At 38.5% G+C, this 72,089-nt stretch overlaps 2 protein-coding genes and 1 long non-coding RNA gene across 3 annotated transcripts in view; all 3 read right to left on the bottom strand.

Annotated features, from left to right (window-relative positions):
• Positions 1-20,881: 20,881 nt before the first annotated feature.
• On the bottom strand, positions 20,882-26,221 carry LOC136855567 (uncharacterized). The gene is made up of 3 exons (XR_010858066.1): positions 26,142-26,221; positions 21,096-21,170; positions 20,882-20,961 (listed from the first exon to the last, which is right to left on the bottom strand). It is a non-coding gene; the product is annotated as an uncharacterized lncRNA (long non-coding RNA).
• A 3,758-nt stretch (positions 26,222-29,979) lies between these two features.
• LOC136855566 (uncharacterized) lies at positions 29,980-58,792 on the bottom strand. The gene is made up of 17 exons (XM_067132663.1): positions 58,686-58,792; positions 51,661-51,690; positions 51,223-51,258; positions 50,798-50,859; positions 50,195-50,378; positions 48,297-48,487; positions 47,834-48,028; positions 46,689-46,815; positions 46,371-46,505; positions 45,400-45,483; positions 43,236-43,398; positions 42,785-42,922; positions 36,489-38,279; positions 35,769-35,863; positions 34,147-34,279; positions 33,526-33,624; positions 29,980-30,410 (listed from the first exon to the last, which is right to left on the bottom strand). The coding sequence occupies exons 4-13, from the start codon at positions 50,846-50,848 to the stop codon at positions 36,626-36,628; spliced, it is 2,922 nt and encodes a 973-aa protein (XP_066988764.1). The 5' UTR covers positions 50,849-50,859; positions 51,223-51,258; positions 51,661-51,690; positions 58,686-58,792; the 3' UTR covers positions 29,980-30,410; positions 33,526-33,624; positions 34,147-34,279; positions 35,769-35,863; positions 36,489-36,625.
• Positions 58,793-70,090: 11,298 nt separating this feature from the next.
• The window catches only part of LOC136855601 (zinc metalloproteinase nas-38-like), a 38,466-nt gene continuing 36,467 nt past the window's right edge, over positions 70,091-72,089 (bottom strand). The window contains 2 exon segments of the mRNA XM_067132696.1: positions 70,091-70,569; positions 72,030-72,089. The exon segment at positions 72,030-72,089 is cut by the window's right edge and continues 39 nt beyond it. Of these exon segments, the coding sequence (XP_066988797.1) occupies positions 70,309-70,569; positions 72,030-72,089 (321 nt within the window). The 3' untranslated portion in view covers positions 70,091-70,308.

Below are 72,089 nucleotides of genomic sequence, written 5' to 3'. Positions count from 1 at the left end.
CCCAGGTCTTTCAATGGAAAGGCAAGGGCGCTGCCCACTAGGCCATCGTGGGCAACGCCCTTGCCTTTCAATTGAAAGACCTGGGTTCGATCTGATGTGAGTCAGAAATTTATTTCTGTTCCACACGTGATTGTGTGTTGATGATTTCTATCTTATTCACTCCAGAAGGGATAATTCGAATGAAATGTCGTCAATTGGGTCATTGCAGAGTCGGGAAGTTGGGGAAAACACGCTGGTATGCTAGCAGTTAGCTTGCCCGGGTAATTCCTGCGTGAAATGGTGCTCAGGTTCTAACTTCTTTTATGGCTTGTATGGCCTAGCGGGCAGCGCCCTTGCCTTTCAATTGAAAAACCTGGGTTCGATCCTGATGTGAGTCAGAGGTTTATTTCTGTTCCACACGTGATTGTGTGTTGATTATTTCTAATATATATATATATATATATATATATATATATATATATATATATATATATATATATATATATATATATATATATATATATATATATATATATAAACTGAAGCTAATCGTAAGTCGTTGATTTTTTTATTATTTCCTCATGCTGTCAATTGATGTTTTTCATGGGTTGTACCTGAGATATCAAAAGCCCAACCTCTCAAAACGAAACTTTGGAGACTTTGTATTTCACTAGTCGTTTCATTTCTAGCCTCAACAGTGAATGAACGCAAAGGTGCCAGGTATTTATAAGATCCCTGGACAAAATAACGAGGTTGAACAATCATTGTGAGGGAACGTGATATGGTAACAGTGTTTACTGAGGGGATGGGGGAGGACTCTTTCTCCGTTAGCGAGAGTTCCACCAATTAGCTCTGGAGTTCGTTTAGTGGGAGGAGTCATTAGGTTTGGTTGAAGAAAGACACACACACACAAGGAATGAAAAAAAAGTTTACTCTGAGTAGGTTACATCGCTGTATAGAAGATTACTGTCTCACTTTTTAATATAAGTTTATTAAGATTCCATTTAACTTTCGGCCAAGACGTTATTTTATTTGGTTGAAGAAAGACGTGTCTGTCATTATATATGTCATATTCATTACACAATACTTAAAATTTATCAAAATTTATAAAATTTAAAAATTATATTAGTATTGGTGAAAATCACGAACATCATAACAGGATATTTTAACCTTATCACGTAAGCCAAGTTTACAGTATCAGTTGCAGTGCGTTTCCTACAGATACTATAATAGGCAGCTATAAAGAGAAGTGCAGCAGCACTTGATTGAATATACCCAAAAACTCAGTGGAGGTGTTGAAAGTTTCTGACACCGTGGCTTCTCTCTCTCTCTCTATTAGCTAACGCAAAGTGACATGATGTCTTCTAGAAATACGGCTGCGCTAAGTATGCAGTTCTGATATGACATTAAGACCATCTAATATTGACTAAACTATTATATATATATATATATATATATATATATATATATATATATATATATATATATATATATATATATATATATATATATATATATATATATATATATATAAATTTTATACACCGTGATTTTTATACAATCATGAAGCTATGTCGCTTAGATCGAAATTACGCTACCTCGTTCAACTGATATAGGCTTTCGTCCATTAAGATTCCAATTCATTTATCACTTATATAAATTCCCTTCGGCGACAAGGAGAGAAAATAAGAGTAAACGGAGATATACCGATATTTCGATATTAAGCACATTTGTATATATATATATATATATATATATATATATATATATATATATATATATATATATATATATATATATATATAATTTTGGGCAGAGGGTGGGGTTGGGGATTAAGTTGCTGTTGTTAAGCAGTCTTACAGGTTTTGGAATTATAAAACGTAATTCAAACTGAAAACCTTCTTTCTTTTGCTGTACCGATGACCTCAGTCTAGACGGCTTTGCTACAACTGAAATTGGTGGGGATAAGGTGGGCCAGTTGAGACTCCGATGAATGGACGAGAGGTAGTAGATCAAGACGGAATAACATAATGTTATTCCGTCTTGAGGTAGATAATGATCGTGGATAGAATGTATGGCTGCGTCAAAGTTCCACCTAAAATATTTTCTTGTTTATCTTTAATGCCTGTGTGTTTTTATAGTATTTCTCCTAGTACTATTATAGTAGTGTAGATTTACTGAATACAACAACATTTAAAAGAAGAAAGATGGATTAAACTCACTCTTTCTTGTAAATATATAGAAGGAAAAGGAGAGAGGAGAGAGAGAAGAGAGAACAGACGTTACTGATGAGTCAAAATGAAACACAACTAGGGAAAGAGAAAATTCCACAACGAGCAATGGAAAGTGAAGAAGGACTCCCAAACTTGGTGCAAACTTTTAACCATTCCCATATGGTAAAGTTAATTCGTTTGCCAATGATGACAATTATTTACATTCAGAGGTTTCATGTATTCATGGTTGGGTTTGTATTCCCTCTTGAATATACTGTAGAGGTTATTCCTTACACGCCGTTCATTAAAATAATTATTACATGATATGAGTAAACACATCATCTTCTACTTGGCTTATGTTTTTTAATATATTGATTGTGATACAAGTTTTAATGTCATACGGACAGAAATTCCTTTCGCTCTTATCATCATTCGTGTGAGGATAAGAGAGAGACGCCTCTATAGTTAAACAACCCCTTCAGTCATTTACCTGTCCTTTGTGGAAAGGGCTATTTGGAGAAATGTAGACTGATGATATTATCTTGAGGATTTCTTTTTAGAGAATGTATAAAGAAATCAGGATAGCGAAATTCCCTTTAGATTTTTAACTCCGTTTAGGTATCAAATTCAACTTTCTAATAAATAAATTACAATAATCATGACCTGGAGCTAAACCATATGCATACGTTTGTTTGCAGTTTTTTTTTTACATTGCTTGGATCGGTACCAAATCATATTACATGGAAGTTCAGAGGACGCCATGGGGTAATCCAAATATACGCACGCAATTTTTACATTTATTTTTAATATTAGTGAAAAGTTCAGCCACCTTCCTTCTAGATCACCTCTTGCAATCTGTTAGGCATAGAAGATTCATGGTTTCTGACTATCTACGGTCAGTTGTGGAGGAGCTCCCATTGTGTTCGCCAGTGGTCCATAAGTTGATCTGGTCTCCTCTCCCTCTCAGGCTTCCAACAATTTACTAAATTAGCCCAAATATTCTCTATGGGGTTCATGACTGCACCCTTACTTGGCCAGTCAAGCAATTGCAGATGCTCTCGACCTTGAAACTATTCCTGGACTATTCTGGCGGTATGAATGGGGCAGCGGTCGTGAATGAAAATGACAGGAGCAGGTGGGAAGGAATAATTCCGCTGTTGAAGTGAAGGGAGGAAGAAATCCTGACGAATTTCAGTGTATTTTTCACCAGTGAACCTCCCTTCAATCCTGGTGATATCACCCAATGTGAGAAGATCCAGCCCCACATGTTTACGGTGACATGCCCACTCTGGTCACCTCATAAATGTTTCTTTGGTAGTATCTGAAGGGGAAAAATTTAATTTTTAAAAAATTTACGTTTTGCTTTTCATCGATGACACCTCTAATCCAAGGTCTTCACGAATGACCATGGCGTTGGTTAAGGGCTGCTCTCGAGCCGCCCTGACAATGGCGTCATCCTCAGCTGGGGTGGTTTTCCGTGGATCCCCTGGCCTAGCTAAGAGAGCATAATATCTTAAATGCTTAACTTAAAATTTATATAACATCGTAATCAAATTTAGATTCTTGGAATTTTGACCTCTATGGATTGATCATAATTTAATAAATATATGGCTGTATATTTTCATTTTTAAAAGCATATCAAAATAGAATGCGATTGCATATTCCATAATATTCTCAAAAATTTGGTTGGCGATTATTAAAATTGTAAATCATTCTTGAGCCATCACTGAAATGACATTTAACATATAAACTATAGCTATCATAAGACACACAATCACTGTGAGGGGGTGGGCACAAATAAAATGCTCTTATAGGCTTAATTATGCCGAGACAACTCAATCGACTATCTAACTTTGTTCGTGGTTGAGATCGGTAAGGGCCAACCACCCACCAGTGTGGAATTATGGAAGTGCACCTAAAATATTACTGTGGTGTTAGAATGGCTGTGGATATCTGTGGTCTAACCAAAATTATAATAGCGAGACGAATTACATCCAAGAAAGAAACTTTCACACTAAATAAGCAAGATTAAATAACCATGAACAATGTAACACAGAATATAATTCATTCATATTCACCAATCATTCAGTATTAACAACTTACGCAAGTCGTTCAAGTTGCCACTCTCCTCCCACCTTCTTATCCACAACTGTACTGTGGTGTGGTGGGGGACACACCAACATCACGTGCAATGGCTCGTATCGAGAGGCCATTGTTGCGTAAAGTGACAATTCGTCCTCGTAGCACCAGATTTGCGTCCCTTCGATTCATTACGAGTGGTTATGAAGTCTGACCCATTTAAAAATCCTGCTGACGACCTCACCTTCGTTGGGATTCAGACTCTGTTTCGAGTCGAGTAAGACAATACCTTGCTTCATATATCTTTATATCGTTCCTTGATTGTAGGATTAGCCAACAGGGAACATAATCACTATGGTATGAAATAAAGATACTACTGTTAAATTTAATATGCTCATGTAATTACTGTTCCTGTTAATAACATTACATTGAGAACTGAATACTCGCTGAGCACTGCTTCATAAAATGTGCTCGGTAACAGTGTTCGCGAATTCTATAACCTATTTTTCTGTAACTAAGGTTCGTATCAGTACGAAATTTTGCTATAGCATACTACACCCAGTGCCGTAATTTATAAGAGTATCATGAATCACTAATTATAAAGAATAGACACTTGTCCCTATACGAAGAGACAAAAACTCGATTAGCCAGAAATGAATATGAACACCATTTTTTTGTTTTTGTGCAAAATGTTTTATAGAAAATTTTTTTCAATATTTGAGTTTTGTATTTCAGTTTTATTTTCTTATAAGCATAATAATTTTCAACACAAACATACTAACAGTTTACTTAGGCAAACTATAGGATGTTAACGATCATTTCTGGAGGAGGTCTAAAATATTTTAGATAGGTTTGTGTTATATTTGTAGTTAAGGTATTATAATTTACAACTTACAATTGTTGCAGACATTGCTTGTATTAGGAGACCAAACTCAAGTATAAAGTCTTCTTTGCAATTATCTGTATTTGCATTTTTTAAGGAAATATGTGTGCAAAATGTAATTGAGTAATAAATTTTATATAAGTATTTATAGCTGTGATTACAATTTTTAAATATTAAAATTGTGAAATTATACTAGTGATTGTATTTGATATTGTTCCCCATCTTGTAAGTGAAGTTATAATTGTAATTTGATAACAGGTCAGGTAATTACGATCCTAATTGTAATAGACATAAAGCAAATGTAATTACCCCTAACCTGCTTATATTATATAATATATGCGACAGTGGCTACTTCATACGAAATGGATGAGCATAAAAATAATGGGAACAAAAATGTAAAAATTGTTTCTGTATACATGGGAGAAAAACTGATTAGAAATTCAGTGTTTTTTCCACTGCACCTCGGCTTCTCTCGGGGCACCTGTGAACTGTTCAGTCTTCAATAAATCGTCTTTACCTTTCTCGGGATCTATGGGTGGGGTTCATGTCTGCACCCTTCTTTGGCCAGTCAAGCAATTCAGGTCCTCTCGACTTCAAACCATTCCTGGACTATTATGGCCGTATGGATGGGGCAGTGGTCGTGAATGATAATGACAGAACTAGGTGGGAAAGGATAATTCAGCTGGTGAAGTGAAGGGAGGAAGAAATCCTGAAGAATTTCAATGTATTTTTCACTAGTGAAACTCCCTTCAGTCCTGGTGATATCACATATACCATGTAAGGAAATCCAGCCTCACACGTTCACAGTTACGTGCCACTTCCGGCCACCTCGTAAATGTTTTCTCGGTGGTATCTGAAGGAAAAAAATCTGAATTTTTAACAATTTACGCGTTGCTTTCCGTAACAGGGAAAATAATGATATATCGTTTGGGGAAATATAATGCTAAGTAACATCCCTTGCAATAAATTATGTTTATTCATCTATGAGGATTAATACATACAATACCATCAAGTTTGCCTCTTCCAACCTCTTATTCACTAAAACAGCTCGAGAGCTGATTGGTGAAATTCACGTTAAGAGAGGAACAGCACCACTTTTAGTAAACAGTGTCTCAAACAGACAATTAACAATATATCATTATGAAGACATACAGAATTTTAAACGTTATCAATGACAGTAACGGCCTCAGATGTTGCAATGTCAGATAACAGCCAATCAATCAATCAGTCCCAGTATTCATGTGATTTAATATATCTGTTTGTTCAGTTATAATGATATTACTGCTCACCCCATTACACACTAACAAGTTTCAGTCACCCAATCATGGCTAGACTTAGGTGCTGTATTAACTAGTAGTATTCGTTATAGTCTCCAAATGAATAGACAACAGCAAAATATAGCTCTCCGAGCGCGCATCTTCACTCTACGAGAAAGTGGGCTTTCATTACTCGCAGTTGCACAGCGTCTTTACGTCTCCCCAACAACGCTGAGACTGGGAAATTGACTGACTTTGGGAAGCATATTTTTTTCTAACTATAAACCTTATAGACCTGTGAAATTATGAAACATAAATTAAAGTTGCCTTGGTCCTGTTGAACTCTCTATTTGTTATTCTTTTTGTTTACTTCCCGGAATACCAAATAGCTTTCCCATAAGTAGGCAGGCTATAAATGATCTTAATTATCTAGTTATCTGCATGTTAATTACGTATTTTAGTTCGAAGACCTCCACCACGAACGACCACCTGTCACAATAACGACGACTTTCGATGAGCAGCAGCAGAAGATCCTTTTACCAATACTACTGCTATTCGTGAACGTCTGGCATTGAATATTTCGGCTATGACGGCGCGAAGACGTCTGCGTGAGGCAGGAATTCCTCGTAGAATTCCTGCCAAAAAGGAATTTTTCACCAAGCGGCATCGTGCTGATAGGCTTGCCTTTGCTCAACAGTTTGTGGTGGAGGATGCTGTTGCTGTTTGAGATTGATCTGGCTTTATACCAGCACGGGCTTTTGCTCATCGAGCAGCCTGTATGAATATTTTGCAGGTGGGAAGGTGGTTTTTAAAGATATGAGCCTTTTATTATAATCTCAATGGATTGTGCAGGTTGAATGCTATAATATGGAATTCTGGTCTCGAGTTGTATTCACTGACGAAAGGTCTTTCACTAGTAATATAGTAGCCGCAGAATACATAACTGCAGACCGAATAATAGAAGGTGTTGTATAATCATTAATAGCAGTCAAACCATACTAATTATAAGCAAGGGTAATATTATAATCAAAAGATAATCATTTTGTCAATAACCATGTATTTTCTGTTAATGGAATTATATTGCCACGAGAAGTGTGAAAATAAAAATTCTTCATGGAAAACCCCCATTAGTTCTACTATGGCCAGCTTTCAGGCATTAAGCAAATGCATTATTAATGTTAAGAATAATCACGTAGGCAAACTAGTAATATAGAGTACAGTGTTTACTGAATTAAAGAATACCATATAACAGACCATTGCATATGAAATTTGATGCTATTATTGGTATTAATCCTTGTAGATGAATAAACATTCTTAACTTATTGCAAGGTTTGTTACTTGGTATTTTATTTCCCCAAACGATATATCATTATTTTCTCAATTATGAAAAGCAAAGCGTAAATTTTTTAAAAATTAAATTTTTCCCCTTCAGATACTACCAAAGAAACATTTATGAGGTGACCAGGAGTGGGCATGTCACGTAAACATGTGGGGCTGGATCTTCTCACATTGGGTGATATCACCAGGATTGAAGGGGGGTTCACTGGTGAAAAATACACTGAAATTCGTCAGGATTTCTTCCTCCCTTCACTTCAACAGCGGAATTATTCCTTCCCATCTGCTCCTGTCATTTTCATTCACGACCGCTGCCCCATCCATACCGCCAGAATAGTCCAGGAATAGTTTCAAGGTCGAGAGCATCTGCAATTGCTTGACTGGCCAAGTAAGGGTGCAGTCATGAACCCCATAGAGAATATTTGGGCTAATTTGGTAAATTGTTGGGAGCCTGAGAGGGAGAGGAGACCAGATCAACTTATGGACCACTGGCGAACACAATGGGAGCTCCTCCACAACTGACCGTAGATAGTCAGAAACCATGAATCTTCTATGCCTAACAGATTGCAAGAGGTGATCTAGAAGGAAGGTGGCTGAACTTTTCACTAATATTAAAAATAAATGTAAAAATTGCGTGCGTATATTTGGATTACCCCATGGCGTCCTCTGAACTTCCATGTAATATGATTTGGCACCGATCCAAGCAATGTAAAAAAAAACTGCAAACAAACGTATACATATGGTTTAGCTCCAGGTCATGATTATTGTAATTTATTTATTAGAAAGTTGAATTTGATACCTAAACGGAGTTAAAAATCTAAAGGGAATTTCGCTATCCTGATTTCTTTATACATTCTCTAAAAAGAAATCCTCAAGATAATATCATTAATCTACATTTCTCCAAATAGCCCTTTCCACAAAGGACAGGTAAATGACTGAAGGGGTTGTTTAACAATAGAGGCATCTCTCTTTATCCTCACACGAATGATGATAAGAGCGAAAGGAATTTCTGTCCGTATGACATTAAAACTTGTATCACAATCAATATATTAAAAAATATAAGCCAAGTAGAAGATGATGTGTTTACTCATATCATGTAATAATTATTTTAATGAACGGCGTGTAGGGAATAACCTCTACAGTATATTCAAGAGGGAATACAAACCCAACCATGAATACATGAAACCTCTGAATGTAAATAATTGTCATCATTGGCAAACGAATTAACTTTACCATATGGGAATGGTTAAAAGTTTGCACCAAGTTTGGGAGTCCTTCTTCACTTTCCATTGCTCGTTGTGGAATTTTCTCTTTCCCTAGTTGTGTTTCATTTTGATTCATCAGTAATGTCTATCTCTCTCTCTCTCTCTCTCTCTCTCTTTCCTCTTCTATTCCTATTTTTACAAGAAAGAGTGAGTTTAATCCATCTTTCTTCTTTTAAATGTTGTTGTATTCAGTAAATCTACACTACTATAATAGTACTAGGAGAAATACTATAAAAACACACAGGCATTAAAGATAAACAAGAAAATATTTTAGGTGGAACTTTTCGTCAGCCATACATTCTATCCACGATCATTATCTACCTCAAGACGGAATAACATTATGTTATTCCGTCTTGATCTACTACCTCTCGTCCATTCATCGGAGTCTCAACTGGCCCACCTTATCCCCACCAATTTCAGTTGTAGCAAAGCCGTCTAGACTGAGGTCATCGGTACAGCAAAAGAAAGAAGGTTTTCAGTTTGAACTACGTTTTATAATTCCAAAACCTGTAAGACTGCTTAACAACAGCAACTTAATCCCCAACCCAACCCTCTGCCCAAAATTATATATATATATATATATATATATATATATATATATAATATATATATATATATATATATATATATATATATATATATATATATAATATATATATATATATATATATATATATATATATATATAAATATATATATATATATTCATCCAGTTGATAAACCATAGCCGACAATTCTCCAATTAGATGGTCTTAATTTGTAGCTTCATGATTGTATAAAAATCACGGTGTGATAAAAATTTCATATATATATATATGCATATATATATATATATATATATATATTTAGAAGATTCATGTCACTATATATATATATCAGAATGCAGATGGTCTTAATGCAGCATATATCAGAACTGCATGTCACTTTTATAATAGAGAGAGAGAGAGAGAGAGAGAGAGAGAGAGAGAGAGAGAGAAGCCACTGTGTCAGAAACTTTCAACACCTCCACTGAGTTTTTGGGTATATTCAATCAAGTGCTGCTGCACTTCTCTTTATAGCTGCCTATTATAGTATCTGTAGGAAACGCACTGCAACTGATACTGTAAACTTGGCTTACGTGATAAGGTTAAAATATCCTGTTATGATGTTCGTGATTTTCACCAATACTAATATAAATTTTAAAATTTTGATAAATTTTAAGTATTGTGTAATGAATATGACATATATAATAACATATAAAATAACGTCTTGGCCGAAAGTTAAATGGAATCTTAATAAACTTATATTAAAAGTGAGACAGTAATCTTCTATACAGCGATGTAACCTACTCAGATTTTTTTTTTCATTCCTTGTGTGTGTGTGTGTCTTTCTTCAACCAAACCTAATGACTCCTCCCACTAAACGAACTCCAGAGCTAATTGGTGGAACTCTCGCTAACGGAGAAAGAGTCCTCCCCCCATCCCCCTCAGTAAACACTGTTACCATATCATTTTTTTAACTCTCTCATGAAGGTGTACCAGGGAAACCTGTGTCCAACTGTACACGTGAGGCCTAAAAAGGGGCGGGGCAACGCCCCCAACCCCCAAAAGGGGGCGTGGCTAGCCACTCCCCCTCCTGATAAGCTCCAGTTGTATTATAAGCTCATGTACGTACATGAGACATGAGGCCAAAAGGGGTGAGCTCCAAATAGACTCCACTATTCTGGTGGGTGGCCACCCCTGACCCCAAATCGACTCAGTCCAGATGTCTTATAAGCTCATGGAGCTCATATTAGGGGGGTGTGTGGCCACCGACCTAAAATGGACTGCCTCCCAGACCCCAAATATGGATGTTGCCACCCCTGACTCCACTATTCTTATAAGGTGGGCATGGCCACCCCTGACCCCAAATCGACTCCAGTTGTAATTAAAAGCTGACGTCACGCAACTCTGAGGTAAAACCACCAAAACCCCTGACCTCAAATTGAGTGGGTGCGTGGACACCTGTAACTCTAATAAAACCAAATTTCAAACCAACCTGGCTTCTTTGCACCCCCGTGACGTCACGCAACTCTACGGGAATAAAACCACCAATTCAACCCCTGACCTCAAATTGACTCCACTTTTTGGGGCGTGGCCACCTGTAACTCTACGGGAATAAAACCAACATTTCAACCCCCGACCCCAACCTGGCTCCACTTTGCCGCACCCCGTGACGTAACGTAACTCTACGGGAATAAAACCACCAATTCAACCCCTGACCTCAAATTGACTCCACTTTTTGGGGCGTGGCCACCTGTAACTCTACGGGAATAAAACCAACATTTCAACCCCCGACCCCAACCTGGCTCCACTTTGCCGCACCCCGTGACGTCACGTAACTCTACGGGAATAAAACCACCAATTCAACCCCTGACCTCAAATTGACTCCACTTTTTGGGGCGTGGCCACCTGTAACTCTACGGAATAAAACCAACATTTCAACCCCCGACCCCAACCTGGCTTCACTTTGCCGCACCCCCCGTGACGTCATGTAACTCTACGGGAATAAAACCACCAATTCAACCCCTGACCTCAAATTGACTCCACTTTTTGGGGGCGTGGCCACCTGTAACTCTACGGGAATAAAACCAACATTTCAACCCCCGACCCCAACCTGGCTCCACTTTGCCGCACCCCCCGTGACGTCACGTAACTCTACGGGAATAAAACCACCAATTCAACCCCTGACCCCAAATTGACTCCACCACTTTTCTACCTCCTGTGACGTCACGTAACTCTACGGGAATAAAACCATCCTTCCAACCCCCTACCCCAAATTGACTCCACCTTTCCTACCCCCCGTGACGTCACGTAACTCTACGGGAATAAAACCATCCTTCCAACCCCTGACCCCAAATTGACTCCATTCCTAACCCCCGTGACGTCACGTAACTCTACGGGAAACCCTTCATTTGAACCCCCGACCCCAAATCGACTCCACGCTTATGCCCCCGTGACGTCACGTAACTCTACGGGAATAAAACCACCCCACCCCAACCCCAAATAGACTCAGTTCACTGCTTTTTGCGACTCATGTCCCCTTTAATTGTTTTCAACGTAACCGGGACGTTTACCTCCTCCTCATATAAAATCTCTAAATTAATATATGCACATCGCGAATGCCTAGCCTCTCTCTCTCTCTCTCTCTCTCTCTCTCTCTCTCTCTCTCTCTCTCTCTCTCTCTCTCTCTCTCTCTCTCTCAGCACATTTTGCTTAGATATTCGGAGTATCATGATAAAAGGATATTTGGCGACTGACTTCAACCTCATGTGAGACATATATTTATCAATTTGATATCTCCCCAATAACCGACACACGGATGAAACCTGACCTTATCGCCATATTTGCCAAGCTGACTTCACCCTCACGTGAAATTTTATCTATCATAGAATTTGAGTCATAATCTCCATACACTACACAAGTTTAAAGGCAAACACTTCAATTTGTTTATTTATTAATACCGAGTTTGAAAGAGGTTAAATGAAAAATCAAATGACAGACGGAATTTCAGTTTTGTTTATTTATTAATACCGAGTTTGAAAGAGGTTAAATGAAAAATCAAATGACAGACGGAATTGTTATTTTATATTTGTAACCAATGCTAAATACAGGGGAATGAATTAATATTCCATACAAATACATACATTAGAAAAAAACTGTATATACAAACACGAACGCGATAATATACGCATTCGCTTTTCCAAAAACAATACTTCAACGAAACACACGGCTACTAAATATTTTCTAACCTGTTCCTTCACATCACAGCCTCAGTATATGCCACATACATCTACTCCAGCACTTTCCCGACCGTTTATCAAAGACGACGTTTCATCTAACACCTCAAAGCTTTTAAATTTAGCTAACAAGTTTTTCATATATAAATCTTCCACGCACCTTTCCTCCAACAGGGATAAATTCTTTTCATTATAGCCACGCAACATATTTTACCAATTTTGCTCATTTCATCACTGAATGTAGCTAACACAGGTAAATATTGATTCAACCAAGTCGTATTAACACGCCCGCTTTGACCGATGCCAGCGGGAAAGATAACATACTTGACATAGTCATACGATGATTTAGATAATTCTTCCTTCAATTTCTTGACCGAAGAAAAAAAAGTGGTTGAATCTCATCTGCTTACTATCTCTGGCCAAACGATCGGCATGATCTTCATCTTTGGAATAAGCCACGCTCTTTTGTGCGTATTCGTTCTCTTCAATGGGGGCGCCGATACCGTATTGTGTTAATAAGGTAGCTATGGTAGGGAGATCAACTTCATCGTTGCATTCCCAAGATGTGATATTTTCAGGTCTTTTCACAATGGCGGAACCTTCAATACCCTATCACGAGGACATGCATATGATGCACCAGTGCGAGAATATCGAAAACCTGCCAACTCGGCATACGGATAAGCACGAATGACGTCTGCCACCACACCGTAATTCCTGCATGTGACACAATTAGTGGCCACTACTAAACACGTGTTCCGCTTCCTGAACATATTTTCGGACAAGTTCCCGAAAACTAACTTGCACGAGGAGGTTGATGAAGCCATGGCGAGAGTCCACGTCTTGATGTGACAATCCTTCAAGAGATAATGAGCTACCACGAGCTCCCTGCCTTTATCACAATCACCGATTACAAACCAGTTGTGACGAAGCATCAAGTCTCTCTCCCTCCCAGCCATGATTCACACACACACGAATAAACAAGTCTTATCATTCCCTCACGCCAAAGGTCATCCACACATATGACTCATTTTATCAAAATCAGTATCACTCCCAGCCATGATTCAAGCTCACACGAATAAACAAGTCTTATCATTCCCCATGCCAAAGTCATCCACACATATGACTCATTTTATCAAAATCAGTATCACGTGACTAAACAGCTCCGGCATCATTGTTCCTAAAATGTTAATAAGCCACCCACGCATCCACCATGCTTCTGTTTCGTTTCTTCCTCACAATCGCCATCTTGTTTTTCCTCCCCCTCCTCCTCCTCCTCCTCCTCCTCCTCCTCCTCCTCCTTTTTTTTCCCATATTTCGCCACGTTTCGATTTGTTTTTAATGGCTATATTCCTTAACATCCAATCTTTAACCCCGGCCATTTCTATGAAGTAGTGATAATTCGAAATATTATCAACGTGGGTTTTTTATTCCCTTGAAATTCTCGAGCTATATCTAAAATATTATAACCTGCGAGTGGATGAGTTAAATCTCCTTCTTCATTCCATTCAACCGTGTTAGAATCTTGTAAGTGCTTAACAAAAGCCGTAACATATGACTTTTGAGGTTCTTTAAAAAATATTGGAATAATACCTGTTAAATCGGGATTGCTTTTTTTGCGAGTCATGTCCCCTTTAATTGTTTTCAACGTAATCGGGGCGTTTACCACCTCCCCTCCAGTCACTGCACCTACACTTTCTATAGGAGGAGGAGGAGGAGGAAGAGGAGGTCCCGTGAGCGATATAGCTGGCACAGACAGTTTTTGGATATTAAGAGGGACGTGTCCGCTACTACTAACAGCTGTCGTATCCAACTTGCCAGTACCCTCCAGGTTATTAATATCACCATCACAAACCTCTTTTCTATTCATTAACCTCTCGTAGGTAATGGCAGGGATAACGTAAAACTCCTTCATTTTCAATTAAAAAGACTTCCTACCAAACTCGCTGCAATAGGCAATAACGCTGATAGAATAGCCCCCCCTTTACGACTTTTCAGTATATTTTTCTTCTTAGATATGGACGTTGTTTTCAAGGACACAAGATGAATTTCTCGTCTACAATTTCTTAAGTGTTTAATAAACTTCTTATCTTGAGTTAGATTACCACAAAGAAAATTTCTAAAAATTTCCGAGAGCGTAGCCACCAAACCACCGTTTAAGATGGGAATGACTTTACTTCTTTCACTGGGTGATAAACCAGAGATGAATAAAATAAAGTTTTTATTTTTACGTATTAAAGGCTGCTTACGGTTCATATCCGTTCAATTTGAGATTCATCAACCCAGGAATTGAATTGTCTCGGATAACCTTTCCAATGAACGTAATATTGAGTTTTATTATTTTTCTTCCTCCTTCCCAGAATAGTGATATCATACGTTTCTGGTAGATTTGTGGGAATTAATTCTTCACGATAAAATGCACCCTTTATTTCTTCACCCGCTAAATCTTCCAAGAAGTATACGACTGGATTTTGCGATGTATCCACTTTTCGGATTTTAAAAATTTCTAGAGTATTTTGAATTGTGTATCCTCCTAAAAATTGCGTTCCGACGCTCATCGGCAATGCGTACAACGTCTCCAACATTCAAGAGCGAAATGGTGGGAGGATTAACGAGAACAGCCTTTTTATACATACTCGAGAATTGACGTTCAATGTCATCTCTAGCCGTTAATGCGTGAACCTCTTGCGGGTGCGACCCAAACTCCTATGGGGGTTGTGGTTGTAACTCTGAACAATGTCACGCAAGACGTTAATGTATTTTAAGGTATTCTTATGTGTGAGATATCTATATATCCGACTTTTAATAGTCCTTATGACTCTTTCAGCTATAGAGGATTTGATTTCTCTCGAATAAACGCTATATAATTTTATATTTTTACTATCTAAATATTCTCTGACATGTTTGTTATAATATTCTCTACCCTCATCACTATTCAAACGTGAAATTCCCGAAAATTCGGTAGATTCGATAACCTTCTTCAAAGCGCGACGCATAGTAACACCATCCTTCTTTTTCAAGGGAACAATTTGTAGATATCTGGAAAACACGTCAATAAAGACCAGCAAATATTTAAACCCATTATTATACCGAGCTAATTTGGACATATCGGCTAAATCGGTGCTCGCTATTACTCGCGGTTTGGGTGACATGATTTTTCTTCTGGGGAATTTTTTCGAGTGACTTTATGCAGTGTGTAAGACTTTTGTCCACGCAAGAATTCTTTAACATTTTCACGTGTAATTTGGCTATCCAGATTTTTCGCTACCCTGAATAAAGAGTCCACCCCGCTGAAACTACCCACACCCCGTGCATCTCCGTACAAAGTTTTTAGCAGTTTTATCCGTTCTTTATCCATATTGGTAAGCTATTTGATATTCCGTTTCACCCAGAATATTAGTTCGGAGCTGTAACAGTTCAGGTGTTGACGGAGCGAAGTCTACTAACAAATAACCGTAGCGGTTACGTGATAGGGCCTTTTTATATATGTCCGAAAAGGCTGAAGCTTTTGACGGCCGAATAACTGCCGACCTAGAGTTTCAATTTGACTAAAATCACGATTTTTCATTAGAATATAATGTGAACAATTCAGGCTTATACTTCTACTAAACTTGCCCGAATGAAACATATTCTGCGTTATGAATATAACTGAAATAGATGAATGACGTCCCGCTGTGAAGGCGTTAGTGACAAATTTATTATCACTAGCCTCGAGGAAACAATCGTCGAGTATGAATAATAGACCTTTATTAACCTCTGTCTCCCCTTTTCAGCGTAATCAAAGGGATTTAAAATTTCTTTGGATACTTTAAATTTGGGACCTATTGAGGATGCATTTCGAGGGGGTGTTCAGATACCCCGCAATATAAAATGTATTGGAAACGCGTTTCATAGAGTTCAATGATTTTTGACAAAGGACGGACTTGCCACTGTTACTAAACCCCGCGATGATAATACGAGCGGGATTAGCGAACGGGTCTAACAACTGCCCAGGGAAGGGACCTGCCGCAGCCATGATGTTAGCGCGTTCAAGACTAAAGTTGTATACTTTACACGCTCCTTTTATATACAAGCCTTAATAATAATAATTAGGGTGAATGGAAGTTGACGGCAATAATATTTGTTTAATTTCCATAATGAAACATATACAGGTTTTTCCTACAATATCAAAATACAATGTACAGTAAAAATGCAACCTATAATAAAAATACAATTTAATAATTTAAAAATATAAAAACCAACTGTGTATATGAATATATTATATACAATATAATATATTAAAATATATGAATATAGGATAAAATATATAGTAAAATATACAAACTATGACACCCGGTCAAGGTGTGATACGCCTCCGTTTAACTGGAGGAGAGGGTGAAACCATTTCCTGTCGAGGAGAAGTCAAAGACGCCGAAGAGAGAGAGGAATTAACATTGTATATTTTACTATTCTCTCTTCGACGTTTTGAACATCCTTTCACCCGCGGGAAATGATGTGATGGATGTAGGGTCGGAGGAATTCTCGAGGTGCTAGGAGCGGGAGAGATTGCCGCTACTGCTGGCACCGCCACTGCCCTCTCTATCTCCTCCTCCTCCTCCCCCCTCCCCTCCCCGCCATACCCTCCTCCACCCCAATGTCTGGATGTCCATACGCCAACGATTTATAAGGTGTCACATAATATCTCTTGTCCTCTAAAGGACAGAGAGATACCTTTCGCTGGCTCGTATGACACATCGTACCTCCTACTCTTTGCAAATTGTGCACACGAGTATAAGTAATCTCATTCTTTTCGATTACAGCTCGATACTGGTCATGCGGAATGGTCTTTTGCCGGCACCTTTGTACTCCTTTCAAGGTGTTACTACGACTAGTTTCCGTCAGATACGAATAAACTTTAGGTTTAACGCCGATAAACTCCCTCATGAGTTCAGCTCCCGTTTCAACCTTGACTAACCCTAGTTTCCCCTTACGTGACTCATCATACAATTCGTGAGTTTTGGGGAAATTACTCAAATCCATGTAGGGTTTGAGCACACCCTTCAGTTCTCGATTGAGGTTATCAGTCGCGAGGGAAAAGATCAAGCTGTCAGTGTCGGTATAAAGGAGCTGAACTCGGTGTCCATACTGCTTTCGAAGAACGTCGTAATAGAACTGATACACCATATCCTTCGCCATGTCTAGTATACTGAAACCGATATAAATCGGGGATTCAGCCATAACAGACTCTTTGCAATGGTTCACAATGTACCTGTCATTACCCAGTTTTTCCAAAGACTTGTACGTGTGTTTGGATACATTCCTGAGGAGAGAGGCTTCACCGGTGGTGACGACAGTTCGGGTAGAATAATTCAATGAATTTTTAATAGTGACACCGAAAAGACCATTCATTATGATTTTGATGGTGTTCCTCTTGTCCGGATCGGTCTCTTTAGCACGCCTTTCGGCATTCTCCAGAATATATTCCCTCAAATAAAAATCCTGTTTGAATTTGTACACTTTCCTTATTACATCAACTTCGAGACCGAGTCTTATCAATGTTTGTAATAAGGGAAGACAGATCAAGTGATTACGCATGGGTAAATGCGTACCCGTCAACTTAACATTTTTCTTGGGTAGCTTCACCTTGAATTTATTCATTAGGTTTTTACTATAGGGCGATAGATCCTGGTGAGTCACATTCATGTGATGAATGGCGAGAGGAGATCGTCCGTCTGTAGAGCAACATCCCGTCTAACTGGTTTGGTATCGAGCAGGATGAAATAACCGTATTCACCCTGTGAATCAATGGCGGTAATATCGCTAGCGACAAAACTTTCTAATTCGGCAGGGCAAAGTTCAGTTATTTCACCCAAGGGCATTTTGTATTTACTCATAACTGTGGGATACAAACTGGTGAAATCAACGTATAATATATACGATTGAGGATCACCTACCCTAAAACTGGGATTTAACTCTGGATTATTAGCTACACATTGCCTTCGAACTAGACTACAAAAACCGCCGCGGATGTTTTTACAAATTAATTGATAGAGTTCACCATTCGAAATGAGGGGGAGACGAATTTTAGAGGAATACAGGAAAGCATCGAGCGAGAGAGAGGTAGAAGTCAGGTAACGGGCGGGGTCTAGTCCAAATTGCGCCATGGCAGCCTTCCTCCAAGCTAAATAAACGTCTGCTAATAATCCCACATCCATTAACAAATACAAAATGGTGTAATCTAGAAGATTGGCGCAATTAGCAGCGTTCCAAACCTTGACCACGTGTGCATAGTCCTCGCTGGAAAGGGTTTCCCCTGTAAGTTCCGAATCGAAACACTCTCGAGAAGGGATGCCAGGCTTTCGCAGGATATTGAAACCCGTCACATAATCATAAGGGTAGTACTGTTTACCCGTACCCAAAACTAAATCGAGACAATCCCGAGAATACTGGGTTAACAACTTACGTACGATTTCGAGGAACCTTTCTGTTTGATATGACTCGAGGAGACTAGAAAGGGTCCCTTTAATCACGTTGTTGCTATCCACGAATCTCAGATTGCCTGATCTGGCTGAGTAAAATTTACTACCCTCGCGTTTCAGAATTTCAAAATCATGTTGAGCCCCCGCCTCTTTCAAGACCAGGGCGATGTCATATGACAAATTGTGTACGAACACTGTTAAAGTCGGCTCCTTAAATTGAATCTTCAAATTACACTGTTGACACAGTGCACACAGAAAGTTATCCCGTGCCACAGAATGAGCGTGATGTCGCATTTTCGTGACTCCAGCCTTGAATTCGACGTTGCAGCCTTCGCAATGAGTGCTCGCTTCAAACTTACGGGTGGATTCAGGAGTCATATGTAAAGGATACGCACGCATTCGTTCGCGCAATAACGCCCAGTCCCGGTTCATGTTCTGCAAACAATCATCAACGCATTTCTCTCCGTGACTTAGTCTATGGGTACAATATTCCCCCCGTTCTACCGTCAACGATCACGTAGCAGTAAGCGAAAGCTTTCTGCCGAGATACTATTCTCGGATCGTCCTCTCCGGTCTTCGGTTGAATATTATACGCTTCAAAATCCAGGAAAGCCATGTGTGAGATTGGCTGCAGAGCTTTAACTTTAGTAAACTGTTTAAATTGACCGGGTTCTGGGTATTCGACAGTGGTTCGAGCGGTACAGGCCTGAGTGTGTGCCTCGCGGATGGTGGGACTATTAAACAAAGTCAAACAATTGTAACACATACCACCCGCGTGCTCAGTCCCCCGCCCTGCTTGAATCCGTGTCGGAACTTCTTCACGAATGCCAACATATCCTTAATCAACGCAACGTGGTCGTCAGTGATTAATAACAACGTGACCAAATGACGGCTTTGGGGTTACCACCTTTCCTCGCCAGATGTACCGTCCAATGTTTTTTCCGCTGTTTCCCCATGCCTAATTCACATAATTTATACAGATATATGTTGAGGTTATTCCCCTTTTCTAATGTTTTGAAAGAGTCATGGGTCAACGGCATATCTGGCGAGTGTTTGATATTAAATTGCCCCCTCCCCATCCTCCTCATTAAGACACGAGGGAGGTTGTTAATACGTGTGGGAGGGTTATCCCGGAGTACAACGTAAGCTTCTAATGCTGTAATAACACAGTTGTACCCGGACTGAATATTGATAACCTGATCACTACCACGGACTCCTTGGGATACGCCTTGAAGTTATTAATATTCACTAACTCACGCCGCGTGATATGAAGTTCAACCCTGTCCAGCGAGGTCATACACCAACCCGAACCCTCAGTACGGTTGAGTCTTTCTTCCAAGTTATTAGCTATAAACTCAATAGCCTCCTCCAGGAGTCATAGATCGAGTCAATCGTAGTGAGGATAGGCGGGGTACATAAATAAAAAGCATTTTTTTCATTCATGTCGCCTAGCATCCTCACACTGGTGATAATAACACACAAGTAGAGCATAGCCGAGCGAATACCTCTTTCAAGGAAGTTACTGAGACATCTTCGCGTAATCGGGCTATGCTACTACTTAGCTTCATTGCCACGTCAATGTGTGACCCTACCGCAGCCGCATAATGAATGGTACTCACTACCTTGTTACCCTCCGTTCTTTCCTCGCGAGTGCAGATCCCCTCCACCAATGCGTGACGCTTCATTATTATTACTCCCCATCAAATCTTCATCTAATGGGAAGTCTTCAGCGAAGGGATCTGTAAAGATCGTGTTAATTAGCACCGGAGTGAACGTGTATTATAATAATAATAATAATAATAATAATAATAATAATAATAATAATAACTGCAAAAACAACAATGATAATATAATAATAATAATAATATTTTACCTGGATCGGAGTGTGGTGAGGATGATTCATCATGGCGGCTAGAGGCTTGGACATCTTCTTTAATGACGTGGCAATCTGTGAGATAACAAATTCATGAATACTGCATGACATATCATGAACGTGGAGGTTTTTATGTATAACATGAACGTGGAGGTTTTTATGTACACATTTATTTATAAACCCGATGCCCATTGTTAGTCATACAGTCTACATTCAACATGTGTAGCGATCACATCATATACGTGAATAGCAAAGCATGTATAAGTACATTTCAGAAAACCGGGCGTGTAAATTTACCAATAGGTTAGCTGCCCCAATATCATTACCGAAAGAAGTGGAATATGAAGTGGGCCTAGTGGGAGTCATTCTCCCGAAATTATATTACGCTATTAAACCAGAAGACATTGATTTTACTATTCAATTTAACGTGATCTATAACGAGTCAGTTGGGAAACGCGTTTATACTTATATTTATAAGTCCATTTCGGGTTTGTTGGGTGGTGATATGAATGTCATGACTAGAGCGTTTAATACGGAAATTATTGAACAATTATCTGGATTTTACGGTGAGCATATTCGCGGAGCTATCCGCAGGGACGGTTTATTCTCATGGAATGATGACACGAAGGTAATGAGCATTCCACATGTCGATGCAGGAGTGGCCAAAGTTGACATGATTGATTCAATTACGATTAAACTCAGTGCTAAAGCAGCTAATATGTTTGGTTTCAATGAAAAAGTCAGGTATTTAATATACAGTTCGGGTGCGTTGAGACCTCACCGCGGTAGAAATATATTCCATCAAGGCGTTGAATACGTTTACCTGTATTCGGGTATCGTTCAACCTACCATCTTGGGTGATAAAATGGTTAATCTCTTAGACTGTTTCACGTTAGGATGTGCATGTGGTAAAGGTCCGCATAATGCCATTTATAAACCTTTAAATACCATTGACGTATTGGATTACATTACCATCGATGTCTCGGATCAGAACGGTGAAGAAATAATGTTTACTGAAAATGGGGTTGTATCATGCAGTCTGCATATAAGACCTAGATAAAACGCTATCGAACTTTTCTTATAAATACCATTCGTGACATATACCCATCGTAGTATTTAACCGACATGGCTGGTGAACACACCATATATTTGAGCAGTCTCGGCTGTTTAGACACGTATACCAAAAATACACCTTCGAAATTTGCCAATAGATTACCTACACCTATATTATTACCTAATGGGGTTGAATATGAAGTAGGTTTAGCTTCGATCATGTTCCCGGGGAGTTATTACGCTATATTATCCAAAGATGATTTATTCACTCTCGAATTTATTACAGAGCGTCATAAACGTGATAGGCATACATATTTGTACAGACCGAGAATAGCGATGTTAGCGGGGATATGAAAAGACTCGTGAGAGCTCTTAATAAGGACGTGCATGATTATTTGAAAGTTTATTACGGTGATAATTTCATAAATTATTTTAATAGTAACGGTATATTTCATTGGGATGAAGATTTAAGGAGAATTACTATGCCACGTATCAAGAGAGAGAAACTGAGACCGGGGGACGTTAAAAGTATATACGTAAAATTTAGTGGAAAAGCCGCGAAATTATTAGGTTTTCATATTAATACTGGTTATGAAATATATGGTGGGCGTGAATTGAATGAACACGTTTCCCTTGATTCTCTACCTGATAATTGTGGGGTAGATTATATATATGTGTATACGGATATAGTTCAACCGACGATTTTTGGTGGGAGACTAGTCAATATATTGGACTGTTTTACTTTAGCAAGTGGTAGAGGAAAAGGAATACATAATACAGTCTACAAATTGTTGAACACGAACATCTTGGATCAGATTTCTATTCTTATCACGGATCAAAATGGACACCTTTTACATTTCGCTAAAGACTCAAGCGTTACTTGCCTGCTCCGTATAAAACCTAGAGGAAAATTAGATGAATAGGTACGTATATAATTCGATGTTCACCCTTGGCATTCCTTATTCGTGATCGTAACACCCTCGAGTCAACTAGAACGTGTGAATCAAGCTCCACTTAAATTGTTTGGGAATAGTATAAACAGTAAAATGAGAGTGTTATTCGCGCCTCCTTCAGAGGCGGAATTTAAAAACTATTTTTATCAGACCCTTTATTAAGGAGAGGGGCGGGGTTTGAGGATATTTCCGTTTTCTATCCCGGTCGCAGGAGGGGAAGTGGTATTTTTCTACTATAAGTGGTATTGCACGTAAAGTACTTCCTTTTCTATTTAATGCCGCGAAACCTTCAGTTAATGAATTCGGTAGATCTGTGTTATCTGATATGGTAAACAACAGTTTACCTTTAAAAGAATCCTTAAAACGAAATGGTATAAGAGCCCTCAAAACTACTGGACAACGAATTTTAAGCGGTACTGGAAGGAGGAGAAGAAGAAGAAGAACGAGACGGAGGAAAACGGTGAAACAACGTTTAGTTAGAAGACGGTCGTCGAGTGTGGGAGGAAAGAAAAAACGTAGGAAGAGGAAGGATACACGCGTTAGATCTAGAAGTACATATTATAATAAGGACGTGTACGATCTTTTGTAACTCATTCATCAATTGACATTCGGCGGGTACGCACTCGTTCTACCCTTCATCTCAAATTATATAAACACAAAATATGGCTAGCGTAGTTCCTAACATACCCGGAACTGGTAATCAAGTTCCTGTTTCATCGTATATTGCGGGTATATCTGAATTGTTCCCGAATGTTAATAGACGGAGAATTATTGAAACTTCAATTAATTCAAAGGAAAGACTGGATTTTACACCTTGCAATATTTCCGTAAATCAAATTCTAACTGATAAATATATAGAATTTCGCATTAATGGGGTGGCAGGTTCTTTCTTAGATTTGTCAAGTATAGCTTTAGAATTATATATCACAATAGATAGGGCCGGCGCGCAATTAGCAGATGATGATCACGTGTCTGTCGTTAATGGTCTAAGTAATACATTATTTAAATCCGCTTCTGTTTTCTTGAATGAAACGTTGGTGGAATCCTGTCCTGTATTTAACTATCAATCATATATCAAAATGCTGAAAATGATAAAGCCCTCGGCATTACCTACCACCGGTCGGGCGGGATTTTTATATGATGACTATCATGTAACACACGGGGTAACTCGACAATTTACTGCCAATACCTTCGGTCAAACCAGCAGGTGGGAGACGAAAGTTATGGGCGACATTAAAACGCGGGGCGTGCATACATATTTTCCACTTCTTTTGGATATAGCGACTATAGACATGTATTTACTGGATTCGATTGACTTGAGGCTTAGGCTCGAATTAGCAAATAATAACAGACGGACATTTAAATGTGATAAATATAGAAAAGGTTAAATTATGGATCGATAGAGTTACCCCACATTATAACGCAATGTCGGCTTTAAATGAGGCGATAGCAGTTAATCCTATACAATATATATTTGATAAGACTTTATACAAGACATACGTTATTGGGCAAAATGAAAATTCGATTTTAATTGATCAACCTTTTAACAGTTGTATACCTGAAAAAATCACATTGGCCATGATTGATATGGAAACATTTTCAGGTGATTACGCAGCCAATAGCCTATATTTTCAATCTTTCGATTTAAATAATATACATATTACCGTTAATGGGAATACTGTATATAATATTCAATGCAGTTTCCCTAATACCATCATGCAATTATATCACGAGACGCAGAAAAGTATAGGGGTGGCGGTGATAATCTGATCACTTATGATAGTTTTAAAAATGGTAGAGCTATTTACTGCTTTAATTTTGTGGTGGAAGATGTTGAAGATTCCATGCCAGTGGAAATTTCGGCAAACCTGCGAATATCGATCAGGCTGGGTACGGCTACACCTAACCCTTGCATTATTTTACTTTTCGGGGATACCAAGGGTATTTTAACGGTGGATGCGGATAGAGTTATTCAGTGTGATGTTAGGGGTTAAATAGAATGGATACAAAAGAAATTGAAATAAGTTTAAAAGGTTCACTCGGTGACCGGGTTAAATATTTAGGTGTGTTCGCTTCGGATGAAGTAGGATTATTGACATTGCCAGAAAATAGAATCAAACCTTTAGTTTTTATATCTAATACATTATCTTCGTCTACTGATATTAATATTGTCGGTCATTGGGTATGTTTTTACGTGGAAAAATCACCTAGAAATATAATCTTCTTTTTGATAGTTACGGTATAAATCCTAAAGTTTATTCGAATGACTTCTCTAAATTTATATATGCACATCCCAAATATAGCCTCTATCGACTAATAAAACAAATACAACCCGATAAATCGTACAAATGCGGTCTTTACGTTAGTTTTTTGTTCATTGCGTGAGTCACCGAGGTGTGAAAACAGTATTATCCTTAATACAAAATGTATTCTCATTCACTCGTTTGAGAGGCAATGATAAATGGATAACGGGATATTATTCTAAATATTTGAAAAAGTTTAAATGTTCACATTGGAGGTCGGGGGTCAAACGTGCTATTACATACAAGGAATGCCTCCGCATCTTAAACAACTAAGGTAAATGCATATTTTTCTTTGATTTTTATATTACCCCATTTACATTCTGTTAAGGATATATTCTATATATGTATCATACACCGTGAATCACATAACTATTTTTTACTTATTTCAGGATGAGCTGTGAGAATCATTCACCCGTGAACGTCGGTGATAAAATGCTAAGACGTCTTAGTCGTTTCCTCTTAAACGCTTTTCGGAATATTCGCCTTATCATAAGGATACACGTGGACGTTATATTGGGATGTGTGCTGAGACAGTCTGACGGTGATTAGTGTATTGAATTTGCACACTGTCTTTTATGTGGTCAATAAATCCTTATGAATAATCATATACGTGTTTTTTTTACTATGCCCACAATCCATTTGAAATCAAAAACAGGAAAACGGAGAAAAAGAGTGCGTGTTTCTATGGAATCAAGAACTGTTATTAAATAAATATATAACACATCGGTTTTACATACCTTCACCGGGTTGCTCGTTTCCTTCAGTAGTGGGTGGTGGCGGAGTTGGTGGGGGTTGCACTGCTGTGGGCTGTCAGCGGGGTTGTTGCATCTCCTGCTACTTCTTCTTCTGCTCCTGCTTCATGGTCATGACCTGTTTTCACCTTCCTAATAAATGTGTTGGGGCTCCAGCACCATAGTAGTAATGGTGTCTGACCTGAGTGGCTACTTCGTCAGCCGATAGTTCGCTACTGGAGTTATTTCCCATATCTGAAAGAGAGAAATAATGACTGTTTTATATATTCTGTTTCTTTCAACGGGTACATTATTTCATATGAATATCTATTCCGTATACAGATGAATCTTATTGCTGTTTTTAATATTTACTATATGTTCGAGTAAATGGAAACTGTTTTATATGCTACTTACTGAATAGTGACGGGGAATGACGTTCCGGTCAAGAGAAATACTTGATGCACTTACTCTTATAAACTTTGGGCATGGAATAACGTCAATTTCCCTTGTCGGCTGTATTTATGGTGTTCAGTCAGAAAGTAATAATCAGGTGTGACATACGGTGTTTCGTTGAAGTATTGTATTCCAAAGATGTAGATCACACCGATCTGTGTGGATGACCTTTGGCGTGAGGGAATGATAAGACTTGTTTATTCGTGTGGGTGTGAATCATGGCTGGGAGGGAGAGAGACTTGATGCTTCGTCACAACTGGTTTGTAATCGGTGATTGTGATAAAGGCAGGGAGCTCGTGTAGCTCATTATCTCTTGAAGGATTGTCACATCAAGACGTGGACTCTCGCCATGGCTTCATCAACCTCCTCGTGCAAGTTAGTTTTCGGGAACTTGTCCGAAAATATGTTCAGGAAGCGGAACACGTGTTTAGTAGTGGCCACTAATTGTGTCACATGCAGGAATTACGGTGTGGTGGCAGACGTCATTCGTGCTTATCCGTATGCCGAGTTGGCAGGTTTTCGATATTCTCGCACTGGTGCATCATATGCATGTCCTCGTGATAGGGGTATTGAAGGTTCCGCCATTGTGAAAAGACCTGAAAATATCACATCTTGGGAATGCAACGATGAAGTTGATCTCCCTACCATAGCTACCTTATTAACACAATACGGTATCGGCGCCCCCATTGAAGAGAACGAATACGCACAAAAGAGCGTGGCTTATTCCAAAGATGAAGATCATGCCGATCGTTTGGCCAGAGATAGTAAGCAGATGAGATTCAACCACTTTTTTTCTTCGGTCAAGAAATTGAAGGAAGAATTATCTAAATCATCGTATGACTATGTCAAGTATGTTATCTTTCCCGCTGGCATCGGTCAAAGCGGGCGTGTTAATACGACTTGGTTGAATCAATATTTACCTGTGTTAGCTACATTCAGTGATGAAATGAGCAAAATTGGTAAAATATGTTGCGTGGCTATAATGAAAAGAATTTATCCCTGTTGGAGGAAAGGTGCGTGGAAGATTTATATATGAAAAACTTGTTAGCTAAATTTAAAAGCTTTGAGGTGTTAGATGAAACGTCGTCTTTGATAAACGGTCGGGAAAGTGCTGGAGTAGATGTATGTGGCATATACTGAGGCTGTGATGTGAAGGAACAGGTTAGAAAATATTTAGTAGCCGTGTGTTTCGTTGAAGTATTGTTTTTGGAAAAGCGAATGCGTATATTATCGCGTTCGTGTTTGTATATACAGTTTTTTCTAATGTATGTATTTGTATGGAATATTAATTCATTCCCCTGTATTTAGCATTGGTTACAAATATAAAATAACAATTCCGTCTGTCATTTGATTTTTCATTTAACCTCTTTCAAACTCGGTATTAATAAATAAACAAAACTGAAATTCCGTCTGTCATTTGATTTTTCATTTAACCTCTTTCAAACTCGGTATTAATAAATAAACAAATTGAAGTGTTTGCCTTTAAACTTGTGTAGTGTATGGAGATTATGACTCAAATTCTATGGTAGATAAAATTTCACGTGAGGGTGAAGTCAGCTTGGCAAATATGGCGATAAGGTCAGGTTTCATCCGTGTGTCGGTTATTGGGGGAGATATCAAATTGATAAATATATGTCTCACATGAGGTTGAAGTCAGTCGCCAAATATCCTTTTATCATGATACTCCGAATATCTAAGCAAAATGTAACGGCTGAGAGAGAGAGAGAGAGAGAGAGAGAGAGAGAGAGAGAGAGAGAGAGAGAGAGAGAGAGAGAGAGAGAGAAGTTGATAGAGGCTACATTCGCGATGTGCATATATTAATTTAGAGATTTTATATGAGGAGGAGGAGGTAAACGTCCCGGTTACGTTGAAAACAATTAAAGGGGACATGAGTCGCAAAAAAGCAGTGAACTGAGTCTATTTGGGGTTGGGGTGGGGTGGTTTTATTCCCGTAGAGTTACGTGACGTCACGGGGGCATAAGCGTGGAGTCGATTTGGGGTCGGGGGTTCAAATGAAGGGTTTCCCGTAGAGTTACGTGGCGTCACGGGGTTAGGAATGGAGTCAATTTGGGGTCAGGGGTTGGAAGGATGGTTTTATTCCGTAGAGTTACGTGACGTCACGGGGGTAGGAAAGGTGGAGTCAATTTGGGGTAGGGGTTGGAAGGATGGTTTTATTCCCGTTAGAGTTACGTGACGTCACAGGAGGTAGAAAAGTGGTGGAGTCAATTTGGGGTCAGGGGTTGAATTGGTGGTTTTATTCCCGTGAGTTACGTGACGTCACGGGGGTGCGGCAAAGTGGAGCCAGGTTGGGGTCGGGGGGATTGAAATGTTGGTTTTATTCCCGTAGAGTTACAGGTGGCCACGCCCAAAAAGTGGAGTCAATTTGAGGTCAGGGGTTGAATTGGTGGTTTTATTCCGTAGAGTTACATGACATCACGGGGTGCGGCAAAGTGAAGCCAGGTTGGGGTCGGGGTTGAAATGTTGGTTTTATTCCCGTAGAGTTACAGGTGGCCACGCCCCAAAAAGTGGAGTCAATTTGAGGTCAGGGGTTGAATTGGTGGTTTTATTCCGTAGAGTTACGTGACGTCACGGGGTGCGGCAAAGTGGAGCCAGGTTGGGGTTGGGGGTTGAAATGTTGGTTTTATTCCCGTAGAGTTACAGGTGGCCACGCCCAAAAAAGTGGAGTCAATTTGAGGTCAGGGGTTGAATTGGTGGTTTTATTCCCGTGAGAGTTACGTTACGTCACGGGGTGCGGCAAAGTGGAGCCAGGTTGGGGTCGGGGGTTGAAATGTTAGTTTTATTCCCGTAGAGTTACAGGTGGCCACGCCCCAAAAAGTGGAGTCAATTTGAGGTCAGGGGTTGAATTGGTGGTTTTATTCCCGTAGAGTTGCGTGGCGTCACGGGGATGCAGAAAAGTGGTTTCATTCCCGGAGAGTTACAGGTGTCCACGCACCCACTCCCTTTTACGCATACATGAGCTTATAAGACATGAGTCCATTTTAGTTCATGTCACGAGCTTATAAGCCATTTGGGGTCGCCCCCCCCTAATATGAGCTCATGTACGTACATGAGCTTATAATACAACTGGAGTCGATTTGGGGTCAGGGGTGGCCACGCCCACCAGAATAGTGGAGTCTATTTGGGGTCTGGGAGGCCACACCCCCTTTTAGGCCTCATGTGCGTATGAGCTTATCAGGAGGGGGAGGGGCTAGCCACGCCCCCTTTTGGGGGTTGGGGGCGTTGCCCCCGCCCCTTTTAGGCCTCACGTCGTACATGAGCTTATCAGGAGGGGGGAAGGGGGGGTGGCCACGCCACTTCGGGAGAGGGGTTAGAAAAGTGGAGTCTATATGGGGTTTTTTCCTCTACTACTGGTAACTTTAAAAGACGAAAAAGAAGTTCATATGCGTTAGCTTTACTTGGTTCTAACAAGCAAAAAATACGGGCAACTTCTGCCCCTTTTCATTACATGAATATGATTCTAAATTACAAAGTTCACAAGTGCACTTTAATGACTGCTATTGAAGGATACTGCTGCCCTTGTCATTGCTTGCAGCCGTCCACACATCTCATAAATGATGCTTATCAAACAACGGACCACGTGGCAATAAAGCGCATAAAGATTCTGGTGCTGTAGAAGAGGACATTCATTTCGTTCGCTGAAGAAGTGATTGGCGGCGGAAGGGAGGGTCCACAGAACGTGCTGCTGCTACCCGAGGGATAAGTGACGTCACCATCTGGATTCACAATGACGCCGTTCTGGGCACAATTCGTGGTCATGACCATCGAGCTGAAGGTGAGCTGAATTCTGGTGTTATTTGGAGACTGTCGGAAAGAAAAAGAGTGTTGAAGGGCTGATCAATATCTGTTTAATAAAAGAAATTGGTTGGGGCAGGTTGAAGAAGAAGTTCACACATCCCACTCGACACCCACCTTTTTTTTTTACCTCAGACCAGAAAAACCAAAAAAGGAATTTAATAATGAAAAATGTACTGCCTACATCTGGGGGAATAGAAATATTAAATAGGAGAGGAAACTAAATTTGGAGGAAGCCGGGAGCCTTTTCTTGAAAGAAAGAAAGAAAAAAGTTTATAGGACTAGAGGCAATGACGTAAGAGACTCTGGCGACAAACGCTCTAGTTCAATGATTCAAGTCAGGCCGAATATTTCGTGACTTTGTATGGAGTCTCGACTTCTTCACTCTTCATGTTGTTATCAAGCTGGAAACGCCTCAATTAACGGACCTCAGCTTCACACACTCACGTAGCCGTATACTTATCAGCTGCATAATTATTAGTATTATAATCTTTGCTATGACACCATTTTTGATGTGACAGTTTTAAATGAATCTCTCACGTTGAATGTTCAGTGTCAAATAGAGGTTAATTTTGGTTAGGAACTATGTTGCATTACCATTGGCTGTAAGATACCTAGAAAATAATCAGGTGCAGCAGTGTACGGTAGAGTCTATGTTATTCGACAGGCATACAGTACTAAGTACTTCAGGAAGTTTCAGTCATCGTTTTTCGCCAATATCTTTCAAACCAATCGATTGATTGGTATGGTGCTTTGAAACAGAGTTTCTCACACACTCCCCTAATTTTCGATAAAAAATACCTTTTCCAAAGACAGGTTTTAAAGGCACTTTACTCTTGAATTTTAGGACATTTACGAATTCATTCGGTAAGCTCTCTTGGGGTACTCACCCCACCCAACACCCACCCTTCTTCCTCCTTCTTTGAACCTCACTTCCCTGTTCGTCTTTTCATTCATTCCTCACTCCTCTCTCTCTCTCTCTCTCTCTCTCTCTCTCTCTCTCTCTCTCTCTCTCTCTCTCTCTCTGTCTGTCTGTCTTACTTATACTAACATTGTAATGGAATGTTTTCAGGCACATATTAGCATTGCAATTTTTCAACTGAGCTAAGGACCTACATGGCTAGACAGAATTTAGTGGTTTGCCACTAGCGTACCCTGTAACTACAGGGAAGGTTGTCTTGTCGCTGTTTAGAGCTATGGCCCACATGTTGAAATGTTCCGCGGATGTGGAAATGCATTTGCTATACGTCTTCTTGAAGTTTACAGCCGGGAGAAAGTTGCCCAAAAATTAAGAATAGATCTGAATAGGTAGGATATTGCTTATGGTTATATTTCACGGTCATATATATATATATATATATATATATATATATATATATATATATATATATATATATATATATATATATATATATATATATATATATATATATATATATGTATATAAATATATAAGGAAAGATAAAACTGATTTATGACATACATCTATGATATCTTGTACAGTACATTGCCTCAAATCGTTACAAACTGTTCTGTGATTTTAACCCAATATTTTTCATTATAGATGTACGTAGAACAGTGAATTTAGATAAACACGAAATAACTTTTCATAACAAAATTATGCAAACAAAATAAAAACCATCGCATTCATGAAGAAAGTACCATATGCTACTCTGCGGGGTTGTTATGAAATCAAGGAAGAATCGAGGAGGAGGGTTGGGGTTAGAGAGCAATTTACTCCAAGCAGATACGCGGGACAAGTCCAGTAGTTCCCGTTTCCCAATCTCGTATGTCCGAAAGCGTTAATCAGTTTGCTGTCTGCCCCATCACATTCAAGAGTAGTAAAGTACCCAAAAAAGCTGAATTTGGAAACTGAATTTATTACCAAAAATTAGGGGAGGGTCTGAAACACACGGTTGCAAAGCAACACACCGACCCATCAATTAATTTGAAAGGTATCGGCAAAAACGATGACTCAAACTTCCTGAAAGACATGGTAGTTACTTATCAGAAAGCCAGCACCCCAAAGCGTCTGGTAAGCTGAGGTGCTGCAGCGCAGACAAATATTACTCACCAAAGCTTAGACCTTGAATAAATTCAACCAATATGAGGAAACAGCTTTGGAATAAGCAACATAACGAGAACACAATGAAGTTCCAAAGCATTGCAGTACACCCTTCTTGCTCCTCCCTTCCCCCCGCCAAAAAAAAAAACACATTTCCAAAAATTCTGCTAACCTGATTTTTTTCAAAATTTGTGGTCAATATAGCACGAGTGCCTTCTTTTACACATGGTCGTCAGACTTCCATCTGCTCTATTTTTAATACCAGAGGGTTTTAAAAGTAATGAAATCAGTTCTGAATTATTTGTCAGACCCCTTTCTAAAGAAAAGTTTTGAACGTAGCAACACAATGGGACCATTATGGGCGGAATGGATGTTACAAATACTACCTACGTAACTACAGCGGCCTCAAATAGGTATAAAAGAAGTATTTACTTTGGGTCGGCAAAAGTAACTGGGTGAGCTGTTCCTTGCCTTTAATATATTATCACTACAGGTCCAGCCATCAAGAACAAATGAGCAGAAAAAGATAAATGAGCAAAAATTAATAAAATAAGACAATAATGTCCCCTCTTGGTCTAGCAATAATCAGTATATATATCCTGAGTTTATTATATTCCAGCATAGATGCCACGGTGACGTCCATCGTTACAGTTGTCTACATATATATACATAATTAATTGGAAGGTGAAAATAACAGTTCCGTCATATGTATGGTTTCATCAAAGAAGATTAGAGACCTGTATTCATATAAAATAAGCATTATTATTATTATTATTATTATTATTATTATTATTATTATTATTATTATTATTATTATTATTATTATTCACACTGAGTATACCTTCCTATGGACCAACAAGACAAAGGACTGACTATGCGCTATCAGGCTTCTACTGGAAGGATTCTTTCGCTCATATTTGAAAGGTAGCATAAGAATGAAAGTGCACAAGGGGAATAAACAAACATCAAATGAAAAGTCAAGAAATATATGAAAAAAATGCCTTTCTCAGTGAGATAATAATATAAATATATATATATACTCAATATAATAATTCTCACCCTTATCCAGAATTCACAGCCTTTCATCACCCAGACGAAGTTGGGCAGTAGGGGGGCAGCTATTGTGCCCGTGTCTCCGAGGCCACCTGTAGTGATGAGCTGCAAACATTTTGGAAAAGAAAAACCGGTTATTGATGAGGCGAGAATAATGTTTCGAAATGAAAACAAGCGCTACTGAAATGAAAGAGAACTAAAGAAATAGACACTTATAAAATGACGCTGTCAAACTTCACTGTACTAGGGAAGGGGATAGAGAAAAAGGAATCTTACTCTTGAATAACAAAATCTCCGAACAAATAAACAAATATTGAAGGTAAGCATTGAGAATAATGGCATGACTGTTACTTCGAGTAATGTCACTAACTAATACTGATTATGCTGCAACAGGAAAGACAGAAGAACAAGTATGATATAACAGCACGCTTCCTGGCCTGTGAGCATATTGCCACCAAAGTTTGCACCAACTGACGGTGGGTCCCAGAAGGCGACGTCTGTTCGTTTTCATGTGACATTATGTGATAAAGTGACTCTAATTCATAATTGTACAGGAAAGGTACATATCTACTTGTTGCAAAGTGCATCACCAAGAAGCGTGCTTTTGTAATACAGCTCTAAGTGGACCTGGTGACAGTTGGATGTCCTGCTGGTGATTATCATTTTGAATCCGGCGCCGCTTCTGGTCGGGCTGTTGAAGAATTCGGCGACAGTATTCATGGACGGAAGGCTCCTGACACCACTCTGATAATTTTTTAGCCTGTAAGAATATTAAGATGATAATTTTTTTATGCATGAAACAGAATAATTACGAAGAGTTTTTGAAGCAAATTATGCTACTAAAGAGAAAGAGACCTTGACAAAAGATTCTCCTCATAACCAAACCGGCACAGCCCAGCCCATCTATATAAGAGTTTGTTAGAGCAGAAATGGGTCGGGAAACGTTGCTGATACAATACCATTAATTGTTGACAATAAAGAAAACTGAAGAGAACAGTGAAAGACTCTGTGTAAAGGGAGGAACTATAAAATGTCTGATAGTGAGAGGAAGCTAATAAGAGTAAATAGTGGTTAGGAAAATGAATTAATGGACATTTATAAGAATGGTGCAAGGCTGAAAGTAGCTGATTTGTACAGGCATCTGGAAGTAAATAAAAATAACAGATGATGGAAAGGATTTTGCAAGGGAGGTAGACAGAAGGTCTAAATCAAGAAAATTGTCTTTTACAGTTTGTTCTTTCTGTACACTCCAGGTTTTGTAAAAACCTTCCGCGGTGGTCCTATGCATCGGTGTCGTTCTCCTCATATCCACTTTCGTGCCTGGACTTTTGTCTGGAATCTTTTCCAGTGATTAGAAGCTTTCTATTATTTTTTTTCCTCATACTGATTTCCAGTTTCCTCTTTCCGTTCCATTCCACACCTCATAAATGTTCCAGTGTCCTTTTTTGTCTGATTCTGTCGTTAACACCAGGTCATCTGTACATAAAAGCTCCTGGATTCTCCTTTATGCACTCCTTTGTAGACTCCTTCATTGAAATCATAAACAAAAAAGGAGTTCTGTTTTTCTTTTTGCATGGTACTTCTCCTACAGTGCATATATCGCTTAAATGAGGCAACTGAAAAATCATCTGACTATCCCATTTTTCTTAACCTTTCCTCCAGCAGCATTTCCGATATTTTTAACATGCTCAGGCAGCCATATTCTTCTATACATTTCACACTTTATACAAGTCTTCTTTAGTAAGTTTTCAAGTATTCTGGTCAGGTCATCATTGCCTGGCTCTTCAGTAAGTTTTAGCAAATTGCCTAACCTCTTCAGATCTCATATTTTCTATTCAGCTCTCTGGCAGGTCATCAGCCCACATTCTGTATCAGTTTCCTTCCTTCATTCAGCAGGCTTAAAAGATGTTGCCTTCAGCATTTCGCCTTTTCCTTTTCTTTAATTTCTCCATTTCCATCTTTGTTATACTTTGCCCCTTTCGTATCTTTTCCTAGAGAACCAGGGAACTGACATCTAACTGTCCAGGCTGTCCTAAAAGGGTCATAGTCCTAAGTGATAGTATCTCAGTGGATGGTTGATGCTACCTTTTACTGTGAATGCACTTGTTTATACACAGCAACTGCCCTAAAGTCTAAGTGCAGCATTATAATGTAAAGCGTAGGACAAGAATCAAATATGGTAAAATGGAGCATTCATAAGCAAAATAAACTTATACATTAGCAAGAAGTGACCAAGTCTCAATACGTACAGGAGAGGTGGCCAGACTTCGCTAGGGAACAAAACGTGATCCGTTGTGTGCAAACTGAAAAAGAGAAGTTGTACCATGGCCCAAGCCGGAGACAGCTGAAAATTAAAGATTTTTCATTAGATGAACTAAAATACAGCCTGGGATATTTTACTGCTTGATTTGATATTATAACTGGCGTCACAGGAACCATGGATATAATAATGGAAATATGTAATCTGTTTTGATTTGCAATAATTAACGAAACGAATTCACACCATTCAAATATTCCCATACCTTAGAACTGCATGATCAAATGGAAAAGATGAACATTTCAAATGAGAAGTAACCTTAACAAAATTGGGTGAGCTCATCCACTGGGGTGAATATCTGTCAAGCTCTCTCAGGCGGACTTCGTCACATCCCCAGTGGTCAATCACAAAGAGGGGGTCACAACATGAATGTTTCCATCGAATGGAAACATTTACAGTTTCATCAGAGTTTAATTATCAGTTTTTCTGGTAATCATGCTAAGAGCGAAAGTGATGGACAGACAGGCATAAAAAAGTCAAACTAATCTAAAACCAGAACTTCACTGGAGGTAATAAATAAAACCCACACTCCAAAATATTGTTCTTTGGTCAGGAACAAACACCTATGAGGGGGTTCGTAGTCGAGATATGAAAGTGATATATATTGCAAGAAGAGGTCTAGATGCAATGCGTAGTGAGTGACAAGACTTACCGATGATAACTGAAGCCAGCAGGATTTATTGTTAGGGTAGTTACCCAGGCCAAAGTTGGGAGAAGTCCATTGTATTTGAGTTGGACTCAGCTGTACAACGTCGCAATTACCAGCAGGAGAGGCCGTGCTTGTGCTTTCTATTGTAGTGCTTGTTGATGTACTAGTTGAAGCACTTGTGGTGGTTGGAGTACTTGTACTAGTTGAAGTACTTGTGGTGGTCGGAGTACTTGTACTGGTTGAAGTGCTTGTGGTGGTTGGAGTACTTGTACTAGTTGAAGTGCTTGTGGTGGTCGGAGTGCTTGTCCTAGTTGAAGTGCTTGTGGTGGTGGGAGTACTTGTTGTGGTCGGAGTACTTGTACTAGTTGAAGTGCTTGTGGTGGTCGGAGTACTTGTGGTGGTTGGAGTACTTGTCCTAGTTGAAGTGCTTGTGGTGGTGGGAGTACTTGTTGTGGTTGGAGTACTTGTCCTAGTTGAAGTGCTTGTGGTGGTCGGAGTACTTGTTGTAGTCGGAGTACTTGTACTAGTTGAAGTGCTTGTGGTGGTCGGAGTACTTGTTCTAGTTGAAGTGCTTGTGGTGGTCGAAGTACTTGTGGTGGTCGGAGTACTTGTCCTAGTTGAAGTGCTTGTGGTGGTGGGAGTGCTTGTTGTGGTCGGAGTACTTGTACTAGTTGAAGTGCTTGTGGTGGTCGGAGTACTTGTCCTAGTTGAAGTGCTTGTGGTGGTCGAAGTACTTGTGGTGGTCGGAGTACTTGTCCTAGTTGAAGTGCTTGTGGTGGTGGGAGTACTTGTGGTGGTCGGAGTACTTGTCCTAGTTGAAGTGCTTGTAGTGGTCGAAGTACTTGTGGTGGTCGGAGTACTTGTTGTGGTCGGAGTGCTTGTCCTAGTTGAAGTGCTTGTGGTGGTTGAAGTACTTGTTGTGGTCGGAGTACTTGTCCTAGTTGAAGTACTTGTGGTGGTCGGAGTACTTGTTGTGGTCGGAGTACTTGTCCTAGTTGAAGTGGTTGTGGTGGTCGAAGTACTTGTGGTGGTCGGAGTACTTGTCCTAGTTGAAGTGCTTGTGCTGGTCGAAGTACTTGTTGTGGTAGGAGTACTTGTCCTAGTTGAAGTGCTTGTGGTGGTGGGAGTACTTGTTGTGGTCGGAGTACTTGTCCTAGTTGAAGTGCTTGTGGTGGTCGAAGTACTTGTTGTGGTCGGAGTACTTGTCCTAGTTGAAGTGCTTGTGGTGGTGGGAGTGCTTGTTGTGGTCGGAGTACTTGTCCTAGTTGAAGTGCTTGTGGTGGTCGAAGTACTTGTGGTGGTCGGAGTACTTGTCCTAGTTGAAGTGCTTGTGCTGGTCGAAGTACTTGTTGTGGTAGAGTACTTGTCCTAGTTGAAGTGCTTGTGGTGGTGGGAGTACTTGTTGTGGTCGGAGTACTTGTCCTAGTTGAAGTGCTTGTGGTGGTCGAAGTACTTGTTGTGGTCGGAGTACTTGTCCTAGTTGAAGTGCTTGTGGTGGTGGGAGTGCTTGTTGTGGTCGGAGTACTTGTCCTAGTTGAAGTGCTTGTGGTGGTCGAAGTACTTGTGGTGGTCGGAGTACTTGTCCTAGTTGAAGTGCTTGTGGTGGCCGAAGTACTTGTTGTGGTCAAAGTACTTGTCCTAGTTGAAGTGCTCGTGGTGGTCGGAGTACTTGTACTAGTTGAAGTACTTGTGGTGGTCGGAGTACTTGTCCTAGTTGAAGTACTTGTACTGGTAGAAGTGCTGGTACTGGTTGAAGTACTTGTACTCGACGTACTTGTTAAAGTCGTATTAGGCCTGTAAAAATCGTTGGTCATCAATTTTAGGCATAAAGATTTGTCTAAATTACCTTTTGCTATAGTTTGCTTAGTAAAACCACTCTGGAAAGTCCTGGCACACCATTTAGTGCCTTTCGGACAAGAGTTTACAAAATAGTTACTAGCTCGTGATATGACTCGGACTGAATAAAAATATTTATCCGTACTCAGTGGTATATTTACAACCTATATAACACTTTTCACCCAGCCATATATGTTGCTTATAAAGAAATAAATGTAAATAAATAAGTAGATAAATAAAACAATGAGTGCAGTGCATAGTCAAACCATTACTACATAAAATTACAAAATATAGTAGAATTTAAAGATCCGTGCGGGCCCAACCCCCAACTCAAGTATGAAATCATATTGTCAATTAACATATAATCTCTTAGACATTGAACTCTGTCATTTCACAAATGTTTGTTTCGTTCTGTTTGATATCAAGGGACCTCCCACACTGGCTTGGCGAGTCTTATTACGTGATTCCTGATCTTGGGATTACTTGTATCCCCTTTATTGGTTATATATATAACCCCAAATACTTTGAATGGCATTTAAGTCAGGTGACTTTGCTGGCCATTCGATTCTGATTACGTGTGGATTGCTCTCTGAACCATTCTTTTACAGTTTGGGCATTATGGACAGAAGAGTTTCCCGTGACTACATAAAATGGTTCTGGGTCGGGGAATAGCGGGCTCTCTGTGACGGTACCAAACTTCCTCTGGAAAGCTAATATATTGGGAACTAATCGGTTGTGCGTCTATTTCTTTAAGTTCCCCAGGACCACAGGCAACAATCCATGCTCATAGGACTGCTGCAGTAATTCCTCCTCTCTTCCGTGATGGTTGGATGTTTTCAGGATAATAGCTATTAGTGATAAAACGATTGTAAAAGATAATGAAAATTTCAGTATAATTACGATGATGAAGAAGAAAATTAGCATACTCGTAGATCCTGGGCCTACTCCCTATCTCTGTATATACAAAAGTATTCATATAACAACTCTGATTTAACATTTGTGTGAAGTGTAGATGGATCATTATCAAAAGAAAGATATACTAGAATAAAACAAAGTTACCCTAAAATATGTACTGAATATATCTCTATCACGAAATAAAACGGTGACTCGTATAATAGACCTATACTGATACAATATCTGACTCATACGATAGGTCTATAGTGACCTAAAGATCAAATCCATATGATACACCTTAATGACAGTGTCATTTTCATAATAGGCCTACACTATAAAGAGAAGTCTAAGGGTCTCATCTTTATAGCAGGCCTGTGATAATATAAATGCCCAAGTCTTACGATAGACGTTATGACAATGAAGCCTTCATTCTTATGAACAGAACATTATGAAATGAAGCAATTTATGATTGTTACTGTAGAACAGACTTAAAATAAAAAAAAAGCAAGCTAAAATTAATCTTTAGTGACATTATTATTTGGACTGTTAGTCCTACCCAGTAGGCGTCGCTATGGAGGGGGCCAGGGTGGCCCCGGGCCCCCAGTCAGATGCTTGGCACCCATTGGCCATCCCCCCCTCGTTGAAATGCCCTCTGTAGCTAAACGTTAACCCTTTGGTGGCCAAAAACAGATATTCTCGCCCTATGGATATGGACAAAGTTGTATCAAAATTTGCCAGTCGACATGATAACAGAAACGTACTTCTTTACTGAACAGATATGTAATAGCGTTATGTTCTACAACTTTACCGTTATATATTGAATGTTTAGGCTACATGCCATGGGCATATTTTTGTTTGAAATAGTTAATTTACAGTTATGGCATATTCTTAATCATTCACCTGATGTTGGTCCCTACTGCGCGTACGGCTTGTACTCGTATATAGATGAGAAGTGAAAGATTTTTTTTTTTTAAACATATTTGACACATGTGCTGCTGCTGATATTATTTTGATCGGATTTGACACATTCTAATGGGATAAATATTCTCTATTTGATCAATTTACAGGCCACTGGAATGTTTTAGCTGAGAAAGTATTTGACATATTTTTAGTTTATTTACAGTTGTGCTGTATATCTAGTGACATTATTTTGGTTCTTGTTACCTTTACAACTTATAGGCCTATCGAGCTGAGAAATGAGTGGATATAATTATAGGCTTTTAACACCAATGACATGTTTGTTCATGATATTTTGATCCAACTTAATGTTATCAACTTTTGTATGAAGTCACTGAAACTACAGTATAGTCACAGTTTTGAATAAGTGCAATGCAGTTTGCTTCTGTTGCTTAGAGTTAGTTTCCAGGGAGGGGAGGAGAAGAAGAAGAAGAGGAACGGGATGGGTCGAAATTCTGAAGAGATTTTGGAGGGTCTCCAGTTTTTCGTGTTACTGATGATATGCACCATTTTGATATATTTACATGACAAGGATATTATACTATAGTAGAACATTAAAACTTGATAACAGAAATGAGGCTAGTGTTGAATAAAAGGTTTTGAGGAAATTGACATTACAGTATTCGATACATTTGCAATAGTAAGGGTTGAAAATTAATTAAAAACTGAGCTCTAATAATTTCAAATACAGGTTTACTAATTACTAATACTATTGTTTTCCTTCACTAGCATGAATATATACATTCGAGAATAGTATCTTTTGCTAATTACAGAACTGATACATTAGTTTTGTGTAATTTTCTTTGGGTCCCCCAATATACATCTTGGTCCCAATTATGCTCCCCAACATAATAGATTTTTATTTTATTCAAATTTTACCCACATAACCCTCTCTTCAGGTAATTTATTTAATGCTCTCCGTGTTTTTCTGGGACACCAACAGTAAAGACCTGTCCCGATGAAGTTGACATCTACCGATTTGTTAAATGCTTTGGTTTCCCGCCCACACGACGAGTGACGTCATGACGAACAGTGTCACTCAAATACGGAGGAAATCTTATTCCTTATTTTAGATTTAAACGAATATCTGTAGATATCTACATCAATTTAATGATTTGAGTCTTAAACATAAATATTCGAATGCAATATCACAATTAACTGGTCACAGTTACTGAGATTGTGAAGAAGATCAACACGCTCCGTACTTCAGTTCTCTAATTTCGCCGAACGATAGTTTTGGGTTTCAAAATGTTCCCTTAAATTTTGTTAATTAATGTTATTTTTCTGCCAATTTTATATATTATATTGTTTGTATGCATATTAATCTTATTCTGATTGTAAAGTGAAGTTTCTATTTAATTTTAATAAGGAAAAAATATCTATTGGTGAACGAAGTTCACTGAAAAGTGTGTCAGAGCTTTCCAGAGTGGCCGTAAAAGAATGAGAATTCTTCTGACTGAAATATGCTTAAAAGCGATGTCATTATGTGTATAATATATATATATATATATATATATATATATATATATATATATATATATATATATATATATATATATATATATATATATACATATATTATGTGATATTCAGAAACAGAGGGGTGGTAAAGGATCAGGGCAGGTGAATGAATAATGTAAAGAATATACAATTTGAAAGCATTGGGAGGAAGACCTAGAAAGGAAGACTAGACGGTTTCAAGGATATTTTGAAAGACAAGAAGGGCGTCAACATCCAGAAAGCGAGAGTCCATGCAAGGTAAAATTAGTTTATATTCGACGGCTTATATATATATATGGAGTGGTGTTGCCCTATCAAACCCCATAACATGATCTGGCTTAGATACGTGAGCTTTCTGCAGAGTTGTAAGAAGCAGCTTCACGGGGATGTTTTCTGAAAACAGAACAGGTATGCATTTACAGTATATAGTGGTTCATTCATGATCTATTGGTTTATATCGAGGACTTAGGATTATAGTACCTGGATATCCGCCAACACCTAACGCATATATATATATATATATATATATATATATATATATATATATATATATATATATATATATATATATAAGAAGCCTATATATATATGTACACACATCGCTCTCCGCAAAGAATAACAGAGCACAAAAGATCAGTATATATATAAATATATTTTCAATATGTGTGTGTGTGTATGTGCATAACTACTATAAAACTAAAATTCACTAAACAAGATACTGTGTGCATTCACTACGAAGGGGAGAGGACCTACCACCTTAGCTAACATAAAGAATATAGTGTGTGAGCGCTGTAGGGCTGCGAGAGAGCAGAAGAGATTCGGGAGTGGAGAAGAGAACGAGGACCTCTGCCCCAGGATAGCAAACTATGGTAAAGAAAGAATTGTGCTGTAATGATCTAACTTGGAGACCTACGATCTTGAGGAATGAAAGGCATATAGTTCATAATATCAAGCAGGAAACATATATGAATGAAATAGATGGAAAATTAATATGGACTTTTTACATTTTGCTCTGACGAGTACGAATAAGTGCATCTGAAATGAGAGAGCGTGTACGTGACCTTTCCAAAGGAACCTGATTTTAGCTATGAAAAAGAGAATGAAAATCTTACGTGCACGAAGGAACTGGTTCAAAGGTCACATTGACAGACCATCCAGAATAGAAGTTGGTGCCTGTCTTGAAGACGAGGATCATCTGATTGCTGGAAGAGTTGAATTCTGTGCCGTTAGCAATGTCTTGATCACAGTAGCTGTAAAGACGAGGACAAGGCTCTGTCATTTCCAAAATTTACAGAAGTAATTGTATGTCCCAAAGGACGATGTGGGAATTTAGTTATCTATACGCCCAACCCCACAGAATGCCTGTCAATCTGATATGATGCTGCGTTACTTGCAGAATTCCTGTGGTAGTGTGCACCGTGTACAGTACATCAGCACAAGAATCAACATAAAACCATTCTTCAAAACTTTTACTTTTGTTGGTCAACAACCAGACGTTCAGAAATTGAAATGACCTGACTGTTCAAGGCTCTTCTGCAACACAACAACCTTTTGATTCCTTACACTTCTCCAACATAGAGACTGGTGGTCCGTATCTCCAGGGCGTCGAAGTAACAGCAGCTGTTTCCACCGCAATAGGGATTTCTTCCGTCAAGTCTAAAAGAATTGAACTTTATCTTCACAGTGGTGCACTGAGGGGCCTGGATCCATTTCACACATTTTAGGCCTGCAAATGGAAAGGGAAACAAGTGAAAAGAGAGGTGAGGTAAGCACTCTCACCTGTCAAAGTTGTCTTTCAGCTGATTCGATTTTCTAATTAGGGCAGCCGGAGGAAATCATTTCTTCAGAAACACTGGCTGAAATGAGCTCTTGATTCAGTTTATAATCAATCTTACATGCCAGTAGCATGCAGTTTTGCCACGGTCCTTGATAAGTCATTCCACAAACCACTGGACGGCTGGGTGGAACCTATGTTGGAAACCACGAGTTACATTGTACTTATTATTAACCGTCATTGCTGTCTAGATTTCGAACTACAAATTCGATTTTAGTTGTATACTTCTGTGAGCCGTTAACTATGTTAATATAAGTGCCTGGAATGTTTTCAATAAATATGAAAGCAAATAGAAAAATAAGACATTGTTACGACAATGACTATTACGTGACTAGGCACAAAATAAGGCACAGAAAGGTATTTGATAAACCAGGGAGATTCTTTGTCTGTGGAAGATTCATGAAGATGAGGGATGAATTATTTGCAATTTCCCGTCGCAAGGGTATCACAGACTCCAGTCTGGGAGTTGAATCGTGGACCATATCAAAAGACCGAAAAAGAAAAAGTTTCAGTCAAGTTAATTTCGGGATGTACTTGGCAAACAAACATAAAATGAGACTGTTGAAAGTTGAATGTTGAGGGAATGACTTGTGCAAGCTGCATCTTGCAAACTGAGAATCAGAAAGCACCTTCTCTCTGAGTGTGGGGATGTCAGCTGTAAAACGCCTAGAGCCAACTGATATTAAAAGAATTAATTGAGTATACGCAGTGATAACGGTGCTCTTTGGTGGACTTAAAAGGAAAGAAAACGACTTACATGCACGACCACGTACCTTCTTCGCCTCTCATTTCATTTTTAAAAGCATGATTCTTGGTTGATATTGCACTAAAATATGAGGTGTTGTATATCAAAATTCATTAAAATTTGTGCACTTTCTCGTGAATTGAGTGTTTTTGTTCTATTGCACTTTGTTTGCCGTATCTGAGCGATGCCGAATTTGCCGCCATATGCCCCTTTGTTGTTTCTCAGCCAATGGGAGGCTGCTACGATGGAAATGACTCAGTTTTTAGTTAGTAATTTTTTGTACTGTATTGATATATTTTTCTGGTTGCAATTTGGCGATTTCATGAATGATGAAGAAAATAGATTTAGGTTTCATTGAAATTTATTAAACTGTTTTTGAATTATTGGAGCTGCTCTTTGTAGTTTAAATGTGGATATAAGTGCAACTGTTTGGCTCCCCTCTGCCTCTCGGATCTCAGGGCCAGAGCGGCGCCGCGTCTCCCATTTTTTGAAGGGACACCTGGGACAGTTCCATGCCAGCGAGACCGAGAGGTTGGCGCGAGTCATTCATTAACTGATTAAAATTGAATTAAATTAGATTGATTATTGATGTACCACTGTTGTGTTACAGTGAACGACGCGCTTGACGTGATCTACTATGAAGATGTAAATGAAGAATGATTGAGGATTTATTAAATACATCATTTCAAGAAAAGCGTCTGTTCCTTTCACCCAACACTCAAAAGCACTTTTTACATCAGCCATTTATCGCAGTGTCTCATGATTTGCTGTTTTGGATGAAAAGTCGTCCATAGTCCCCAAATTTTACAAAAAAGTGGAAATATAAAAGTTTGAAAATTTAGGGTGTCCTAGAGCGAAAATTAAAAACTCGGTTCTCCGCACGAATCATTAATCGTCAGTAGAACAGAAGAACAAAATTAATTAAATCGAGGAGATGGAAAATAGTAATGTGAAGTAAAATAGGAGTTGGATAACAAGAAAGAAAAATGCCCTAAGACGCACTGAAAAGATTGGCATACAAAAAAATTGCCCAGTATCACCGTATCATAGTGAAGTTCAAAGGTAAAAGAACAGCAGAATGCGCAATAAGCTTTAAGTGCTGGGGTACCTAGGACATGAGATTCCCCAGTCTGATACTGTAAACTTACCCGATGGATATCTGCTGGGGTAATTGGGAGACGTCACTGTCCCAGGCGCCGTGACATTTGCCGAACAGCCTGAGAGAAGACTGTCTGCAATGCGAAAGAAAGTGTTAACTAATTTTTTTAACTGAGTACATAATAACTAGATTTCAGATATAGATCCACTCTGGAGTTTTTATTTGCAACAAATATCAGTGAGTCACTTGTAGGGTGGCTTCACTTTTCTTTACACATTGCACTCTGCTCACATCCTGGTGTCTGGCGTCATTAAGGATTATAACCTTTCATATTTCCAAATTCATTTATTTGAAGGCACAGGAAACAATTACCTCAGAATTATTTGAAATACTATTGTAAATAATTCATTTACTATTGGGTATGTTTGGTCTATGTTTTATTTCTTTTACTTTGCCGGGGAATGGAAAATACAGTGGTGTTACATATACTGTAGTATCTTACTGTAAATCCTTCCCAAATCTGGTAAAATTTGTCTGAATTCCAGTCTTTAAATTACAGAAGATATTATCGTTTACCTTCTTCATTTAAACATGTTTATACTATACATGCATTTATATGCAAGTGGAATCAATCTCGAACATATGAAACAGCAAAACAAAACCGATCTAACATGTCATGTGTAGTGATCTGTCGGAGACATCTAGTTATATCCAGTATCCTTTAACCTTCGCATGAAAGTACAGCTGTAACAATGGTCACAGCAACAAAGTGCCGGGAATAATTTTCTAGCCATAGTTGATAACTGAAAGTTAAGGAAAGGCTAAATATTTCCTGACGTTCTCCCCCTAGGCCTACACTAGTAGTGAATGAGCACCGGTCACTTTGGATGGTAAAGTTGTCGTCATTGTAATTTAAGTTAGCCATCAGGAGTTCTGAATCTGATTCTTTTCTGTCAAGGGAGAGGATGGCCCGCAAACTTGAGAGCCTTCTTAACAAGTGACTGGAAGCTACACACTTACCATAGTAGCCTTTGTTAACAGTCTCACAGTAAGCGCCACTCGTCCCGCTGCGACAAACACAGGAACAGTTCTTTCCTACATAGCCATCGTTCTGGCAAGGGTTCCCGGTGATGTTGCAGTCTTGCTTCCATTTTGCTGATTTCCAAATTGGTGCAGAAATGGACCATGAAAAATAGCGTTAGATTATTTGCATTCCTCATTTCTAATATCACGATCATAATGTGATTGTAAAACACATTTTAATGAATGATAGGTTCTTCATGAAACCATCTGAACTGTCTATACTGCAACAAGTAAATAATATTAGCTTCAACTCACTAATGCAAGGATACATCGTGTTGGCCAGTAGCTTATCATAGTGGCTCAACCCGTTGTTGTTGCCGATGAGTTCTTGTGCCAAAGGATTCTTGGTTACCATGGTATTTTTGCCATTCACAGTGAAGTACTGGTCGGAGAAAAGACAAAGCTCTGATTAAAATCAGAAATACAGCGTTAACTACGAAACGCATTTCATAAATTTCCATGTAATCAGGTTAAGTAAGATAATGTTAATATGATTTCTAAGGGGCAGATTTTAGCCTTGTTTCAACATAGATGGAGTCAGCTGAAAGAGCTGATTGCACAATGTCAAAAGTTGAGGAATATCCGATGCCTTTAGTGCCTTTGAAGACTAAGTGTTCACGATGAGATTTAGGAGAGCCACATTAGTGAAGAAGAACGTTGTCTAATGGCTTCATAAAAGAATGACGAGAATTCACGCTTCAAATGTTACACGTAAATTATTGCTAGTCAGCTTTCGTGGTCGCCACAAAATGAATAGCATTCATTTGTATGAACCTTAGTGTTACGTTATATTGTATAAAGAAAAAATGGATCTCTGTCAACTCGTGCCCTCCTGCATTTCTCAGAGGTGCTAGGCATACTAGAAAGCTGGAGAAACTCGAGAATGAAGGCACTGATGTTAGTTACAAGGAAATTCCACAGCCTGATTTTCATCATTGAAGCAAATCAGTCCATCTGTTAGACAACTGGCTCGAAATTTATTAATTATAGACCATTTGATAAAAGGAAACGCTTCTAGAGCTGGTGAAACAATTTCGACTATTTCCAAAAGCAGAAAGGGCATAGGATGATGAACGTACCATCAATTATACAAAGAAAAGACTCATTTAGTGCAATTTATCATTCACAGACAAACAAGTTTGGACACATTCTCTTTTAACTCGCTTCTTCAAATTCTTCCGTTGATTCTGGCGGAACTGAAATCCAACTTCTCGCCTCTACCATAAAAGAGGTTGCATTAATTCCTGCCCACTTGAGTTGAATGGTAACTCTTGATTTTGTCATGAAAAGCGTTAGTTCAAACTGGCCTTTCCTGCAGATCTTCCTAAAAAGGGAATCAGATGGGAACCCATAGGTTACAGACTCTTAGTAAGCTTGACGAAGGACGCCAGTTAACTCACATTCGAGCCATAATGCATATCCGAAGAGAAATCGTATGGCACTGAGTAGTTGTTGTCGACTTCTTTATTGAAGTTGTTCTCCTTGCCGGCTTGCACGTTTTCCAGGATGACGACAATATAGTCGTCCCGGTCAGAGCGCGACTGCTCGTGGAAGAACCCTATGGCGTGGCCCACCTCGTGAGCCACGGTTCCCAACTGAAAAGGAAGTTGTGAGGAAAGTGAGACTAGCAACGCTCACTTTTAAGATCCTCGTGAAATGACCTGTTGTGAATCAAATAAAACCGAGTAAAATGAAGAAAAGGAGAGCCTAAATATTTTTATTTAAGTTGATTATATTAAGTAGATTTTTAGCAGGCTTATTTAACGGTGTATCATTGTCTCGCAGGTAAATAAAATCAGGGCTCTGGATTGCATCATGTATTCCAGCAAAGGTAATTTGTTCCACTGGATATCAAAGACTCACGCTAGTGCATCCATCCCCAATGGATACATTTTGTGGCGTTGACAGCATCCCGACGTATGACCAGCACCCAGAGCCTTTGAAAAAGTTCAGGTACTTCGCTGGAGGAGTCCCTGTGATTAACTGGAAGTCAATACATGTATGCGCCTCCCAGTGAGCCAGCCCTGCCTCTACTTGCGTTATATTCACAACAGCTGGAATGACACAAGGGGAAATCCAAAATCATTCTTAAATTTCTATTGAAATGAGAAGCTGACAGAATCTGATATTTCATTCAGTCACTGCTTAGAAAAACATTTTTCTCAAAACCTCTGAAAGAATGTCATTTAATCATCTCATTTTTTCTCCTCTGTGGGAAGTGTAATGGATTAAACTTGGTCACAAGTATCAGGCCCAGATATTCACTGCTGGTCAATGTAATTTTATTCAACATACACGTCAACATCCTTTATACTCGTTCAACCAACGAAGCTAAAGTTCTCAGTGAACTCGAGTTATTTTTGTTCCATCCCTCTTGGGCAAAACCATCTGCACAAACCATCTTTTCCACAGATATGTGAAAGTCCTCTTTTCCTCATGGCCTAATGAAGGCATCAACAAGGCCTGCCTTGTAGCTGAATATGTTATGTGCTGATCCTACTTAATACCAAAGATTATTCTTCAAGCTTTGTTCTGAAAAACCAGGACCTTGATATTCACACCTGAATTTCATCACTGTACAGGACTACAATATCCGCCATAAATCAGTGCTGACATTTCCATTGTGAGATAAATCTTTGTGCTTCTTGGAACAGAAATGAAATTTGACATTATGACAACTTTGTATTGCCAGCTTTAATTAAATCAACATTTCCTCCGAATTTTAAGGTTGAGGGAAGAAGTATTAGATATAAAGAACAAAGGAGTAAGATCTGAAGGCTATAAGAGTTGAAGCCAAGATGAATTTATGATGCTTCAGGTAGTGACTCTGATGACAAGTCAGGTAGTTAAATGGATGAAAAATGGAAATGCAGTAACAGTTAATCTGACTATGATAGAGGTCCCAGTATGATGGCACTATTGCAGTTGGATGGCTTTGCTGATAATTCATTTGTAAAAGATGAAATGTGAAACAGGTGACTGCACTTATTATAGGTACATAGCATTGCTAAATATGCCTGTGCCTGTGTATAGTAGGGTCTGAAACAGTGTAAAACATATGGATCAAGAACATATTATGAAACAAATGTCAGAAGCTTGGGTATAAAGAAAAACAATGTTTTATATATATATATATGAACACAGGAATCCACTTGAAGAAATGTGTGAGGTACTGATAGTCTCAGATAAAGATGTGTTTTGTTTCCAGTAAGGTCAGATATTCCTATGGATAAAATAGTTAGAAAGAATAGAGACAGATGTAGAGCAATTTATGTGATGTTGAAAATTTCATGAATGAATGGTGGGGTGAATTTCGCAGATGGTACAGTGTTAAGTGTTGGCAATGGAGAGGAAATGTAGAGACTGGTGGAAGAACCTATAGTGTCTGTAAGAGCAGAAAGTTGAAAGAATGTCAGCAGAAGAGTGGTTAAAGAGTAAGTGGAAGCCAGCAAGATTGCTCAGTGAAGCAGGTAAGGAAGATGGGAAGTACTTAGCTCGTGTAGGTATTTCTTGAGAATAAATACAACAGCTGGTGTTAAGGTGAAGATATTATACATAGTTTAGCAAAGGCGAAAAATGGAGCTGAATGATTTGACGTGGTCTGATCATGAGGAGATACTCTACGGCGATACGTTTTTGGAAAGGATGTACAATGCAGAAGTCTTGGGAAACAGAGGAGAGAGTGACTGCAAATGGTGCTGGCTAGATGAATTGGAGATGGTAGTGGAGTGTGACTGTGGTGAATGTGGTCTTCCACTCACTGTCTCCATACTGGTAAGGTACAACTGGAGTTCCGTTTGGTCCATTTGGCCATCTCGAGGAAAGGGATGGTATGGCCTTCCTCTCCAGAAACTGCCTTCTCTGCTCAGGAGACAGCAAGATGTCGCTTTCAAACAGCTCTTCGCCGTTGACATGAGAGGGATTGACGTTCTGAATTCCACCGAGCTGTTGGGATGGGTTCATACAGTATACTGAGCTTCGTAAACCTTGGAAAAGAATTTCTAGCTCAGAGTTTTCGAAAGTACCGGAACAGTCAACAGAAGTTTGCCAGAAGCAAGGCATGAGGAAATGTATGATCTTATTGGTATTCAAACGGAATGGGATATATAGAAATCAAATAAATGTTTGCTTTCTTCAAAAGAATTATGTAAATATTTTTTCGTAAAAAAACAACTTCAGTAAGCATCGAACTCATCGCTGAAACTTTACCTGATAGAAATTTAACACGTGATGAGGCATTGATTTTGCCTATTGTTGGCTCTGTTTACTTATACAAGTCAGTCTTTGACTACTGAAGATTGAATGCCCTAACATTCAGTGACAGAAAGGAAGGGAAAGAAAAAAGTAAAGTTCAGAGTACTTACATCTTCTTTCTTCAGGATGGGAACTTCCTCGGCTCTTGGAAGGGTGATCATAGGAGAATCTCCTGGCTGCGGATTGAAACGAGTGAAGAAAAATACAACCTTAGATGAGAGGAAAACACGGACGAAGAAGCTTTAGAAAGCAATGAGCGAAGTCAAAATGAACAGGATGGGTGAGATCACTACTGAGATTGATTTGAGTGCAAGAATTTGGTTTTAATGAACCGAACAAATTACTGGGTAACTTGAATTTATCCTTTTTCTTCTTCTCTCATTAGTTTTTATCCCCATGCACATCTAAGCCACTAAGCGTGCAGTTCCTTGTTTACTTATGAAGCTAAAGGACTTGTTTCCTTGTTCCTATAATGTACAGAACTGATTAAATAACAGGGAGGGGACACTGAGGGGAAAATTCCGTGAATACTCACCGGGCGCGGCGGCGCCGTCACAACGGGAGGATTATTCTGTGGATGACATATATAAACCACTTCAGTTGTTTTATGCTATTGCATCGTCACTTTCATATTGTACAAATACGTAACGATTCATTTTTTATTATACAAATAAATAATTATCAATCTTTTTATTACACAAATAAATAATGATTCATCTTTTTATTTTCAAATCTTATATTTTATCAAGCTTTTAATTGCCTAAAATGCCATTGCGCTGGAGCTCTAGATTATCACAGCAATATTAACTAATAGGGAACACAGTCAAATGGAACTGGAATAAATTCACAAATAATGATAATGTTACCTTTCTAGACTCAAAAAAGGACAATTAGTACATCGAAATTCTTGTATGAGCAATGTCACAGAACTGGGAGTCATAACATAGGCCTATCCAGTTATGACGTTACTTACCAGGATGATGGGTTTCATGGGCGTTGTCTCCTGAAAAAATCACAGATTGAGTTGTTTTTGTGCATTTGCTTTTACTGAAGATTTTTATTTTGCAGCTCAAGATTGTTTGTCTTGGAATAAACATCCAAACAAAATATTTTGAACACTTGCCAAGTAGGTCGTACACATTCAACGCTTCTTTCGAAATGCAATTGTTTTGGCTTGGGAAGCCGACAAAACGCAAAGGCGCAGTGTTAACAAGGAGTCAGCAGCTCGTAGATGATGTAATTTAAACAAGCTTTTCAGTGAAACAATATGATGAAACTGTCCTGGTCCTTTCATACTGAACCCAGACACACAGCACGTGTTGAATGTTAACAGCTTTAGTTTGCAGACCACTTCTCTGGCCGTAATTTTCTGGGTCAGTGTTTAGAAAAGATCAGAGAGTGTCTGCCTTGTACCTGGTGTAAGATTGATTTAATTATCAGTTCACCTTATGGGATAGCCTATTATTCAAATTTAAAGATGATTAACCCATGGCTGATAATACAATGATTCTGTATGATTTATGGCTCAGATAACCTGTGGTTTACACTTATCATTCTATCATGGAGGTTTATCCACAAAAGGCGGCATCGCTATGACTGTTGATAAGTTGGCGTCTGAGAGACTTAGGAGCGTCTTATTTTTACATAATGTGTTCCTACCCCGTGAAAGCTTCCAAGTCAAGCTGATCATTTAAATGGCGTATTTTAATGAATCTTTAAGAGCGGTGCAAAGAAAAAGGCTACAGAATGACAAAAACACATCAGGCTATGAGGCTGAAATTCTCAGATTCTGATCCGCTTTAGCCTCATGTTCTTAGAATTGCGGAATAATTCAACCCACACGGAAATTGGGATCACGTGACCATTGCACAGCAGTCATCATGTTCATAGAGAACTAAGATTTCAACAAAATCGACTGCTAAAAAAAGAAATTAAATAAAATAAAAAATAAAAAACTATTTGTGCTCTCAAAATATATAGAACGGTGCAGTCATCATTCCATTACAAAAGCCACTAATCAACAGGCGAACATCTTCTGGATATATATTATATGTGGCAGTGAGATAAAAAGTGATAAACAGAAGCAATCAACAGTGATCAAGAGAACAAGAACTAGGATATATCAGTTTCAACGATAGGCTCAATTATAGGTTACAGTACTGAAGAATTAATGTTTCACTGCCTCCACCTAATTAAAAACAAACACACACACACACACACGCATGCAGATGCACATGTTTAGTCGTTTAATTCTTTTGATTAGCTTATCTGAAACGAAAGATCAAATAAACTTTTCTGAAAAAAAATGTGTATTGTCTGTACGTACGCAGGTGCGTCTGTTGCCTACTTTCCACTAATTCTTCTTCAGAACCACTAGATCAGTTTTAATAAAATTTTCTCAAGGCATCCTCGTGCCCCCTTTTCACTGGGGATAACAAATAGCGAAATCTTCCCTAGGACCACTGTTTCAGGTTTGTGCAAACACTTTCCTTTTGCAAGTGCAGAAAATTGGCTTAGGTGAGCAGTTTTGTAAATCCAATTGCAATTCTGACATATGTTGTTTAGTTTTACCCGAACTAATAATTTTTATTTAGACCTATCTTTTCTAGACGTAATTCCAGCATCATTTTTGTAATGCTATGCTCTCCAATACTATGCATGTTTGCATATTCTACCATAGAGGGTCAACAATGACTATAAACTGACTGAAATGTTTTCTTTATGCTAATACTACTTTTAAAGCAAGTGCACCCGACCCTCGCATCCTACAATTCGGTGGAAAGGGGTTGGGGGCGCGGGGATGGGGTTGGGGTGGGGGTGGAGGGGACCGACACAGAACAAGTGAAATACAATACTTCAATTTCACTGATAGTTCTCATTCAGGTTAAGTTTATGGAATGTTTTCAAACTAATGTCTTGCACCAGGGTAGCAACCAGGTACCCTCGGGTAGGTTAGGTTATGTGTGGTTGGTTAGGTCATTTGATAACATTCAAAGCACACATTAAACCCTAGGGAATTGCTATTTGCAAGTCCAAAATGCAATAATGTTTTAAAGTACAGTTTTATTCTAAATAAACCGTAAAAAACAACTTTTACTATTCGATTAAAAGTAAAAACAGTAAATTTGTTTGTGCGACAAATCCTAGTTTAATTTGCTTTCAGGAACGATGTCTCATAGAGTTTAATAGGCTAGGATGCAGCTATGGGATTTCAAGTAGTCTGGTCTCATAGATCTACAGTGGATGAAATTCCTTATTGCAAGCCATAGCTGTTTGACTGTAGTGGAAGACTTAGGTCTGTTGTCAGACTGTTACTTTGTTTGCCATGAATTTTTTTCATTTCAAAGTTTTCAGGAAATATAAAATATTTGTATTTTTAGTCTGTGGCAACACCCAGTAACGTTGACTACGTAACTTGTCTTAAGTTTCTGTGGTGCCTTCAGTGCTATGCACTAAGTACTGTTTCATCTCATCTGTCACTTAAAAATGAGCATTCATTGAAGGTTGGTCATAGCAACACTGTGGAATGCACCGTCCGCAGACACACGATGAGAGAATTCGAGGAAGGACTCGATTGCTTAAGGAAGAGACGAGAGAGAAAACCCACTAAATGTAAAAGAGGCAGACAGAATAACAACGAATGGACAGAGAAAGAAATCACAGTGATCGATTGTCTTCAGTATCGTAATATTGGAATAGGTCCCAACTTTTTTCAGTCTTGATTAACTGATGAAATTCAGTACAGTTTATATAAAAATAGTAACATTTAATAACATACCCTCCCTTTTATAAGCTAGTGGTCATCACTTATGACCCTTCAGTATTGTTACCCGGTCCGAGGTACAATCGGCACTTCTCGTTTAACGCCCATCCAATCATGTTTCTTTTTTTTCCATTAAGATGATTGACAAACACTTTGCAGTGATGATAAGCTTTTGTTGTTTTTGATACAAGAAGGGGGCACGCATTCTTATATGGGCCACAGGTGGGGCCAAGATATATTTTGGGGGGCCAAAGAAAATTGCACAAAACTAATGTATCAGTTCTGTAATTAGTAAAAGATACTATTCTCGAATGTATATATTCATGCGAATGAAGGAAAATAATAGTATTAGTAATTAGTAAACCTGTATTTGAAATGGTTAGAGCTCAGTTTTTAATTAATTTTCAACCCTTACTATTGCAAATGTATCGAATACTGTAATGTCAATTTCCTTAAAACCTTATATTCAGCACTAGCCTCATTTCTGTTATCTATAGTATAATATCCTTGTCACGTGAATACATCAAAATAGTGCATATTAGCCTACCAGTAACACGAAAGACTGGAGACCCTCCAAAATCTCTTCAGAATTTCGACCCATCCCGTTCCCTCTTCTTCTTCTTCTCCTCCCCTCCCTGGAAACTAACTCTAAGCAACAGAAGCAAACTGCATTGCACTTATTCAAAACTGTGACTGTACTGTAGTTTCAGTGACTTCATACAAAAGTTGATAACATTAAGTTGGATCAAAATATCATGAACAAACATGTCATTGGTGTTAAAAGCCTATAATTATATCCACTCATTTCTCAGCTCGATAGGCCTATAAGTTGTAAAGGCAACAAGAACCAAAATAATGTCACTAGATATACAGCACAACTGTAAATAAACTAAAAATATTTCAAATACTTTCTCAGCTAAAACATTCCAGTGGCCTGTAAATGGATCAAATAGAGAATATTTATCCCATTAGAATGTGTCAAATCCGATCAAAATAATATCAGCAGCAGCACATGTGTCAAATGTGTTAAAAAAAAAAAAACTTTCAACTTCTCATCTATATACGAGTACAAGCTGTACACGCAGCAGGGACCAACATCAGGTGAATGATTGAGAATATGCCAAAACTGTAAATTAACTATAAGTATTTTTCCATATTTCAAACAAAAATATGCCCATGACATGTAGCCTAAAGTTGTAACGAACTACGCTATTACATATCTGTTCAGTAAAGAAGTACGTTTCTATTATCATGTCGTTTGGCAAATTTTGATACAACTTTGTCCATATCCATAGGGCGAGAATATCTGCTTTTGGCCACCAAAGGATTAAAGTTTAGCTACAAAGGGCATTTCAACTGGTGGCGCCGTTTGGGAGCCAAGCATCCTACTGGGAGGGAATTTCAACGGTGGGGGCGGCAGTAGGGAAACAAAAATCATTACTGCACTTTGAATGCTTAGCTACATTAGGCTCATGTAGCATAAGTACATTGATAATACATCATTTTTCATCTCAAATGACTCTTTTCTTTTTTGGCAACATTTTATACATCGATATACATAAGGTTCCCAGTAAAATACAGGCCCGATTTAATGTTCTCCCGCCAGGATTTTAAAGAGCTACTGTAGCGTTATCACCCCGCCCAGTGCACCATAGGTCTAACCCACATTGTTCTTATGACGGGATTTCTATTACTTTCGTAAAAATGAAAAGTAATATAAGGAAGGTTCTTATTGACAGCAGCATGAAAGGAAGACAATGACAAGTATGCAACAATAGGACTAGAAAGGAATTTTGTGAGTTCTAACAGAGTCAGTCGTCTTTTTTTACAATTTCATTAATTAACGACAAAATGACTTGTATCAGTTAAAGGAAAATTTATGATGAAAAGACGTAAGGGAAACAAGTATGTTAGGCATTGGTATTGTGAGCAGGATGTATACTTCGGTGAAATCGTTACTAACTATGCAGTGACGCGAGTCTGTAGGAGCCTACTGTTTCCTGTTAATAAGGTTGTCAGTCATAAATTGTTCATAACAGTCGCTATTTGTTTACAAAAATATCGTGCATTCAAGTCTTTGGCATATTCACATTAGTCTCGTGCAATTTAAAGGATCCTTATATATTCTTATTAAAAGCTAGACATTTTACATTAGATGAGTGCTGACTAATATGTTGGGATAAAAGCAATAGCAGTTCAATTTAAGCTGAAGCTCTGTATCCGAGGGTCATTTCTTTCTGGTACTTAGTTTTTACATTATTTGAACCCCGGTAATTCTGTAGTAACTCAAAATGACATATTTATTACAAAAGTTATGCATTTTTTTTATAATCCCGTGTCTTACACGGTCTATTTGTGTGCACACTCGAATAAGAAGGGAGTTAGCGAATCATCAGCAGATCAGCAGTGTCGTCATTACGAAATGTTTATTGAGGACAATATTTTCGATGACAGATCTGCTGACACCAAGTTTTATATTAGATTGGGTCAGGTTTGCCGATTAGCATGTCAAGCCGCCTCCGGAATTCTGTCAGTCTTCAAATTTCCTATAACTGGTCATAGTTCCTACTCGCATTTATGGTAAAATACTAGATCTAGCTGATACTAAGTCTATGTGCAAAATAAGTAAACCTCCGTACTACACTTGAAAACCCAAAGGATTAATCTGTCAAGAAACTGGACCAGAAGTTTACCTTACTGCAGCAATCACGCAAACAATAATGAACGGAAATCGTTTAATTCTCCAACATTCAAAAAGCAATTTTATTTGTGTTCTCGTCTTTGAGTCATTTGTTCCGATGCGCATGCACATCTATGCGATAGCAGTTCCCTCACATTATGAGAAACAGTTTGAACCTAACATTGGGATTAGTTTTTTTAGAACTACAAAAACACCATACACACGGAAAGTTATGACACATGTTATGATTGTAATAACGGTTTTCTTTTTCTTGAAGTTGAAGATAATGAAAAAGTGAAAGGATAACGTTCGTTAGTGAATTAAGCACATCGACCACTGAGGGAACTACACTTACCAAACTTTGAAAAAAATTATGACGTAAAAGGACAGGGTGACCTGATAAACAAAGCTTCTCATTTTTGTCTGCAAACGATTACACAAACAAACTACATCACGATGATATATATATATATATATATATATATATATATATATATATATATATATATATATATATATATATATATATATATATATATATACTGTATATATGTTTACAAACACACACACACACACATTTTAGAGAGCGGGTCGCCATGGCGTTTTCGTTTTATTACACCTGCTCGGGGTCAAGTGACGTAGAACTATGGTATGACACAAGATAAATCGAAACAATCAACTCGAAACATAACTGTCTAAGAATGCCAATTATAAATAACTCATCAAGTCATAATCTGGGCCAGATTTGTCATTTTTATTTGTCATTTTCAAGTTACATGAATCTAAAATCTTACATTTTATAATGTTCTTACATTACGTATATCGTTTGCATTTTTCCATGAATGTTATAATTATTACACTAATCACGTGCGGAAAGAGGCAGCTGGTTGCTCTTCCAACTTTTATGTTTTATGTTTATTGTTAAATCTAAATCTTGTTACAAACTGCTTGTCATTTTGTCTGCTGCATTTGTTTTTGAAGGGATTAGATATAACACTGTAAAACGTCATTTCCTCCCTTGTGGAAATCCTGGTCTATCAAATGCGAATGATATTTTGAAACTAGGGCAATGGAAAGACACCAGGGGTTGAAACTACAAGTGAGATTTTGCGAAGAGGGAGAGAGAGCGTCATCGAGTGGCTGAGCAGGGTTTTCGTGTATGTCTGGACAATGGAAAGTGTTTGAAAGAATAGGTGAGAGGAATAATTGTTCCAGTGTGTAAAAGGTAAGTGGGATAGACGCGACTATAAGGATTATAGGAGTATAGCGTCATTGGTGTACCACAGACAGTGCAAGGTGGGATTTTGATCGAGCAAGCAAAGCACACAACTAAAGGACTGACAGGGACGAACAGTATTGTGAAAGATTTATGGGATAAATCTGAAACTGTAGAAAAAGCTGTGTATAGGATGCGTGGACTTAGAAAAATTCTACTGTAGAGCAGGTAGAGAAGTAAAGAATGCACTGCAGGGGTAGGGGATAAGTTGTTGAGAATGTTTCACAGTGCTTAGTGATGAGAGTTAAGTGTGTCTTACAATAAGTCGACGGGACTTACTTGGCCAACCGTGAGTCCAAGGATGAAGCCCAGGAGGCAAGCTGACAAGCGTTGGGTGACAGCCATCTTGACTTGTCGAGAGGAGCCAGCGAGGAACTACTGTATACGGTGGCTTCAGTGCCTGGCGGAGGCTTTATACGATTCCGCAAAGTTCGGATATGATGTTTGCATGACACATCAGCCCATTTTTGACAAATGCTGTAAATTTTCGTGATGTGGTCATTCGTGATGTTATGCAAGTGTTTTTGAGTGACTTTTCCTGATTTATGAGTCTCTTGGTCGAAAGGTTTTCACCCAAAAATCGATAGCAACCATCAATGGTGAATTGGTTATTTGAATATGAAATGACCACTTGAGGCAATTTGTATAAAAGATATACTATTTAGCCTGAACTGAGCAGTTTAATTTTTCAAATTTGAATTAAACGATTGATTATCACGTTTCATTTTTTAAAATCCTCTTCTCGTAAAGGTCATTCCTTCACAACCCAATTTTTCATTTGCTCCAGAAGTGAAAACCGATTATTTCAAGTTCTCTTCGGCTATTTTCACTGAGTGGCAGTGGAAAGATTTTCTTATTTCCTCAACAGAGGAAGGCAAAATTTCTTCTGGCCTCAAGACTGAGAAGTCATTGGAGCAGCTTCTTTCAGTCTTGCTTTATTGCTTCACGCGCTGAACTCATTTATATAACAGATGCTGGAAATGAGCCTATTAATAATATTCTAAAATATATACCCAACACAAACAAGTATAAAATATTAAAATAATAAAGAAATAGATTATGAAATTTTTCATTAGGTTCGTGGTCAGTTTAAATGTTATTTTTTTAGCCAATCTGTAAATTGTGGACCTATAAACTTGTTGGCTGACTAATATTGATAAATCAGTCATCCTTTTCCCTTGATGTCATCCACATATTCATATTTATATGATTATATGAATATTTTATATGAATACTAACCGTACAATTTTCAGAATGTCCCCTGCCCACACCACTTTTAGGGACCAGGTGATGACCCTGCTAATATGTAATTGCGATACAACCCCTGGATGAGTTTATCAAGCATTTCAACCGGAGCATAAAGTCAGTTTTTCAACGCAAAAAAATCTTCAATTAATCCACTGGCCTCTATTGAATCTTCATTTCCCTATATTGTATGTGTGAGATTTAATCAAAACCCACAGACCAGGTAATGCAATTAGGCCTATCATTAGTAGACTTGGATATATCCGTTATAAAATAACAAAATATCTAGTGAAATTACCCCCCTTCTATTTTAGGCACCATTTCATTTTCACACATCAAAAATTCAGTCGACCTTTGTGACAAATAAGGAGATGAGATCATAAGACTAAACCTCATTATTTACTGGGTTCCTTAGCTAACAGCCTATATTCCCTTGAGTTACCATCATTATTTCTTGCTTATGTATCGAAAGGCATAACTTTCGTTCCGACTGAAAATTATAAGAACAAGTGTTTGGAATGGTCAAGTAATATATATATATATATATATATATATATATATATATATATATATATATATATATATATATATATATAGAGTGTGTGTGTGTTTGTATGTGTGTGTGTGTGTTTGTGTATGTGTGTGTGTGAAGTTTTTCGAGCCAAAGCTTAACTCTCCAATATGGTCGTCGTAGATGGTGTGTGGACTATGTGTTCTGGTAACACTCTTAAATGAAATGTCCTTGAAGTTTCCTTGCCGTCATCAGCTCTTAGGTCCCTTTAACAGATTTACCCTTTGTCCCTTAGAAAATTTAAGTTTTCCACATCCAAAATATCAATCTGTACTTTCCTGTGAACCTTAGGCCTTTCAGAATATGTAGCCAAACGTACATGGAGCATGAGTTTATCTAAATAGAGGATATTGCCAGTAGTCAGCATTCTCTTAAATATCGTTTATAAATTTCTATGGACATAGCCGAGTAACCTTTTACCATGTCCGGTCAGAGATAAATATTGGACAAATAAATAACATACTGTGACTCCCTTTCCAGGATGATTTTTTCAGTGTTGTATCGCTCTGAAAAGTAAAATATTTGAGCAGCGCTTGAATATAACAGTCCTAGGTTCAGGAATTACGTAAGAACCAACCATCGAAATACAGTCTCATAAGTTCTTGTAAATAATACCTTTCCGGCCCATTGTCTTAACTCAGGCCAAAGAACTGACTGAGCAAAGGCAGCAACATCAATCCAGGTTCATGCCTTTACCCAGAACAACATCCTTGAAGCTGTTTTAATTGCTCATACTGTATAAAATGGCGAACTTTGAACTTAACCTGTTCCGTTTTCCAATGACTTGGTCATCTTTCCTTTTCAGTTTTCTGTAAAGAAAACTACTGAGATGGCTTTGTCTGTTCACCCGTACTTTTTCTGTCCGCACTTTTTCTGTCCGCCCTCGGATCATAAAAACTACTGAGGCTAGAGGGTTGCAAATTGGTATGTTGATCAATCACCATCCAGTCATCAAAATACCAATTTGCAGCCCTCTAGCCTTAGTAGTTTTTATTTTGTTTAAGTTTAAGGTTAGCCATAGATCGTGCATCTGACACCACTAGAGGTGCCAGCTGCAGACGCATCTTTACTTGACCGCATCTGGGGAGTAACTGAGCATTGCCTGGTCATGGCTGAGAGTTTAATTAATACTGCGGCACATCGAGAGTTTCATACAGCATTATACGCTGTACAGAAAACTTGACTGCACCGAAGAAACTTCTGTGCATGTTTTACTTGTTACTTCTTAAATCCGATTTATATGAGGTCATCAAGAAACTGACTTAAGGAATGAAGGTCAGGTATATGTGGGTTTCTATTCCATTGTGAGTCCCTCTTGCATACATACACACACATACATATATATATTATTGCAAATGTTTGTAATGTTCGACCTCTCTTCCTTTATTTAGTAGAAATATAAAAAAAAACAAAAAAAAGGAAAGAACCAAAGCTTTCTCTTTATAAAGCAGTTCCAGGGAGGGAAGCCAGAAAGCAGGCTTGTTTCCCAAGGGGCCTATTCAACAGGGTAGGTTTTACTAGGACCACCTTTAGTTAGATTGTACCTTAAGCTCACTTTTCTATGATCTTTGTACTGGTGAGTTTTTTGTCATTTTTCAGACCCTGCCATGGGCCTTGAGTTGAGGGGGGTTGTCTTTCAAGCAAGCACCCATGCATTTTGACCCAGCTTGGGCAGCCGAGAGGTATCCTTCCTTGAGAGCACAAGTGCTGTGTGTCTCTCCCGGCCTCCTCCCTTTGTTCTTCCCCCCCTCTTATGGAACAGCTGGGGAAATTACCTTTCCAGCGGACCCAGGGCTTCTGATGCAATTGATCGCTGCATTGTCTAGACCTCCCCCTTATTTCCTGTTTCAAGTTTCTCCCTTAAACAGTCACTGACTAAGGAAAATCCTAGTAAAACCATATCCCATTTATGAAGTCAAATATGTGAAGTACAATTATTGTTGCCTAATGAGATTGCACAATTTATCTTCCATGGTGTTAACGTAATATCCTTGATCTAAGATTCATCCCTTGCAGTCAGTTAATGATAAGTGAGAGGTCCTTCATAGTGAAGTGTTATCTGGATATGTTTCTTCCAGAATCTTGTTGGGAGAAGGATTAGCACAACACTGTACTTGAGTCCTGTGCTTGAAATTGCTTATAGGTGCATCACAAGAGTTCCCCGGCTGTTGTGTCATCCGCTAACGTATGATGACATATCTTGTGGCTGAAGTGGGATGAAGTTGGAGCTGTTACTAGCTCCCGTAAGGTCCCCGTTTATATTTTTTATTTCTTTTATTCTTTTGTTGAACTAGATGGTTGAGTAATGTTGTTTATTTAATTCATGCATAAAGAATAAATCAATATATTCAGTAACCTAGTTTCAACTGGTGACCAATCTAATTAAGTTAATTATCTGTCTTTTGGGTAACTTTTAGCCTTAATTGATAGGATTACATGGGTCTTAGGTAAAAAGCAAGGCTATATAAATCACAGTAACTAATAATTAAACTCGTCAACCGAATGACCCATTTAACAATATATATATACTGTATATATATATATATATATATATATATATATATATATATATATATATATATATATATATATATATATAATTACAGATATCCATTGCCATCATCTCTTTGCTCATTATTGTAGGGTAGGTTAAAGTCCTGTGCTTCAAGGGGTGGCCACCCAGGACCTACACACAGACATGTGGAAGGGTACTTGTATGGTGTGTCATTCGCAATGGGTCCAGGTAGGAAACTACATTACAGGTATTCACTTGGGAGCGCTTAACGCTAGGGAAACTGAACATCCCAGATTTTAATACCTTTTTTCATTTCCCTCCTACAGTGTTAGCTTCGTACTGGTTCTCGAATGACCTTAATAGAAAACAGTGTCCCCCTCAGGTGAAATTGGAAGTCATAAAAGCCAGCCAGGCTCCCGTTTGCATGCAGTCATGCTCAGTCCGCCTTTCAGTCAGTATGAGAAGTCTTGCTGTATTCCTAAGCCGTGTCATGTGCACGGCACTCTTTCTGTGAACTGGAGCCATAGGCTACAAGCAGCTTAAGCCACAAGCAGCTTAAGCCACAAGCAGCCATGTGTGATCTAAAAGGAAGACTCTGCAGATCATCCAGCCATTATTGCAAAGTGCACATTACAATGCAACATATATTGTTCAGATTTATCAATGTTGCAGTATTGCAACACTTATATAAATGTAATGAATTCCTAAAGGAACCAAATCTACATTACCCGAGCCATTGGCTCTCTGTTGTGCTGTAAATTTTATCATTAATTTCCTTACTGCAAGTAGAATCAGTAATTCATTGTGCTGTTAACGTCTATCAGAGATCTTCTTGATTGAGAGTTGAATCAGTATTCTGTTATTTAAAATACCATAATCTGTGTGCAATAAAGTAGAACCTTGTAGTGATCAGAACTTTCAGTTGGCAACCTACCATTATTCTTATGTGTGATTTTATCTCTTCATGTGTTTATTGGTGTTTACAGATGACCATGGTGAGTGTTGTTCAAGGCTTATCTTATTTAATAGTTCATTAAAGTTACCAACCATGGCCAGGCTTAAAAGTGGCGACCTTGCCAGGATTCTGCAGTCAGCTAGCACTAGAAATTGCTAAAAACTAGACTGTTGGAAGTTATTCAAACCTGAAAATAAATTATTTGATTTTCTAAGGTCCAAGGCAAGATTGGTAAAGGAATGAGGTAAGGTGTTTTCAGATCTCAGTGTTTGTTTTATTGAAGTGCGAGAGGTAGTGAATTGTAGAGTAATGCTTGCTTAAAAGACTGTGCGAGAGGAAGCAAATTTGGCCTTAGAGAAAGCAAACACAGATGGCGGTGGAGAGGTTTTAAATTCCCGCTCCATCAACATTCCTGAGTTAGCCAGAGCAGTGAGTTATCAAGTTAGGATTTTGTCAGTCCATAGGACATTGAAATACCACATTCGGCAACTCTAGTCCTGCTATAAATAAATTAGCCGGCCACTTTGCATTGACATCATCAGTTGTTTCGCCTCATGCCAGGTAATTTCTTTCAAAGAAAAATTTTGCTGAACTCCAAAATCCTTAGTTCCTAAAGTAATCGCTGTGCTACTCGCGTATCACTTACCTAAAGAATTATTTGCATTTTATTCGCATACAAGAGATCAGTAATTAAATTTGTCTCATAAATAAGAAAGATCTTCTTTTGCCTTAGTGGCATGCGTATATCTTCTAGTACATGTGACCAGTAGCCACAAATCCATGTGGTTGCATGCCATTCATTTTCCAAAGTGTCAAGAACCTACGTGATCCCATTCATTTAAATTTTGCACAAGTAAATCACAATAACTGTCAGTATAGTACAATTCCTTTACGCTAACAGGAACAAAATACATAGTTGTCATCTATGTGAGAGCATAGTCAATTGCATTAATTAAAACACAAACTCCCCGTTAGTATTATTATGCTACTCATGAGAGAGAGAGAGAGACAGAGAGAGAGAGAGAGAGAGAGAGAAAGAGAGAGAGAGAATCCCAGTTATTCTTAAATATATGCTACTCTTTTGCCCAATTTCATAGGAAGCATGTTTTGTTAAATGGTGGGGATATATCACTTGATGATACAAACTGTTGATTTACAACAGTCAATTTTAAAAACAAAATCAGAACTCCAAGGTTATGTGTTAAATAAAATTTCTGGAATAGCCACATATATTCAGCAGTGTGTACTTTTATCTTTCACTCATTTCACGTATAGTGTGGCCACAATTTTACGCACTCGTGTCCACATTAGTTGTGTAAATTTTCACAAGCCATTCATTAAGAGCTTTTAGGTTACTGAGCAGGTGCTTGAGCTGTTTCTTAAAAGAAAAGAAATGCAACCCAAACCAATAAACCTCCGCATCACAGAATGAACCTGGGTGCAAGTTAAATTAACTGCAGTTGAGTGAACTGTACCACACCATGGGTAATTCTAAAGACTTGCGCACGAACTGCCATCAACAACCGGACATTGAGTGCAAACCTCCAAACGTGTGTTGACGAATGCCGCTTGGGTCAGGGCCTGTGGACACTCATCTCGCAGCTCCACCATGACTTCCTCCCTCATAGCGAAAGGAGTCCACAACCTTTTGGTTCTTAGGAACTAGCCGCCCACCAGTGCCAACCAGGGACTTTCCCCTTCACAGTGCCACCGATCAGGTGCATTGCCAACCAAGTAACCCACCTGAAGTGTCTTCCCTTTTTCGCTAACCAAGGACTGCTCCATTTAGTGTGACCATTTAATGGCACACTCAGCCACAGTGCCACCTGTAACCAGGTGCATTCCAGCCTAAGTGTCACCCTCGCAAGGGACACTTCCATAGCGAGCTTTCCTATGCACTCTGCCAAGAACTGAGTGGCATCCCATGTCCCCACCCTGAAAAACCAAGCTTCTGGGTTGTGAGGCGTGAATGGGGGCAGACGTATGGAGCCAGTGGCAAGTGTGTCGCTGGAGAGGCATGTCACCATTGAGGTTGGCTGGGGTGGTCATCTCCATGGTCACCAATGTAGTGAAGGAGTGAGTAAGAGGCTGTGTCTGCAAACTTACTATTTTTTTCAAGACAACAAACAGACAGGTCAAGAGCTGTTGCGAGTTGGAAATGTAGTGCCTGACATGAGGCAAACTAAACAGAGATTAACATTCACTTAACTGTTTGGTTGAGAATGGAAAATGGTACACAATTCTATATACAAGTTACCGACAGAGTTCTGATAAATTTAGCTCGAAAGCTGACATTGGATTGCTTCCAGTAGGAATGGTACATTTGACGTGACATGATTATGGACTGGACGATAGTATACATTAAAAAGGGTGCATGCTTTCGGCTGTGTTTCTTATAAATGCATGCCCGGCCTCTATGTCAAGAGGTGATTGTTGTGAAGAGTGGATGCCTGCAGGGCATGAGTCTGGGCGACCAGACAAGATGGACGATCGTGTAGGTCCATGGGGATCCTACAATATATTATACTACATATATATATATATATATATATATATATATATATATATATATATATATATATATATATATATATATATATATATATATATATATATATATATATATATATATATATATATATATATATATATATATATATATATATGATTGTCTGAAATATTCTGTTAATTTTTTCATATAAACAGAAGTATCAGAAGGATTTAAAACGATCAATGTATGAACCCGAAAAACTGCATGTGCATTGTTCTATTTATTAATAATTTCCATTGGCATATGTTGTGGAGGTACTATACTAGGGAGTGCAACAGCAAACTCGTGCAGAACACAAATAAACTTGAAGTCAATAACTAATATCATTCCAAGATGAAAATATTGTTCAGGACCAACGACACCCAGCGTTCAGTAATTCGGTTTATGTTTTGTTTTTGTTTTCGTAATTGTTTTATTGGCTTTGCCACCTCTTGGACGACATGTCAGACCTTCGTTGTCAGTGTTAATCCTTTCAATACTAGATAAAGTGGGGTATCATTTATATTTGACTGGGCATTTTTCCTTTTTGCTTTACAGCAAAGTATCGTCTATATTTTAATTGGCTTTTTTTGTTGTGAACGCTCAGGGTACCATTTATATTTTAATGGGCATTGAAGCATTTATTAGTACTTCATTAGTGCATCTTCTTGAATTAGCAGGAAGAATTCCAGAGTTTCTTATGTGGGACAAAGGGCTGTCTCATATTACGGTAATATTGAATATTGTAGTTTCTGTTTATGCACTTGAGTGAAGTACATGAAGTGGAATGTTTTTATTGTGCATTTCAGGTAATGGAGACTGCTCTCACAGGAGAGGGAACTTTGATGAAATTTTAGTTGCATCAGTAACACTGCTGACTTTTGAATGCAGCTGTATTCTGGATTTATTTTGCTGATTCACTGAGCTACTTCCGGACCCACTATTTGACTATATGCTTGGTGTGTGTATTTATTTACTTTGTTTTTCCTGATCTCTCATGGGAGGTTCACACATTCTCATAATTTCGTCAAGCCAACGCATAGCCTACCAGTTGCTGTTTCTGGAGTTTTTGTGAAATGATGATGACTGCAGTGATTTACAAGCGTTTGTGTCACTGCAGTATTCAGACCACGTAGCCATGTTCCTTATTACTTACAGTGTCTACAAAAGTGCCAAGGTTCTGCTTGAAGGTTGTAGCATTTGTGCAAATATCAAGTGATCCTTTTGTAATGAGAATAAAAGGAGATTTCTGCAGCACTTGACCGTTCAGACTGCCATTAAAACTGAAGAATGAAAGAATGAACCTGCAGTAACTTGAGAATACGAATACGTCACCAAGACTCCTTCAGTAATCTGGCTAGTTATTACCTGCCTTCCGTCTACAACTATTTTTGGCCTCACCCTTTTGTTCATTTGCAAATTTGATGTTACGACGTCTGATATCTAGCAATCAATCAGTCCGTCCCTCATTTCTAGCAAACAGACGGGAATGGTTGACCTTACCGTGCTTTCCTTTTTTCTGTACCTTTACAGAAGGTCTCTGAAAGGGACTGCTAAAGCTTGGAAGTAAAGTAAATCAGTCAGTGGGAAAACAGGGGCCTCAGCTTCAGATTTTCATCCAGTGATAAACTCGTTAACGAGAGTGGATGTTCAGACTTAGAAAACAGGGAATTCACAGTATCAACTTCGAACCTAAAAATGTTCCGTAACAGGTCATAACGAGAATGTTGATACAGATGTTATGACATTGATTTTAGAATCTCGTTAAAAACCCGATGTGTTTTGGTATATACTAAAAGCGTTAAAATTCACTGCAGTTTCAAAACCAACTGGTCACCTCTTCAGGTGATTATAGTACAATACAATAAAAAAAGGACTGTTACAAATATTAAGCGAGGAAAAGGGAAAAAAAAATTAATAGCCATCCATCTTCGGCCATAACAAACTGCCACCCTAAAAACGATTGCTAAATATTCAACGGCCTGACAATCTCGTTAATTTTGGCTGCTTGGATTACTAAGATGTCAAACTGTCAAACTGTCAAACTTGTAGCCGCCATCACTTGATTTAAAATTAGGTATAATCCTAGTGAGGGAAGCTTCAACTATTTTTCTTTTCTGTGCATTATTTATTTTAAATAATAATTTACTCTTGTCAATCAATACAATGGTTACTTGATGACATGTGCATGAATAAAGCAGTATCCAAATCTCTTCTTATTTTGCATATCTATGTTCCTCAACCGATGATCAACAGATCTTCCTGATTCCGTTACAGTATATGGACGATCCTATATTCTGATCAAGGGACGCAGTACACTCCTTTATTGCTTTTGTTTTCATCCCAAGCAGTACTATAATTGCTCAGACTTTTACCAGTTGTACATGGATAGCTGTAAACAGCATGAACATTTACCATTCTTAAGTCAGACACCAATCCATCATTACTCTTGCAGTGTGGTAAGGTAAACGTCATGTTTTCCATAAGTTCCATCTTTAGCCTAAAAGGAGTAAAATGATTTACATGCTTTGAGTTGCGCCTTGTCAGTAAATGAAAACGAGCTGTTTATCCAAAAAGCATGTGCTACATATTCGGTATGGCGTGAAAAGTGGGACGTTAAAACTGACAATTTAATGCTTTCTTTATGATAAGAAAAGTAATGTCTATACATATTAGTGTGTTGGTTTTCTGAAGACCTTAAAAAGTACCTAGCCATAATGCCGTACAAGATGAACATCTAAAAATGGCAACTTGTTATCTGATTCCCATTCAATTTGAAATTGTATGAAGGGACATAGAGAATTCAGTTGGTAAAAAATCTACTGAATTGTTCATCAGTTAATGTACAGAGAGAAATGTCATCGACATGCCTAAGCCTTAGGGTGTTCACATCAATGACATTGCAAAGTAATTCTGATTCAAGATATTCTATGAATAAATGACTAAGAACAGGGGACGGTGGGGATCCATTGACTCCCAAAAGTTTGTTGACGAAATTACCTTTGTAAGTAAAAACATTTCACTGGTGCATAATTTTATAAGGTCTCTTATTATACTGGATGGTAGAAGTTACACATTTTCAAAGGCAACGAGCCTTCTAATAAAAAGATTCCAGTGTAACACCTATGTCAACCTTTGTGAATAGACAGACAACATCGTAGCTCATCATTTCTCCGTTTTCAGAAGTCCATTTTATGCTTCATTTGTGCTTCAGAAAATGATCCCAGGTCAGGAGATGACACAGAACCTAACCACAGATTGAAGGAAGGAGGTCCTCCGCTCGAAATAATAGGTTTTAAATTAATGAACTCTTGTCTGTGCCAGGTGTTATATATATATATATATATATATATATATATATATAGGTAATATACATATATATATATATATATATATATATATATATATATATATATATATATATATATATATATATATATATATATATATATATATATATATAAGGTAGCTTAGAAATCTTTATTTAAATTCTTTAGGTCACATCTGCTCCTCTGTGATATTTCATCCAACCTCCGATTGAAACTGGATTGCTCACGGGTCAAAGTGGTGAGCTTCTACTTGACGTCCTGACCCGGGCCTGTTCTTTTGATAGTTCATAGTCATAATCATCAAGGGGGGTCAAGCTGAGTCTTAGTGTCAACTGAGACCACCGAAAAGAAGCAGAAATGTAATAAAAGGGCTCCTTTTTCTTTTGGTAGGACTACCAGATTGGATGTGTTACGTAATGAGCCGTTCCTGTAACAGAGTTGGATGGAACAGGAAAATTAATGGGCGACGGGGAAGAGGAGGCCATGGAAAGGTTGGTAAACATTTACTTTTATTGTTTAGATGGGAGGAAAAGGCAATGGGATAGGCAATGCATTGCCTATCTATGACACTGTCACTTTATTTGCTTAAAGTAGCGGACCAAAAGATGGGCAACCCTCTGCCCTGTCGTTACATGTGGATAATTTCAAGCTTCAAAATGAGTTGTTTCTTTTATGGCATGCATATTATATCAAACTTTGGGATTTTAATTGCTCTCAAATCGATTCAACGAAAGGCTGCCGATGTCAGGCCACCAGTTCAGGATTCCCGAGTTTTATGATGCAACCACAGACCACTTGGCTCCGAAGACCGGATTGTTGTGGTACTGAAGAAGAGAACGTTCATTGCGTTTGCTGTAGACTTGATTGGTGACGGAAGGGTCGTTCCACAGAATGTATTGCTGGTCGCCGTGGGATATGTCGAGTTGCCATCTTTATTCACAACGACGCTGTTCGCAGAACATGTGGTGGACAGTGTCATGTTGGTGAAGGTAAGCAGGATCTTCGAGCCTGTCGGAGACTGCCGGGAAGAAATCGAGATGTGGAAAAGTTAAAATATACTCTTACGAAAGGAATGGTTAATCAGCTCAGTGGTCTGGTTAAACTAAGACATACTTTTTGAGACTGGCAAATCAATGTGCCCTTTTACTCCTGACCTGAGGAAGGAGAATTAAAAGGAATGTAATGGGGCAAATGAGACCTAGCAATGAAGGACGCGAAAGAGCTGATGTACGTTGTCACATTTTTTCTAAAAGCGGAGGCTGACTGGATAAGCAAGGCTGGGCCCTTATCTAGGTACTGTAGATCTTGTGGAACACGAACAAAGTTTGGGGAAAACAGGAGGACCTAACCTCGAAGCAAGCTAGGGACAGTTTGACAGAAAGGAAGTATGGGGCAATGGCGAATCAGAAGAAAAATTCAAACAAAACACTTCTCTGGTAAAGTTTGATTAATATCACAACTCCTCACTTATTGTGGAGTTCCCTCACAATTATTATTTTTATAATATATCGATATTATTTTCGATATATTGATATTATTTTTAATATGCCGACTATTGTTCAAATTTTTGTTGTCATTACCATTAGAATTCATCATATTTTGACCCTGAATAACTTTGAGAAATCTGAAGAAAAAGTTTAGAACGACCTACACAACGGGCATACGATAAGGAAATGAAAGTTCTAATGCAAAACCTGTGTCACTGCCGGGCGCTCTCTCCCTTCCCATCAAAAAAAAAAAAAAAAAAAGAGGGAGAAAAAAAAAAGAACACGAGACCTGTACAAACTACACAACACGTTTCTTTCAAATTACTGCGCAATAGACTCGAATTCGTTCCGTCTAAACTTCGGTGGGCGGGTTTCAGTTTTTCCAACAATTTTTCTTACTAAAAATGCCTGAAAGCAATCAATATCGATTTCAATTTACTCTCGCAAGTGTTCAGTTATAAAAGTGACGTTGGCACCTGTTAAATGTGCTGTAGTCGTTCCTGTATTGATCCCGACTTTGATGTGAATAACTTTCTCAGTTCCAGCCATAGGGTTTCAAATTCGGTGCTACAACATAACCATGATGGGGCAATGATTGTCCCACGGCGCTGTCGAAAGTGTAGCAAAAACCTCTAGGCGCATTTTTTAAAGTATACCTTGAGGTCACCTAATGTTCATTTCGATCAGGAGATTTCAACTGCCTGCTTGGAAACAGGTTAAAGGGTAACGCAGCAGATGAAATGCGTCTTTCTGTGACTAAATGTTATGTGTAAAAATGTGACTGTAGAGTTATGAGAATTGCTTCGGCAATTCTGAAGTGATTTCTGTCCGCCACTGTTTAAAAATACAGGCCAAAGAGAATTAGATTGAAATTAGGATGCAAATGACACGCAAATGGAAACAGACAGCAAGTGATGGTAAGTCAAAGAGATAATATAACTAAACGTTTTAAGAGAATTTGTTGCTTTGTTTCGTGACTTTCATGACTCACCCTTATCCAGAATTCACAAGCTTTCCTCTGCCAGGTATAATTGGGCAGTGCTGGAGCAGC

Source organism: Macrobrachium rosenbergii, chromosome 32 (assembly GCF_040412425.1).
Source record: "Macrobrachium rosenbergii isolate ZJJX-2024 chromosome 32, ASM4041242v1, whole genome shotgun sequence".
Classification (NCBI taxonomy): Eukaryota; Metazoa; Arthropoda; class Malacostraca; order Decapoda; family Palaemonidae; genus Macrobrachium; species Macrobrachium rosenbergii.
The sequence above is the reverse complement of the archived record's forward strand: the minus strand, read 5'-3'. Positions and strand labels throughout refer to the sequence as shown.

What these genes read in the sequence shown, in the direction of transcription:
- LOC136855566 (XM_067132663.1), bottom strand. Translation starts at nt 50,848, where the DNA reads ATGATCACCCTTCCAAGAGCCGAGGAAGTTCCCATCCTGAAGAAAGAA. An exon ending in CACGATGTATCCTTGCATTA is followed by an intron (nt 46,506 to 46,688) that starts GTGAGTTGAAGC and finishes TTTGGAAATCAG; the next exon opens with CAAAATGGAAGCAAGACTGC. An exon ending in GAACCAGTTCCTTCGTGCAC is followed by an intron (nt 38,280 to 42,784) that starts GTAAGATTTTCA and finishes CGATTTTTACAG; the next exon opens with GCCTAATACGACTTTAACAA.